This window comes from Hordeum vulgare, chromosome 3H (assembly GCF_904849725.1).
Source record: "Hordeum vulgare subsp. vulgare chromosome 3H, MorexV3_pseudomolecules_assembly, whole genome shotgun sequence".
In the NCBI taxonomy this organism is placed as follows: domain Eukaryota; kingdom Viridiplantae; phylum Streptophyta; class Magnoliopsida; order Poales; family Poaceae; genus Hordeum; species Hordeum vulgare.
The window spans coordinates 497,393,683-497,465,771 of record NC_058520.1 but is presented as its reverse complement, the minus strand read 5'-3'; the positions used below and the strand labels follow the sequence as shown (position 1 = coordinate 497,465,771).

General features: G+C 47.7%; 1 protein-coding gene across 2 annotated transcripts; it reads right to left on the bottom strand.

The window, feature by feature from the left end:
- Nucleotides 1-24,390: 24,390 nt before the first annotated feature.
- Nucleotides 24,391-29,059, bottom strand: LOC123444472. 2 transcript variants are annotated; one of them, XM_045121189.1, is made up of 2 exons: nt 28,678-29,059; nt 24,391-27,692 (listed from the first exon to the last, which is right to left on the bottom strand). In XM_045121189.1, the coding sequence occupies exon 2, from the start codon at nt 27,619-27,621 to the stop codon at nt 24,607-24,609; it is 3,015 nt and encodes a 1,004-aa protein (XP_044977124.1). In that variant the 5' UTR covers nt 27,622-27,692; nt 28,678-29,059; the 3' UTR covers nt 24,391-24,606. The 2 variants fall into 2 exon arrangements, with proteins under 2 accessions (XP_044977124.1, XP_044977125.1); XM_045121190.1 differs by having other exon boundaries at nt 28,689-29,059.
- Nucleotides 29,060-72,089: the final 43,030 nt, after the last annotated feature.

Sequence of the window (72,089 nt, the reverse complement as noted above, 5' to 3'; positions counted from 1 at the left end):
TTTCCGGTGCCGAAACAGCAGACACATGACTCAACAAAGAAAAGAGCATGAAGAGTTGCCATATAAGAACATCTCCAACTGAGCTGAAATTTACAGGGAAGAATTTTCCGAACAAATCATGAAGATAGGCCGAAGAAGGGCCGGAGGGGAACCTCCATGCACCCAGGCGCCCTGGTGGCGCGGGTCACCCCTAGGCCGTGCCAGGTGGCCGCCTGGGCGGTGGGTCCCACCTACGATGCCTCCCTTTGCCAATATGATCCTCATAACCTAAAAATCCCGAGGACAGAAGAGTTTCTGGAGTTCTGCCGCCGCTCCAGGGCGGAAACCTACAGAGAAGAAAATACCTTTCTGGCGGGCAGATTCCGCCGGGGAGAACTCCTCCCGGAGGGAGAGGTTGTCCTCATCGTCATCACCATAGTCACGGGCACCATCGAGATCATCATCACCATCATCATCATCACCAGCACCATCTCCGTCTTCACCCCATCTCACTTTACCATTGCAATCTGAGGTGTACCTTGCACTATTCATCCCCTTTACTCTACCGGTGTTGATTACTCTTTTCTCGTGAATGCTATTGAGTTTTGTTGGAAAATTATTGTTATGACCAGATTGTTCATCATATTTTCATCCCCTCTGATCATGATCTCTTTTATGTCTTGTGAGTAGTTCCTTTAGTTCTTGAGGACATGGGAGAAGTGTAGTTGCTAGTAGTCATATGATGTTTAAGTAATATGTGTAGATTGATATTTAAGTTATGGTGTTATTCTTCTAGTGGTGTTATGTGAACGTCGACTACGTAACACTTCGCCTTTTTAAGGACCTAGGGGAATGCATCATGTATAAATAATGCTTATGGTGGGTTGCCGGAGTGACAGAAACCTAAACCCCAGTTCGCATGCTTTTGCATGAGGGGGTGTTGGATCCTAAAGTTTATTGCTATGGTTAGGCTTTGCCTTAATTTCTCTCTTGTATTTGCGGATGCTTTCAATGGGTTTAATCATAAGAGGGTACTTGTCTTAGCCTAGACGGTGCACTAACAAAGATCCACCCACATAACACTTATCAATACAAAACATAGTACTAGATGGAATATGGCGAAAGTACTTGACTATCACTCCCATGTGTCCTCAGGAACGCCTTAGTCTTTATAAGTCTAGGCCCCGGCTTATCCTTTCTGTTCAAAAGGATTGGGCCACTTGCTACACCTCGACACCATTTACTTTCCTTGCATTTATTTCATTGTCGCTTATACCAGAAAACCCATAAAAGGTTACCTTTGAGTGCTTGAAGTTATTCCTTGCTCAAGATAGCTTGTTAGTACCTTCTGCTCCTCGTTGGGTTCGACACTCTTACTTATCAAAAAGGATACGATAGATCCCCTACACTTGTGGGTCATCAGGCACCCCTGGCGCGACCTGATGTCTAGTGGGCCACCTAGCCCACCTCTGGCGCTCATCTTCTGGTATAGATTCTCCTTCGCCCCAAAAAATTAAGGGTAGGACTTTCGGGATGAAGCACCGATGTCTCGAGGCGGAACCTGGGCTGGAGAACTTTTGCCATCCGGTGGAGCGATTCCGCCAGAGGAACTTCCCTCCCGGAGGGGCAAATCGAGGCCATCGTCATCACCAACAACCCTCTCATCTTGGGGAGGCCAATCTTCATCAACATCTTCATCAGCATCATCTCTTCTCAAAACCCTAGTTCAACTCTTGTACTCAATCTTGTATCTGAACCTCAAATTGGTACCTGGAGTGTGTCTAGTAGTGTTTATTACATCTTGTAGTTGATGCTTTATGGTTTATTTGGTGGAAGATCATATGTTCAGATTTATTATGCTATATAATACCTCTCTGGTCATGAACATGTTTATCACTTGTGAGTAGTTACTTTTGTTCTTGAGGCCACGGGAGTAATCATGTTGCAAGTAGTCATGTGGAGTTGATATTCGTTTGATATTTTGATGATATGAATGTTGTGATTCCCTTAGTGGTGTTATGTGAACATCGACTACATAACACTTCACCATATTTTGGGCCTAAGTGAATGCATTGTGGAGTAGTAATTAGAGGGTGGGTTGCGAGAGTGACAAAAACTTAAACCCCAGTCTATGCACTACTTCGTACGGGGCTGATTTGGATCCCTATGTTTAATGTTATGGTTAGAATTTATTCTTAATACTTTTCTCGTAGTTGTGGATGCTTGCGGGAGGGTTAATCATAAGTGGGAGGTTTGTTCAAGTAAGAACAGTACCCAAGCACCGGTCCACCCTCATATCAAATTATCAAAATACTGAACGCAAATTAACCCAACATGACGAAAGTGACTAGATGAAATTCTCGTGTGCCCTCAAGAATGCTTTGCCTATTATAAGAATTTGTTTTGGCCTGTTCTTTGCCACAAAAGGATTGGGCTACCTTGCTGCACCTATTCTTACTATTGCTAATTGTCACTTGTTACAATTACCTTGATATCAAACAACTTGTTACCGCTATTTCAGTGCTTGCAGAAATTACCTTGGTGAAAATGGCTTGTCATTTCCTTCCGCTCCTCATTGGGTTTGAAACTCTTACTTATCGAACGGAGTACGATTGACCTCCTATACTTATGGGTCATCATGAAGCTATTACATCTTTTGTCATGTTTGAAAATCTACATGACACTTATTTTGGAACGGAGAGAGTACATTGATACGTGCTTATGGTAAAATGAATACTTATGGTAAAAAGATAGGGAAATTATAGATTAATCAACGTCGGATCGAATCATGTTTAATGGCCATTATAATTTGATCTATGGCTCTATTTTTCAAGATAATTCAGATATGTTAGCGAAAAATCAAAGAAATAGGTTCGTCATTCCACTACAATATCAACAAGAACAAGAGAAAGAACTAATGTCCCATTTTGGGATTTTGATCGAACTTCCCTTTATGTGTGTTTACGTAGAAGTACTATTGTGGCCTATTTGGACAATCCCCGATACAGGAAAGATAAAAAAGGTTCAGGAATTGGGAGAAGTCGTAGGTTTTATTGCGGGTCAATCAAATGGGGATCCAGGGACTCAACTAACATTAAGAACTTTTCATACTGGCGGAGTATTCACACGGGGTACTACCGACCTTGTATGACCCCCTTCGAATGAAAAAATCCAATTCAATGAGAATTTGGTTCACCACACACGCACTCGTCATGGACGGCCTGTTTTTTTTATGTTATATAGACTTGCATGTAACTACCTAAAAGAACTACCTGTTTAACGTGGTTAGAGCATCTCCAATAGTTGTGCTATTTTAGGATATTAAATAGGGTGTTGTAAATCTACACATGAAAAATGCTTTTTTTGCACGACAAAGCGTTGTCTTCAACAACTGCCCTATAACAAGGAAGCCGCATGGTAGCCGCGTGTATATTTTCATCTCTATTCATACATATTACACGCATACAAAAGTACCAAACATGAATCCAATTTTTTTTACAGATTATTACACAATTAATCAAATCCACAACATAAATTGTTCATCAACCTCAACAACAAAGTTTAGCACACAATACAGCAAACTTTAGAACACAATACAACAAAGTTTACCACACAAATACAACAGACATAGAGATAAAAACTAGGCAGGTTGTGGCCCATGACATGCCCACCACTCCTCCATCACATCTTTCTGAAGATCTTTGTGTGTATCGGTATCTCTCATGTCATCGTAGACCTCAAAACAACAACAGAAACATTATTGCCTCCGAGTCTGCCACACCAGGAGCCCCATGAGGGCATATGCACTATAACCCAAATCTTGTCCACGGTCGTTGATACGTCCATTTTGCATCATGCTTTTATATCGATATTTATTGCATTATGGGCTGTTAATACACATTATGGTACAATACTTATGCCTTTTCTCTCTTATTTTACAAGGTTTACATGAAGAGGGAGAATGCCGACAGCTGGAATTCTGGACCGGAAAAGGAGCAAATCTGAGAGGGCTATTTTGCACAACTCCAAAAGTCCTGAAAACTTACGAAGAATTATTTTGGAATATATAAAAAATATTGGGCAAAAGAAATACATCAGGGGACCCACCAGGTCGCCACAAGCCGGGGGCGCGATCTACCCCCTAGGCGCACCCTGCAGGCTTGTGGGCCCCCTGGCAGGCCTCTGGTGCCCATCTTCTGCTATATGAAGGGTTTTGACGTGGAAATAATCATATCAGAACTTTCGGGGCGAAGCGCCGCCGTCTCGAGGCGGAACTTCGGCAGAACCAATCTAGAGCTCCGGCGGAGCTATTCTACCGGGGAAACTTCCCTCCCGGAGGGGGAAATCGAAGCCATCGTCATTACCAACGATCCTCTCATCGAGAGGGGGTCAATCTCCATCAACATCTTCATCAGCACCATCTTCTCTCCAAAGCCTAGTTCATCTCTTGTATCTGATCTTTGTCTCAAAACCTCAGATTGGTACCCTTGGGTTGCTAGTAGTGTTGATTACTCCTTGTAGTTGATGCTAGTTGGTTTACTTGGTGGAAGATCACATGTTCAGATCCTTAATGATTATTAATACTCCTCTGATTATGAATATGAATATGCTTTGTGAGTAATTACGTTTGTTCCTGAATACATGGGATAAGTCTTGCTATAAGTAACCGTGTGAATTTGGTATTTGTTTGATATTTTGATGAGATGTATGTTGTCTCTCTTCTAGTGGTGTCATGTGAATGCCGACTACATGGCACTTCACCATTATTTGGGCCTAGGATAAGGCATTGGTAAGTATTAACTAGATGATGGGTTGCTAGAGTGACAAAAGCTTAAACCCTAGTTTATGCGTTGCTTCGTAAGGGGCTGACTTGGATCCATACGTTTCATGCTATGGTTAGATTTATCTTAATTCTTCTTTTGTAGTTGCGAATGCTTGCGAGAGAGGTCAATCATAACTGGGATGTTTGTCCAAGTAAGGGCAGCACCCAAGCACCGGTCCACCCACATACCAAATTATCAAAGTAATGAACGTGATTAAAACTAGCTTGACAAAAATTCCCATGTGTCCTCGGGAGCACTTTGCTTTATATAAGAGTTTGTCCAGGCTTGTCCTTTGCTACAAAAGGATTGGGCCACTTTGTTGTACCATTGTTACATTTGTTACTTGCTACCCGTTACGAATTACCTTATCATAAAACTATCTGTTACCGATAATTTCAGTGCAGAGAATACCTTACTGAAAACCGCTTGTCATTTCCTTCTGCTCCTCGTTGGGTTCGACACTCTTACTTATCGTAAGGGCTACGACAGATACCCTACACTTGTGGATCATCAGTCGTTGTGAGTGATCATACTATGGAATATCACGCATGTTTCCATGATATATCAAAGGATATTGTGACCCCAAAACCTAGCCGGTCCTCACACAATGATAAATTGGGATTGCAAAATCCCAAAATCCCTCGTTTCATATTTCTAAGAGCCACTTGAGCATTGTGAAAGTAAAGTCTTTTCTTACTTTGGGGGTTTGAAAGTGGCTTGACAAAAGTACCACACTCAGATAAATCCCATCCGCAAGGTAATAGAGAAAGGTGTAAGTACAACCATTTGCTTGGAAGTTCACCGGTGTTAGCTCCCCATTGGCGGACTTCGTAAAGAGAGGTGATCGGTGCAACACATTGATATCATTGGATGATAAATGCATGCCAAATCCATGTCTCCTGATTGACCGCAACCTCAAGAATGATGGTGGCATCAATGTGTGTTCTTTGATTGTCCATGTCAGACTATAAGGCAGTTCTTCCCCTTCCAGTGCATGCTATCAGTGAAGGCAAGCATACCCAAAACCCCACAAGCCTTGTTCATCTCCAAAAGTCTCACCGAGTCCTGAGCAGTGGGTGTTTGATACTTGTGATATGTGTTGGATTTTTTGTGAAGAGGATCTCGTAATTATAGCACAATACGGGTAAGTATTTCCCTCAGTTAGAAAACCAAGGTTTATCGAACCAATAGGAATATCCATACTCAACCGTCTTCAGCGGCTCCACACAAAAGAGCAAACAACTTGCACCCAACGCGGGAAAGAGGGTTTTCAATCCCCTTGATCTCGTTATTTGCAAGTGAATGAGGTGTGTAGATAATTGTAAATTGCAAAACAAAATAACGGTCAAATAAGAACGGCAAGGTAAAGATAAGATTTGTGAATATATAAGTGAATAGACCTAGGGGGCATAGTGTTCTCTAATGGCATCTCTCATGAAAGCAACATACGATGGGTAAACAAATTACTGTTGGGCAATTGCCAGAAAAGCGGATAGTTATGTGATTTTCATGACAATGATCATGTGTATATAGGCATCACATCCATAAGTAAATAGGCCAACTCCTGCTTGCACCTACTACTATTACTCCAGTTCAAGAGTGCTTCTATGCTTGCCTATTTATGTATTAAGTTCATGACAAAGGAGTAATGCTTGGAGAACGATGACATGATGTACACAAAGTAAATTCAATCAATATGAATAAACCCCATCATTGTATCCTTAGTAGCAACAACACAAAGACATATCTTGTCCCCTTATGTCATTGGGATATAGAAACCCGACAAGTTGAACCCACTACAACGCACACCCCTTAGTGAAGAAATATCAAACTACTGTTGGAGAACGTCGCATGGGAAACAAAAAAGTGAAGAAATATCAAACTACTGTTGGAGAACGTCGCATGGGAAACAAAACATTTTCTACGCTCACCAAGATCAATCTATGGAGATCAACATCTACGAGAGGGGGAGTGCATCTACATACCCTTATAGATCACTAAGCGGAAGCATTGAGAAACACAGTTGATGTAGTCGAACGCCTTTGCGATCCAGTCATGATCCGTCCCACGATCGAATCACGAATGTCCCGATCAAGTGTCGAACAGATGACACCTCCGCATTCAGCACACGTGCTTCTTGATGATGCCTTCACCACATTGATCCAGTGAGCGTGGATGAAGTAGAAGCTGAGTTCTCCGACAGCACGACCGAGTGGTGGCGGTGGTGGTGGTGTGATATCGGCAGGGCTTCGCCAAGTGATGTCGCGATCACGACGGTGGAGAAAAGCTAGGAGAGAGAGGGAGGGCACCGTCAAGAACTTGTGCAAGGGTTTCCTCCACATCCTTTCATATATATAGGAGGAGGGGTTGAGGAGGGCCGTCCTAGAGTTTCCCCTAGGGTGTAGCGGTGGCCAAGAGGTGTGTTGCCACCCAAGCTAGGGTGGCGCCACCCTATGGGCCTGCCCTCCACCAGCCCAGCCTCATGGGCCTAGGTGGGGAGGGACTCCCAGCCCACCAGGGGCTGGTGCGCACCCTACTCAGCCCATGTGGCGCCTCCGAGGGTGGTGGTCCCCTTCCGGTGGACCTCGCAACCCTTTCGGCACTCCCGGTACATTGCCGGTGATGCCAAAACTTTTCCGGTCATCAAAACGGAACTTCATCTATATCAATCTTTACCTACGGATTATTTCGAAGCTCCTTGTCATGTACGGGATCTCATCCGGGAATCCGAACAACCTTCGGTTACCAACACAATAACTCAACTATATCTATATCATCACTGAACGTTAAGTGTGCAGACCCTACGGGCTTGAGAACTATGCAGACATGACCGAGACACTTCTACGGTCAATAACCAATAGCGGTACCCGGATGCCCATATTGGCTCCTACATATTCTATGAAGATCTATATCGGTCGAACCAACGATGCCAAGGATTCAACTAATCATGTAAGTTGTTCCCTTTGTCCATCGGTATGTTACTTGCCCGAGATTCGATCATCGGTATCTCCATACCTAGTTCAATCTCATTACCGACAAGTCTCTTTACTCGTTCCGTAATACAAGATCCCGTGACTAACTCCTTAGTCACACTACTTGCAAGCTTACTGTGATGTTGTATTACCGAGTGGGCCTAGAGAAATCTCTCTGTCATACGGAGTGACAAATCCCAGTCTTGATCCATGCCAATTCCACAAACACCATCGCAGATACCTGTACAACATCTTTATAGTCACTCAGTTATGTTGCCGCGTTTGATACACACAAGCCATTCCGCCGGTGTAAGTGAGTCGCATGATCTCATGGTCATAGGAACATATACATTGACATGCAGAAAGCAATAGCAGTAAACTGGATACTATCAAACGTTATGCTTAAGGTATGGGTCTTGTCCATCACATCATTCTCCTAATGATGTGATCCTATTATCAAATGACAACTCATGTCTATGGATAGGAAACCCTAGCCATATTTGATCAACGAGCTAGTCCAACAGAGGCATACTAGGGATGTTTTTTTGTCTATGTATCCAGCCATGTATTTGAGTTTCCAATCAATACAATTATAGCATGGATAATAAATGATTATCATGAACAGGGAAATATGATAATAACTACTTTATTATTGCCTCTAGGGCATATTTCCAACAACTACTTGGTCAAAGCATTTCAATAGATCGGTGAGATTTACAAAGCTATGATGATCATGCAATTAAGAATAATAATAATTTCATAAAAGACTCAAACACTTTTCATGAATAATCTGAACATAAACCCACAATTCATCGGATCCCAACAAAGGAACCATACAAAAGAATTACATCGGACAGGTCAAAGCGAAGATGTGATGCCCATTGTATTGAAGATCAGGAGAGAGAGAGCGAGAGATAGCCATCTAGGTACTAATTACGGACCCGTAGGTCTGTGGTGAACTACTCAGACATCATCATGAGGCTAGCAAAGTTGATGAAGAGGCCCTTTGTGATAGACCCCCCCTCGGGCAGGGTGACGGAACGGAGCTCCAGCTTGGATCGCCGTGGAACACATACTTGCGGCGGCAGAAAAAGTGTTTCGCGATCGTCCTTAGGGTTTTTGAAATATATGTGAATTTATAGGCCGGAAAGCGAAGGTAGAGGGGCCACCAGGGAGGGACAAGCCATCAGAGCATGCCGACCCCCCTTGGCCGTGCCATGTTGGCTAGTGCCTCCCTCGTGTGGCCTCTGCTCTTCTCCCAAGGCTTCCAGGTTTTCTTCTGGTCTAGAAAAATCATAAAAAGGTTTGGAAGCAATTGGACTTCGTTTGATACTGTTGTCGTGGGTATAAGCCTGACAGTAGATGAGTAGGGTACGAAAGGAATGGGCAGAGCCTTAGCTACGACGAGGTTGTATGAGTTCAGGCCCCTCTACGGTGGAGGTAATAGCCCTACGTCTCAGTGCTCAGGGAGCTTGTTGTCGAGTGGAATATCGAATATAGTGAATTGCTAACCCTTGCACCAGAGGGGGTGGCTTATATAGAGTGCGCTGCCCTCCACAACGGTTCGGTGCACAGGGGTGGAGTAGTGGCGAATAAATGTCTACGTTACAGGTAACGTACGTCCTAAATGCTAATTAAGGCATATGGAAACGTATGACCGTTTCCCTCCACGGGGGTTACGATGCGCACAGTGGAATCCAGTCGGTTAGTTTGATAAACTCCGAATGCTAATCTCCGACTGGACGGTCGAGGATCTGTTACCGACTGGATGGATGGAACTCCTTAGTTCAGTCGGAACTGACTAAGGGCCTTGTCCCTTGTGAGGGATAGTCCTTGGGTTGGACCTTTAGGGCAGGCCTATGACCCTACCATAGGACTATAACCCCATCATTAGTCCCCGAATGGATTGGGGTTGGAACGACGAAGCGATGCTCGAAGTTTGGATCCGATTGGAACGGATGTGACTTTGGCGTTGTTTGCCTCGATCCATTTTATCTTCTCTGATCAATGATCCGAGTAGAAGTAGTTGCGAAACAAACTGACGGAAACCGAGTGCTACAGCGGCGGATTTTCCGGGATCCTCAAATTTCGGTTACCGCGCGCTCAGCGGGGATGACGCCATTGCGCTCGAGTAGCGCCTGACGCCTCGATTCTCGCACCTTCATCTTCTCCACAGATATCGCCGCGGTTGGTCGGGGGATAAGGTTTCGGGGCCACCCGCCAGTGACACAGTCGGAACCTTACTTAAACCCCAGCGGCGAGGGTTTTCTCGTTATGCTCGCCGGATCTCTTGCCTTTGCTTGCTCCGCTCCTCTCGCCTTCCCCTGCGCACCCAAGCTTCCTCCTTTTCCTTCCCCTTCGCGGACCCGCAGCTTCCGCCATGACCAAGAGACAGACCAGCAAGCTGGAGGCGAAGAAGAAGAAGGGGAAGGCGGCGGCTCCTGCTCGGCGGCGGCAGCGAGCGTTGTCGGCGGGGTGGATCCAGGGAGACTTCCTCCCCTCCACGGTGACGGAGGGGGGTCTGCTGCAGCTGGTGGAGCACGGGATGATCGTGCACAAGTCGTGGAGGCTGCCGGCGGAGGATGAGATCGAGCCGGCGCCTCGGGAGGGGGAGCGCGTCTTGCTGCTCAGCCACATATATCGAGTTTTCTCTTTGCCCCCGCATCCTTTCTTCAAAGGTATCATGAACCACTTCGAGGCGCAGCTTCACCACTTTCCCCCGAATGCTATAGCTCATCTCTCTGCTTTCATAGTCCTGTGCGAGTGCTTCATCGGCTGTCCCCCCATTGGGGGTTGTTCAAACATATTTTCTCTGCTAGATCCCAAACTATCAAACGTCTCCACCAGTCGGATGATAAGACACACCTTCTCGAGCTCTGCGGAGGCTTAGGTTTCCAGAAGAAGAGTAGGAGTAGTTATCCTGCCCTTCAGCTGATGGAGTCGGTTAGGAACTGGCAGTCGACGTGGTTCTACTGCCAGGACGTTGCCTGCCCGAATGCCACAACAGGGCTACCTCCCTTTAGCCTAGATCGACCCGCTCCGCCTAAGCAGCTTGCGCTCACGAAGGCGGAGAAGGTCGACATCCAGCCTCTGGTCGACACACTCGCAGACGTCGTCAGACGGGGGGGTCACCGGCATAGATTTGCTGGAGTTTTTCCTCGGTCGGCGCATACAACCACTGCAGGCTCGCGACCACGCCATGCGGCACTACACGGAGCCCGAAGACTCCACTCGGACCCACGTCTTGGGCGTGACCGAGGAGACGGTGGCGTCATGGGTGCTCCAGATCACAGGCGCCTGCGAGAACCCAGAGGGTCTCGGCGAGTGAGGGCTTTCTGCGCGGACAATCCTCCTCCGAACCAGGTGAGTACCATTTGCCGAGTGCACATATTTGTCTTAGTTTTATTGTTTTCTTGAATCTCTGCCTGGCGTCTCATGTCACCGACCGTATTCTATGCAGAAGTGGACCAACTGGTTTTCCCCTGTCTCGAACGAGAACCCGGCCGAGGAGGAGGAGGAGGGCAGCCAGGAGGGCAGCATGGAGAGCGCCGAGTATGTCTCCGACAGCGGGGAAACGGTGGAAGAGTCTAGTGAGGAGGAGGAGGAAGACGAAGAGTAGGACTCGCCGCCCCCGCTGCCGGAGCACCGAACCAAGCGCCGACATGAACCTGCAGTTCCTTCGGCCCCTCCGGCATCCTCGAGTGCTACTGTTCCCGTGGTCCCGAGTGCTCGGAGCACCAAGAGGACCAGGGACGTTGCTGCTGAGCCTGCGGGTCAGCCTTCCAAGGTGGCTAAACCGAGCGGATCTAAACCTCGGAAAGCTTTGCCGCGGATGAGGGTCGTTGTTCCCGTTACCTCAGCGTAAGTGCATTGTTCCTCTTGTGATATTCGATTGAACTCCTGTTTGATGGTCGAATGAATTTCACTCGACAGGGTTGCCACCTCTGCCACCTCTCCGACGCGCCAGGAGGATGATCCCATGGACGCGGACAACGTCGTCTCGTCCCAGCCAGGTGCGTTGTAGCAATTCCGAAAGTTTTATATTATCGCATCGCGAATTCTGTCTTCGGTCTTGCCCCTTTCTTTTCCTGAGATCTCGCACCGTTCGGTCTCGCGGGGGCGATTTATGTGGATGAGGGTGACCAGGGGAGACCCGAGCAAGCTGCGGAGCCTGTTCTTGAGGCTGTCCCGCCAGTTACTGCTCTCGCCGCGGACGTGCCACCGACTGAGGCAATGCCGCCGACTGAGGAGGCGCTGGTGGCTGTTGAACCGACTGGAGCGGGCCTTGGGATGCCCAAGGAGCTTTCAACGATGCCAGGCCCGTCAAATGTCGGGTTCAACATCCAGCGCCTCCCGGAGGATCAGGTGGGAGCGGCCAAGGGGGCCATGGTGCAGGCGGAGCTGATGGCGGGAGAAGCCAAGAAGGCGTACGACTCCATCGCATCCTTGTACCAGCGGAGCTTGAGCTGCGGGACGATATCCGAGTAAGTGGGCTAGTAAGTATTTACTTTTCTCTTGTAACCCACTAGGTGTGCTCGGATACCGTATGATGTTTGCAATGGGTTCACTCTGAGTGAACCCAGTGGGTGTAGTCCCCGAGACTTCTGTCGAGTGCTTGCACCATCAGTTGTCTTTACGCATATTGTCTTTGCCTTGGTCAGATCCGTAAATAATATGGTCGACTGCTAACAGTTGGGGCGCTCGGAGTGCACCTACTGTAAGAGTCCCCGAGAGTAATTTTACTCAGGTCGGGTAGTATTAGCCTTGTGGGTGTAGGTGTTGTCATGTATCTCAATAGGGCGGGCCTGTTTGAGTTTCATGCCAGTGGGGTCACTCTCAGTGAACCCACTAGGTGTAGTCCCCGAGACCGCTGTCGACAGCTTGCGTCGACAGGGGTCTGAAGAACTTAGACTTTGTAGTGTTGGATTTGTCTGATCGTCTCTTGTTGCTGGCTGGCAGAAAACTTGTGAGATGGGGGCAACATACGAGACTCTTAGGGCGGAGAAGGTTCAGTTTGCCGGTGAGCTGGATGCGGCACTGATTGCAATGGCTGGTATGAAGGAGGTTCTGGTGGAGCAAGAGAAGTTGTTGGAGCAGGCTCGTGAAGCGAACAAGGCACTGACTGCTGAAGTTGAGAATATGGGGAAACAAAGGTCTGCACTGATGGGACAAATGGCTGTGCTGAACAAACGGTGTATAGCGCAGGAGAAATACGTCAGTGACTGGGCTCGGCAGATGATGACGCGTCTGGGTGGTAAGTCCTGTTTTTCCGAGTGCTTGTGGTACGTGCGTTACACTCGGCGCTAATTGTTTGGTTGTCCTGTGTTTGCAGATTTTTGCATGGACGCTGAAGCTGAAGCAGCTGACGTGGAGCGGTCGATTCGCGAGAACACTCCACTCGGCGAGGACGCCAATCGAGATCTGCTCGCAGCGCACATTCGCATGGGCAAAGTTGGTCCTTTCATCGGTCGACTGAGAGAAGTCGTCGGCCGGATCGACAAGGAGCTTTGGCCGGAAGATGAGTCGCGGCATGAGATGGAAAACTTGATGACTCGACTGGAGGAGGTCCCAAACCGGGTGCAGTCATGGAAGAAATCTGCGGCTCGTTGTGGTGCAGACATTGCTCTGTCCCTGGTCCGAGTGCATTGCAAGGAGGTGCGCGAGGAGAAGCTGAAAGCGTTGAAGGTCGCCAACACGAAGAAACTTCGATTCGAAGACTTCATGGAAACCTTCCTTGAGAGTGCCACCCGCATCGCCGACGGGATCGACCTAGACACATTCGTGGAGCCCTCCAGTCCTGGCGCCAATCCGGACGACGCGTAAGAAAACTTTTACCTCGGTACGCCAAGTGTTGATTGTAAGAAACCTTGGCCACTTCTGTTGGCCGTCACATTCTTGGTTCGGTGCGGGTAAGCTTGATCCGTACCGAGTGAACCATCTTTAGGTGAACTTCGAATTTGAATCAAATCGTTTGCTCTTCTGTTGCGATTTTGGCTCGAGTTTTGTTTGGCGTTTCTTGGTTAAGCCAATGGAAAACATGCGGAGCATGTAACTGGCAGTTTGCTTGACATCTGTGTGAACCTTTCAGAGGATCTGCCAAGTCACCGAGTGGATCTGTAGGATACACTCGAGGGTAATATAGTACTTAGGCGATTCATGATCGCGGCTAAGTCTTCGAGTGCGACAGATATGCCGCACTCGGAGCGAGTTGTTACTCATGTAATTGTCAGTTGTCTTGACATCCACATGAGCCTCGATGAGGGTCTGCTATTCATGTAATTGTCAGTTGTCTTGACATCCACATGAGCCTCAATGAGGGTCTGCTGAGTCCCCGAGTGGATCTATAGGATACACTCGAAGGTAATAGAATACTTAGGCGATTCTTGATCGCAGCTAAGTCCCCGAGTGCGACGGACATGCTGCACTCGGAGCGAGTTGTTACTCATGTAATTGTCAGTTGTCTTGACATCCACATGAGCCTCCATGAGGGTCTGTTACTCATGTAATTGTCAGTTGTCTTGACATCCACATGAGTCTCAATGAGGGTCTGCTGAGTCTCCGAGTGTATCTGTAGGATACAGTCGCGGGAAGCTTTCCCATTTCGGGGATTGTTGATACTTAGGCGATTCCGGATCGCAGCTAAATCCCCGAGTGTGACGTTGAGTGCACACTCGGAGAAAGTTAGTACTTAGGCGATTCTGGATCGTAGTTAAGTCCCCGAGTGTGACAAGTAGTGTACGCTCGGAGAAAGTTATTACTTAGGCGATTCTTGATCGCAGCTAAGTCCCCGAGTGCGACGAGTAGTGTACGCTCGGAGAAAGTTATTACTTAGGCGATTCTTGATCGCAGCTAAGTCCCCGAGTGCGATGTTCAGTGCACGCTCGGAGAAAGGTATTACTTAGGCGATTCTAGATCGCAGCTAAGTCCCCGAGTGTGACGTTTAGTGCACACTCGGAGAAAGTTAGTACTTAGGCGATTCTGGATCGCAGCTAAGCCCCCGAGTGCAACGTTTAGTGCGCACTCGGAGAAAGTTAGTACTTAGGCGATTCTGGATCGCAGCTAAGCCCCCGAGTGCGACGTTTAGTGCGCACTCGGAGAAAGTTAGTACTTAGGCGATTCTGGATCGCAGCTAAGCCCCCGAGTGTGACAAGTAGTGTACGCTCGGAGAAAGTTATTACTTAGGCGATTCTTGATCGCAGCTAAGTCCCCGAGTGCGACGTTCAGTGCACGCTCGGAGAAAGGTATTACTTAGGCGATTCTAGATCGCAGCTAAGTCCCCGAGTGTGACGTTTAGTACACACTCGGAAAAAGTTAGTACTTAGGCGATTCTGGATCGCAGCTAAGCCCCCGAGTGCGACGTTTAGTGCGCACTCGGAGAAAGTTAGTACTTAGGCGATTCTGGATCGCAACTAAGCCCCCCGAGTGCGACGTTTAGTGCGCACTCGGAGAAAGTTAGTACTTAGGCGATTCTGGATCGCAGCTAAGTTTTTTTTTACCGGAGTCTGTGACCACGGAAGAATTCTTAATCTGCGAAAGCTCAATCTGCTTTATATTATTTCGTCAATACTTGCTTTTTACATCGCTTCAGTCGACGGTCATGTGTAGAAGCGCTTCAGGAGATCTCCGTTCCATGCTCGCGGCTCGTCTGTCTCCGTGACGATGTTGTAGAGTCTGTATGCTCCGTTGTTCAGCACCTTGGAGATGATGAAGGGTCCTTCCTAGGCAGGAGCCAGCTTGTGAGGTCTTTGCTGATCCACTCGGAGCACCAGGTCGCCTGCTTGGAACGTGCGACTCCTGAAGTGGCGTGCGTGAAAGCGCCGCAGATCTTGTTGATAAACGGTTGAGCGAGTCAGTGCCATCTCGCGCTCCTCCTCTAGAAGGTCCACTCCATCTTGCCTTGCTTGTTCTGCTTCAGCTTCGGAGAAGAGTTCGACTCGTGGAGCATTGTGAAGCAAGTCACTCGAAAGGACTGCTTCTGCTCCGTAAACGAGGAAGAACGGTGATCGCCGTGTAGATCTGTTCGGGGTTGTGCGGAGACCCCAAAGCACTGAAGGTAGTTCGGTGACCCATGCACAAGCGGCATGTCCCACCTCTCGCAGGAGTCGGGGCTTCAAACCTTGCAGAATAAGTCCATTCGCCCGCTCTGCTTGTCCGTTGGATTGAGGATGCGCCACGGAAGCAAAATCCACTCGGATACCTTGGCTTGCACAGAAACCTTTGAATCTGTCCGAGTCAAAGTTTGTCCCGTTGTCCGTGATTATGCTGTGAGGTACACCGAATCTGGAGATGATGTCCCTGAAAAACTTAATGGCTGTTAGGGCGTCGAGCTTCTTGACGGGCTTGGCTTCAATCCATTTTGTGAACTTGTCGACTGCCACCAGCAAATGTGTGTATCCTCCTTGACCTGTCCTGAATGGACCGACTGTATCTAATCCCCATACTGCAAATGGCCACACAAGAGGGATTGTCTTCAACGCAGATGTTGGCTTGTGGGACTTGTTGGAGTAGAACTGACAGCCCTCACATCAGTCCACCATATTTTTAGCCATTTCGTTTGCCTGCAACCAGAAGAAACCAGCTCTGAACGCTTTGGCGACGATTGCCCTCGAAGAGGCGTGATGACCGCAGGTTCCCGAGTGAATATCTTCCTGGATTAACTGTCTCTCCTCTGGGGAGATGCATCGTTGAAGAACGCCTGAAACGCTTTCCTTGTACAACTGGCCATCAATGACAGTGAACGACTTCGACCTGCGGACTATCTGCCGGGCCTGGACTTCGTCTTCTGGCAATTCTTGCCTTGGGATATATGCAATGATCGGCACAGTCCAATCGGGGATGACAGCAAGAATCTCCATGATGTCGGATCAGACGATCTCCTTGGTTGTGCTGGTTCCTTTGTGAAAGGATCTTCTTTGACTGAGGGAAGGTGGAGGTGCTCGAGGCAGACGTCATTCGGGACTGGTCTCCGAGTGGATCCGAGTTTTGCCAACTCGTCAGCTGCTTGGTTCTTCGGTCGTGGAACATGGTGGAGTTCTAGACCTTCAAACTTCTTCTCAAGCTTCCTCACTGCATTGCAGTATGTGGTCATGGTGGGGTTTCTGACGTCCCACTCTTTCATCACTTGATTAACCACCAAGTCTGAATCGCCATAGACCATCAGGCGACGGACGCCGAGTGCGATGGACATACGCAGTCCATAAAGGAGAGCTTCGTACTCTGCCTCATTATTGGAGGAATCAAAGTGTATCTGCAGCACATATTTGAGTTTGTCGCCCTTTGGCGATACGATCACAACGCCAGCGCCGGAGCCATTCAACATCTTGGAACCATCGAAGAACATTGTCCAATGAGCCGAGTAGATGTGGGTCGGTTGCTGTTGTTCTACCCATTCTGCTATGAAGTCAGCCAGAGCTTGAGACTTAATAGCTTTCTTGGCCTCGAACTTGATATCGCAGTACAACATCTCCATTGCCCACTTCGCCACTCGGCCTGATGCGTCTCGATTGTGGAGGATTTCTGACAACGGAGCATCAGAAACGACAGACACCGAGTGGTCTTGGAAATAATGGGCTACCTTCTTCGCAGTCAAGTAAATCCCATAGATGAGTTTTTGATAGTGGGGATACCTCTGCTTGGAAGGAGTCAGGACTTCGGAGACGTAATACACTGGCCGCTGAACTTTGTATGCTTTGCCTTCTCCTTCTCGTTCGACTGTAAGAACAGTGCTGACCACTTGATTTGTAGCCGCGATATACAGAAGAAGGGGCTCTTTACTGAGCGGAGCAGTAAGAACCGGCTGGGTGGAAAGTAGGACTTTGAGGTCGTCGAATGCGACTTGGGCTTCGTCTGTCCACTCGAAAGTATCTGATTTCTTCATGAGTCGATACAGAGGAAGTGCTTTCTCGCCGAGTTGACTGATGAACCTGCTCAAAGCCGCTAGGCAACCTGTGAGACGTTGAACATCGTGTATTCTGACCGGCCTCTCCATTCGGACGATGGTCCCGATCTTTTCGGGGTTGACATCGATCCCTCGTTCGGAAACAAAGAAACCGAGTAACTTCCCGCTGGGATCACCGAATGAACATTTGGCGGGGTTGAGCTTGATATCGTACATATGAAGGTTGGCGAACGTTTCTGCCAAGTCAGTCAGCAGGTCAGAACCTTTGCGTGACTTGACTACGATATCATCCATATACGCCTCCACATTCCGACCGATCTGGTCGAGGAGACATTTTTCGATCATGCGCATAAAGGTAGCTCCTGCATTCTTCAAACCGAATGGCATGGTGATGTAGCAGAAGCACTCGAATGGGGTGATGAAGGTTGTTTTTAATTCATCGGGGCCATACAGACGGATCTGATGATAGCCCAAATAGGCATCAAGAAATGACAGACGCTCGCAGCCCGCAGTCAAATCGACGATTTGATCGATGCGGGGGAGCGGAAAACGGTCTTTCGGGCAGACCTTATTGAGGTGCTTGAAGTCGATGCACATTCGGAGCGACTTGTCCTTCTTGGGCACCATGACAACATTGGCGAGCCACTCGGAGTGGTGAACCTCGCGAATGAAGTTGGCTGCCAACAGCTTGGCCACCTCTTCTCCGATTGCCTTCCTCTCATGCGCGGCGGACCGACGCAAGCGTTCTCGGACAGGCCGAGCGGTGGGATCCACATGCAGTCGGTGCTCAGCCAACTCCCTGGGTACACCTGGCATGTCAGAGGGTTTCCATGCGAAGACGTCCCAGATCTCACGGAGGAATTGGGTGAGCTCGGCTTCCTATTTAGGACCGAGGGTGGTGGAGATGTTCGTCGGGGCAGCAGTGGCGTCCTTCGGGTGGATGCTGACCTTCTTCGTCTCTCCCGCCGACTGGAATGCGGACTCCGAAGCTGGCTTCTTCGAACGCATCAAGTCAGCGGGGTCGACTGTTTTCTTGTACTCGTCAAGCTCGAGGACGGCCATCTGCTGGTCGGCGATTCTTGATCCCTGCTACAGACACTCTTCGACCCGCTGCCGATTGCCTATGATGGTAATCACGCCCTTTGGGCCCGGCATCTTCAGCTTCAGGTATACGTAACATGGACGGGCCATGAAACGTGCATACGCTGGGCGGCCCAGAATCGCATGGTAAGCGCTCTGGAAGTCGACCACTTCGAACGTCAGCTTTTCCTTGCGGAAGTTCTTGTCGGAGCCGAAAACGACGTCCTACGCGATTTGGCCGAGTGACTTGGCCTTTCTTCCAGGGACGACTCCATGGAACTGCATGCTGCTCTCGCTGAGTTTGGACATTGGAATGCCCATCCCCTTGAGAGTGTCGGCATACATGATGTTCAAGCCACTGCCACCGTCCATGCGGACTTTGCGCAGTCGGACTCCTTCCACTGCTGGGTCGACGACCATAGCCTGTCTCCCTGGGGTGGGTACGTGTGCTGCATGATCTGACTGGTCAAAGGTGATCGCAGTCTGGGACCATTTGAGGAACTTGGGGTTGGTAGGGGTGGCCATGTTCACCTCCCTGTTCACCAACTTCAGTAGATTCTTGCTCTCGACGTCAGCGAAAATCATCAGTGTTGCATGGACTTGGGGGAACGGATCCTCCTTATCCTCCTCATCCTGTTCATTGTCCTTCTCACTCGGTTGCCCTTCGCTGAACCCTTGGATCAGGAGGCGACACTGTCGAGTGGTATGCTTCGCATATATGGGGTTGCCTTCTTCATCCATCTTCGTATGAACCGGACATGGCTGATCCAGGATGGGGTTATTGAACTGTTTCTTCTTAGGGGTGAACTGAGCCTTCCCTTTGCCATTGAACTTGGCATTGGTTACGGCTGCAGCTTCTGCCTGCGGAGTAGACAGAGCTTTCTGCTTTTGCTTCCGAGTGTTGCCCCCATCTCCATCGGCGACTGTTTTGTGCTTGCCGCTTCGGATGCGGTCCTCTTCTTCGCCATTTGCATAGCGTGTTGCTATCTCCATCATCTTGCTCATGGAGATGTCGCCTGTTCGGCCGAACTTCAGGTACAGATCCCTCTACCGCACGCCTGCCTTGAAGGCGCAGACTGCTTGATGCTTCGTGACGTTCTCCACCGTGTGGTAGAGAGTTGTCCAGCGCTGAATGAAATCACGCAGGGGCTCCTTCTGCTTCTGGACGCAGTGCTGGAGCTCCACGAGGCCAGCAGGGCGCTTGCACGTCCCTTCGAAGGTCCTGATGAACACTCGGGCCAGATCTGCCCAGCTGTAGATGCTTGAGGGGGCCAACTGGTTCAGCCACGCTCACGCCGAGCCGTCGAGCATCAGGGGGAGGTGCTTCATGGCGACGTGGTCGTCTCCTCCTCCGATCTGGACTGCTACTCGGTAATCATCCAGCCACGTTTCTGGCTTGGACTCTCCTGTAAACTTGCTAATTCCCGTCGCCAATCGGAAGTTGGGAGGGATGTCAGCCAAACGGATGGCTCGACTTAAACACTCGGGACCAGAAACGATGGTCCTGCTTCCACTCGGACGGTCAATATCGTAACCATCGCGGTGGGCTCGGCCTCTGTCGACCCTCCGCTGGGCGATATGCCCTCTCGCGTCGGGCCTTGGGTCGTAAGTGCTGCCGACTGAACGTCGATCATCATGATGTCGGGGCCCGTAGGGCCCACCCCGCGGAGGGGTGCGTGAACGGCGACGATCTTCGGGATTTATGGAACGACTGCCTCCTCTATGTCGTTGATGAGAACCAGGGCTATGAACTGACCGATGCGTATTCGCATGAACAGAACTATTGTAGATCCTGTTGTGCGACTGGGAGACCGCCGAATTTTGCTGCTGCGCCGTGTGCAACAGGGCGCGGATTTGCTCGATTCCCCTGCCAGCCTCTGAATCAGTCGGCTGAAGGGAATCGGCTATCTTGGCAGCCGCGGCCAAGTTGAGGAGGGGTGTGCGGAACAGCTCCACGTTGCTCCGTCGAGTGTGCCGACTGGTAGAACGGCGAGGCAGACGACGCTCGCCAGACGTTTCGCCGATCTCGTGCTCGTTCCGGCCAGCTTGACGGGGATCTTCATGGGAATTGGCCATGTGTACTTCTGCTGCAGGCCCGCGACCCGCATACTCGGAAGGAAACTCAGTCGAAACCGAGCCCGAGCGCTGGGACGGCGGGGCAACCACAACCGACTCTAGAACCACCACTTGTGAAGAAGCGTACTGGCGCGCCTGGGCGTGTTGCACCCAACGCTGGAGTCGCGGACGGCGGGACCGCTTGTTGCGGCGCGTGACGGCGGTGTAGGTCGACACCGGAGCCGACTGCTGGAGAAGAAGAATGCCGCGGGCGTCGACACGGAAGTGCGTAGCCTCGCGACGGGGAAGCGCCTCGACGTCGAGAGGGGCGTCCCGAAGCCATGCCGAATCGTCGACGATGAAGGAGAGAGCGTCGAAGAGGATCTCGTGACCCATGCTCGAATCTCCACCGGACGACATGACGAAGTGATGTAGTCGCAAACTCGCCGGAAGTCGCTTAGACGCCTGCCCCACAGTGGGCGCCAACTGTCGTGGGTATAAGCCTGACAGTAGATGAGTAGGGTACGAAAGGAATGGGCAGAGCCTTAGCTACGGCGAGGTTGTATGAGTTCAGGCCCCTCTACGGTGGAGGTAATAGCCCTACGTCTCAGTGCTCAGGGAGCTTGTTGTCGAGTGAAATATCGAATACAGTGAATTGCTAACCCTTGCACCAGAGGGGGAGGGTGGCTTATATAGAGTGCGCTGCCCTCCACAACGGTTCGGTGCACAGGGGTGGAGTAGTGGCGAATAAATGTCTACGTTACAGGTAACGTACGTCCTAAATGCTAATTAAGGCATATGGAAACGTATGACTGTTTCCCTCCAGGGGGGTTACGATGCGCAGAGTGGAATCCAGTCGGTTAGTTTGATAAACTCCGAATGCTAATCTCCGACTGGACGGTCGAGGATCTGTTACCGACTGGATGGATGGAACTCCTTAGTTCAGTCGGAACTGACTAAGGTCCTTGTCCCTTGTGAGGGGTAGTCCTTGGGTTGTACCTTTAGGGCAGGCCTATGACCCTACCCTAGGACTATAACCCCATCAACTGTAAACCTGAAAAGTATTAAAAAACACGCAGAAAACAGTAACTGGCACTTGACACTGGGTCAATAGGTTAGTGCTTAAAAATAATATAAACTGGTAAATTATTACCCAAAAAGTATCATAGAATGATAATACAATACTCCATCCGTCCCAAAATAACTGTCTCAACTTTGTACTAGAGCTAGTACAAAGTTGTACTAAGCTTAAGACACTTATTTTGGAACGGAAGGAGTAGCATGGAACAATCAAAAAATTACAGATACGTTGGAGGCGTATGAGTTCTGTCAAATATTGTGGACCTAAAACTTCGACAAGTGCCTTGACAAATTATTTGACTAAGAAGATTGAGGTGATTTCTCCCATTCCTAAGTTATCATCAATGGAATCTACCGGAACACCATAGGCCATCACGCGCAATGCGGCAATGACCTTCTGCTCAGTGCTATGTCCAGGCAATCAGGTGTCGTTCGTCATTTACTGGAAGGATTGGTCATATTGATTCATAACATTGCAAATGTGAAGAAACAAAGTCGTGGACATCCTAAACCGGCGTCGAAAGTACCTCTTTGGATAAAGAGGATTTTGGCCAAAGTTTGTGCATGAATCTATTGTGCGCTTCTGTCCGTTCTCTTCTTAAAACCCCATGGCCGAAAACGGAACCACCATGCTTCAATCTCTTATTGTTGTGCATCATCCAGATCATAACAATATCTCCCTCCTCGGTCATGCCATATTCCTCATCCGATGAGGAATAATCGCAATAGTTGGGAGTCACACAAACTCATGTACAATACAAAACAATCTATCAATCTAAAATTCTATACGTGCATAGAAAACGCAAACAATTGTTTTTACGTTTGTAGAAATTTCATCACACCTTATGGACGAGGAGGGGAAATAAGTCCAAAGGGTCGTCAGTGGCTAGATGACTGCTGGGAGGAGATGAAAACGGCCACAAGATAACCTCCATTGATGCCGGGAAGGCAGCTGTGCGGTCAAAAATTAGCAATGTCGCGCCATCGCAGCCCCAAGCTTGTTGTCGATCCGCTCGGCTGGGCGACAAGCTACGGTGCTCCGATACCCACCTTCATGATGCGATGGTAGGTGACCACTGTTGGCCCCAATTAAAGTGGCGGACGTCACATGACATATGTGAAATTGGTGCGGCGGCAATGACCGTCGGAGGTGGCGGGAGAGGGGGGGGGGGAGGGGAAGGGAGTGGCGACGGTGGAATGGAGTCCGTGGTGGGCGGCGGTGGCCTTCGACAGGGTGAAGATCCGATCACACATGGGAGAACGGATATGGCTAAGCGTCACGCGTTAGTCGGGGAACTTCTATATTTGCGGCACTTGGTGCTGCATTTTGGGTTGCATTTTTCTTTTGTGAAATTTTATGATCGAGCCACTGTTGAAGGCTGTTATTTGTCTTAGGTGCCCTCAAAACGTTTGTTGTCCCAAAATAACTCAGCTATTGGAAATGCTGTTAGTAGGTTACTCTAGCATTCACATAAAATCATCTAGCATTCAGTTTAAGTTATTGCTAGGTAATTTAATACCAGTCAATAAATTATGCAAACTACTCCCTCCGGTATTAAATATAAGTCTTTTTAAAGTTTTCATTAAGAGACTACATATGGAGTAAAATGAGTGAATCCACACTCTAAAGTATGTCTATATACATCCGTATGTAGTCTTCTAATGAAACTTAAAAAAGAAACTTATATTTAAAAATGGAAGGAGTAATACAATGCTAAAATTGAACACCAACGTAGCGTAAAATAATATGAATTTTGAAAATTCATTGGTCAAAGGGAACACGGGCGAGTGGACAACAGGATGGTGCAGGCTCAGGGGCCGCATGTTCTTCTCCACCTAATTCTAGTGGCGGCATATAAATAAGCTCAGAGACATCACAGCAACGATGCTCGGAATTTAGACCAATTACACGGCCTGTTGTCAAATAAAAGAGCATCACAGCAACCATGCTCCCATTTGTGCAGGATCCGGAGATAAATACTCCCTTCATTTCTAAATATAAATCTTTGTAAAAAATTCATTAAAAAATATATACAGATGTATATAGACATATTTTAAAATGTAAATTCATTCATTTTGTTTCGTATGTACTCCCTCTGTAAACTAATGTACGAGCGTTTATAAATTACTAAAGTAGTGTTTTAAATGCTCTTATATTAGTTTATGGAGGGAGTAGTTCATAGTGAAATTTCTAAAAAAACTTATATTTAAAAATAAAGTAAATACTAATAAACGAACTACACTGGAAAACACAAATAGTTCATGAGTCAATTCGACATCATCTCTCACCAGAGAAGATTATGTACTGGACTGCAGTTTCGGACAAAATCATGGCATCTTATCATCAGACAGGACAGAACTTACAAAGCACCAATTCAGAGTCTTCTACTTGTCGAAGAAATGAATGTATCTAGACGTATTTTAGTTTTAAATACATTCATTTTTATTTATTTATTTATAAGTATTCTAGACGGAGGGAGTACAATCTAGTACAACAACACAGTAGCCTCAAAGCCAACATATATTGGTAGAACCCTGAAGAGAGTGCTAAAAGGGATGAAATAAGATAGGATACATTCAGTAACAATAGCAAAAAAGAAGAGGTGAAATGATGAAGATAAATATACTTTGTTATTTGATATTCTGGGGGTATTTGTACGGCGATTATGAAAAAGCCACACTAAAAAGAATATATGGGTGAAGTCCTAAGCTATATGAATCAACTAAGGTGGACGTTTGTAAGAAGCCTTGTTAGTTTACTGAGGGTTTCTCGAGCCGAGACCGTGTCGGGGTGGTGCTCGCCGCAGATGGAGGTTCGGATGAATATGGCCTTCCGTATCAGGTCATCCCCGATGCCATACTGTCCGCCTCGGAGCATCAGCTTGGCCCGTGTTTCTAGTACAGAAGCTTTCAGAAGAGCCAGCTCCTGCCAAAGATAGGTGTACTGGGCTTCTGACTGAACTGGCCTAAAGCAGGAGATTGATGTTTCTCTCCATTTGCCAGCATGAGAGAGCATGGATTCAGCTGCACGCTCCAATGCGTCCGTGCACAGGCGCAGGAGCTCCAGCGCAGCGTTGCATCGGGAATATGTAATGAATGTGTTTATCGCAAGTGGCACGACAATCTGCTTCACAAAGAACATCAACTCAGCTGGCCTCAGTTCTACCAGAAAAGGATCAGAACCAAATCCAAAAGCCATGAAGCAGGCAGCCCATAGGTGCTCAGAAGAATGTTTTATTGAGCCTCGGAGGTACACTGACTGGACCGCAGCTTGAGCCGTTCTTGTGCCTCCTCGCTTGCGAGCATATAGCCTGATCATATCATGGAACTGGATATACTCAGACTTTGCGCTGCACCTGGCAATTCCAAACCTCACCAACATTGCAGCTGCTTCGGCTTCAGATCTCTGCATCCTAGAAGTTGCAAGGCCACAAGTCAGTGTTCGCCACCACTTCCTCCACCTTGGACCCCTCCGATGCTTCTTTGGGATTTTATGTGCAGCCAGAGCCAACATATGGATTGGAACTGCAGATGGTGCAAACCAACCACTCACTTGAACCATACGAATTGCCATACTCCTGGGACCATCTGCGTGCTCAAATATCGATAGGCAGACATCCAGGAGTCTAACAAGGATTTCATGATTTTTCAAGCTGATCACTTCTCTCTCATTCCAAGAAAAATCTCTTACGGGCGATGGCCGATTCAACGTGTCAAGAAGCCTACTTGGAGTAATTGGAAGCTCTGAGAGTATAGCTCCAACAATACCTAGGCCAAGAGTGAGCCTCCCAAGCTTTTCTTCAATGACCTTGAGCGCATCAATTTCCATTAGCGGGTATTCCTTGACAGCCCCCTTCATCAGAGTCATTGCCTCAGCACCAGATAAATAAGAAAGCTTCATTGGCTCCAAGTTCATCACCCGTGGAAGGCGTGTTGTTATGATGAAGTGAGTCTCTCCACCAAATTGTGGGAGAAGGTCCATTATGACTCTCTTGTCCCACCAGTCCTTCTCACTCTCCAGATTATCAATGATAACTAAATACGGTATGTCCCGCATCAGTTCTTGTCTTATCTTGGCAATGGCTTCCTCTTCCTGTTCCTCAAAGCATCGGTCACTTCCTTTCTCATGCAATCGAGTATCAACACTTAAATCTACTTCCAGAAGAGTCCGCAAAGACAAATAATTATGTCGAATGTATCTGCTCTCCCCTCTGACCCACAAAATCATCTTATATCTCTGGGAGAACCTGTATGCGTACTCCAAAGCCAAATCTGTCTTGCCCATTCCAGATTCCCCTGATATGCAAGCAATACCCTTTCCATAGAGTATCTTCCTAGTTTTTTTCTTCCTCCCATATCTCCCACCGTTCTTCACTCTCGGTTGTCGGCCATGCTGCAGTGGAGTGCCCAGTCTCTGCATCTCAATGCCTTCCTCAGTCTCCTTCCACAAAACTGGTTCCTTTCCCTTGATGGTATCTGCATTTAATTGCTCATAATTGTTAGCAGACCAGCCACTCACAGGGCCTTTTCTTCTTTGCTTTGTCTTGAGCTCAAAATACTTCTTTTCCCCTTCCCCACTGACATCACCAAACAAAATGAGCTCCAACTCCGAGAGCTCCTTTTTCCTCCCGACGAAATCACCATTGCGAGGGAAAGGAAATTCATCTTTCTCCACCCTCGCTCTCCACCTATTCACCCGATCAACCACACTTCTCCTACCTAATTTCGTGGCCAAAAGAATAACTGCTTGCAGTATGGAGGCTCTCCAATTGGTATCATTCGCTTCTAACTGCACATCTATCACCCGAGAAAGAGCATCAACTGATTCCCTCCATTCATTCTCCATTCCACCATATAACATCCACAGCTCACCACCATGTTTCTCCCACAGTTCTCCTCTCTTCTCTATGATATCTCTGGCAAGGCAATCAGCAGCACACAAGTCAAAGAATATAGGGATCAGGTTTTTCTTGCCAAAGAAGTTCCTGAGCTCCTCAATCGTATAAGGATTGCCAAATGACTTCTTTGTAAGGATGACAATTCCATATGTGGAAGCATTCATTACCCTCTCAACAGCATCATGGCTGTGTGAATTCCGACACCTGGACCGATCAGAAGCAAAGCAACTGATTCCATGAATCTCAAGTTCTGCACGAAGCCAATTTGTGAACCTCAGCAGTGAAGCCTTGCGGCCATGAAACCCTATGTACACATCGTAGGTTCGAAGCCTACTGACAGAAGCTGCTGATGGCGTAGGTTGAGAGGATGAAGATTTCCGATATATTCCCACCTGCCTCTTCTGTTTCTCCTTTCGAGTTGAACGATCACAATTGCTAGTCGGAGTCGCTGACGAACTACCTTGGTATGGGCCATTGAAGGTGGAAATGAAGCTGGGATTGTTATAGACAATTGCTGGAGTTCCAAAATTACTTGAAGTGCAAAGGCTAGGAAGAGGAGAAGCATCATCTAGCAATAACCTTATGTTGGCTGATGGTAACTGCTCCCGATGTACCAGAGTGTCACTGGAAAGAATATCACCAATTTTCAGCGCGATACCAGTTGGGGAGTTATTGTGCTCGATATGAGCATGCTCTGGGCGACGAGCAGACAGTGAGCGTGGTGTGAAGAAAGGTGACTGGTTGGCAGAAACAAATGTCGAGGAAGAGGATGACAGGTTCCTTGATGGTGCTGAGACCAAAGCCCCGACATCAGAGCTTTCCTCTTGAAGCTCCATACACCCATTTTCAGTACTATCCAGCTCTCAAGATGGCCTGTAATTCAACTGAGCGCTGTGCAAATCAGTATCTGCAAAAGATAGAAACAAGCCCATCATGATTTGAAATTCTTCAATCAGTTCGTAGCCAGTAGAGGTAGATTGGAAATACACAGTTGGGAACAATAATTTCTTCATCAAAATGACGTATGGGTAATTCAACAGCAGCGAAGAAACAACCAAGCTAGCAAACAGCAGTAAAACAGACACATTCTACTGGTTGAAAAGGGACAAAACGAAACTGTAGCAAAGGTGCATTCGATTGGTCATTGGGATAGAGCAACCCATCATGGGTCAATAATGGCTCGGCAAGTACTACGCCCAGGACGAGAGAGGAAAACTTTCTCCAATTGCTTGATGATCCTGCTTTGATTTTGTTTGTTTATTATTAGACGCCGGCAGGGAAAAGGGAAGACAAGGTTGAGATGAGCTGAGCTGTGCGCTTTACTACAGTAATCAATTCGGCAGCAGGAGAAGAAATAACTGTCATCGATGACATAAACATGGCGAGAATTGGGGTTAAGCCATACTTGATGATGCACAGCGTACCAAGTACAACCTGGGCCAGCAGCCAAAACAACCCGTGTACGGCTCAGCGAGGGGAGAAAAATGGCAACTCTTTCCCTTTCTTTCGTCGCAAACTTTAATAGTAGGAGCAGCGGGGGGGAAGCGGATCTAATGGCGCCCGCGCCAACCGAAGCTCCAGATCTGCCGGCGGCTCTCACAATTGCAGCCGGGTCCCAACCAATCAGCGGAGAAAATGGCACATGCTCTGGAGAACGGAACAAGATCACGCATGCCATGCCGACGGCTCTCACTCAGATCTGGCAAAGCGGAAAGCCAGCAAAGAAACCTCGAGAACACGGCTCGGTTCAGTAGACCACATGCCAAGCAAGAGGGACAACCCCACAAGACCACGACCCGGAAGGAAAAACAATCGTCCGCTCTACGGATCACTGGCGCTAGCTCACTGGTAGAAGCAGCAGCAACAGAGGATGGAACTCAAATTTGAAGTACCTGCGGCTTACATTTCTTCCCCCTTGAGACGGCCTCTTGGGCGGGCGCGCGGTGTGCGGGATCCCGATCCGAATCCAGCTCCTCTCGGCTAGCTGCTGCGGCGGCGAGGATCCACCGGAACCAGCCCCCGCTGCTGTCTTCTGTTAGCTCCGGCAGCAGCAGCAGCGGTGAGTCCAAGCGCAGTGTGAATGTGTGCGCGTGATTCGTCTGATGGACGGGGCAGTGTCAGTGTGAGGTGTCGCGGCTGGCCATTTTTATATGGCGGAGTGGAGGGAGGGAGGAAGCAGCGGCGACGGCGGGGAAGGGAAGGAGGCAAAAGCTGAGCGAGCCGCGAGAGCGTACTGTATATGCGGCTCGCGTACTGGAGGGAGGGAGGGAGGATGAGATTAGTGGTGGTATAATTGGAGGGTTAGGCCGGGATTAATTAAGCAAGGCTGCCACGCCGACGTCGAGGCGGGCCAGCCGTGTGGGTGGTCCCAAGGTTTGGTTGGGTAGGAGAAGGAGGAGACAGGCACGAGCGGGCCTGCTATGACCCGACAGTGAGAGCCGCTTCGACCCCGAGTTAGGTGTGAAAAAAGGAAAACGGGTAGACGTAGTGGGGAATCATTGGGGGCCATCAAATCTGATCCGTGAAAGAAATCTGTGAATATTCCACGAGGCATGGTTTCAGTAAAAAATACTCCCTCCATTCATAAATATTTGTATTTTTAAGAATTTCATTATGAACCAGCTGCAGATGTATATAGACATAATTTATAATATAGATGTATTCGTTTTGCTTTGTATGTGATCCATAGTTGAATCTTAAAAAAAACATTTAGAAACGGAGGGAGTAAGAAATTGCTATTTATAAGAGTAGTTATAATGGGGAATAAGACAAACTTCAGCGCAGCGACCCAAATCGTTCGTCCGTGTTTGTTTGGATCGACGCGGATAAAAATGGAGGTCCAACACGCCAACCCAAACACAAAACGCGCCCGCTTCGCGTTCGTGCGGACCCATTTCTGGCCAAAAAATGCGATTGAAATGCGTCGGCGCGGACGCGAAGCACACACATCGCGCGCCTTCTCATGTGCGCGCGTCCACATGTGGCGTCCAGTCAAAACCTGTATCGTCTTTATTAACTACGACCGTCCACCACGAGCCCACGCGTCAATGACACACACACATCCTTTTTAAACCCGAGTGGGGGGGGGAGGGCTCATGCTCTTCGAGAAGTCGTTCCTATCTACATCTAGTCACCTCTTGCTCCCCCGTCGGCGGCAAACCGTCGCCACCATGGGTTTCTTCTCCAGCAAAAACAAGGGCAAGTCCCCCTCCTTTCTTGTCTGCGCGCTCCCGTCGTCGTCGTCTTCCAGTCCGCCTCGATAGTGGGTCAGCATACCCGTGCACTAGGCGAGGTGGCACTGGGACCACCGCGTCCCCCTCCCCTACCCCTATGTCATGCTGTCGCACGACTCGCATTTGCATCCTCACAGGATTCCAGTGCGAGCGGTGCGACGATCGGCGCGGGCGCATGCGGAGGAGGTGAGGCATAGGCGGCAGCAGCTCACACCAAAGCAGTGGCACAACCCCGTGTATGATGCAGACTCTCCCGAATGGGAGGCCTGGTTTGCGTGGGAGCACGAGGAGTAGCATCGATGTGGCGTCCATGATGTGGTGGCTAGATCGTCGCCGCCCCTCGTCGTGCGAGAAGAAGACCAGGAGGCGGAGGCCGCATACCAGAACGCGTTGGATGCGTGCAAGCGAGGAGGAAGCGCGCCTCAAGGAGGAGGAGGAGGCCTACCAGAAGAAGATGGCGGAGGCCATGGCGCTCTTCGTTGCCGATGACGTAGTCGTGCCACCGCTGGCACCGCCATCCCTCGCGAAGGCCGAGCCAGGGTCGCTGGTCCTCAGGCACGAGTTGTACGCCTAGGACGGGGTGGTGTGCGAGTTGGTCAGAGTGCCACCCATCTGGTTGGGTGCGACGCCGGCGCAGGAGGCAACCTACCCGGAGCACTGGTGGCAGCGGTGGGTGACGGAGGAGGGCGTAGAGATCTGGCGGATCGAGCTGATGGAGCGCGAGGCCAAAGTTGAGGAGGAGGAGCGACGCGCTGCCCAGCGAGCGCCAATGCAGCCACCGGCGAACGACGTTGTCGCCGCTTGGGAGACAACCTTCCCCTGGGCTGGGCCGGTGCCGACGCTCGTCGACCTCACCGGCCCCAACGACGATGAGGAGGAGGACGCCTAGGGCAGTGCGCCTCCTCGTTTTTAGTTTATTAATTTTTCTATTTAATGTAATGTGGACTCGTGAAACTGTCGCCGGCCTTCCAGATTGACATTAATGTTTAATTAATGGTTTTTATATTTTCAAAATATTTACCATGTTTTTTCCCTCCACCTAAAAATGGGCCATGGTCGGGCTGGGCGCAAGCGTCGACCGAGTTACAAAAGCTGACACGGATGTCCGTCGAACCGACCCAAACGAACAAAATGCACACAAAGCGCGCTCATTTGGGTCGGTGGTTGGAGTTGCTCTAACTTGGTCTAGTGTCATACAAATGGAACTACTCTATATTATTATCTTCATAGTCTAAAGTGTCATAAAAGTAGTGTCATGCTCCCCCCGTTCCAAAATAAGTGACTCAATTTTGCACCAACCTTGTATTAAATAAAGTTAATATTGTTGGAAATATTCCCTAGAGGAAATAATAAATTAGTTACTATTGTATTTCTTGTTCATAATAATCGTTTATTATCCACGCTAGAATTATATTGATTGGAAACTCAAATACATGTGTGGATACATAGACAACATAGTGTCCCTAGTGAGCCTCTAGTTGACTAGTTCGTTGATCAAAGATGGTCAAGGTTTCCTGGCCATGGGCAAGTGTTGTCACTTGATAACGGGATCACATCATTAGGAGAATCATGTGATGGACATGACCCAAACTATGAACATAGCATATTGATCATGTCGTTTTATTGCTATTGTTTTCTGCGTGTCAAGTATTTGTTCCTATGACCATGAGATCATATAACTCACTGGCACCGGAGGAATACCTTGTGTGCATCAAACGTCATAACGTAACTGGGTGACTATAAAGGTGCTCTACAGGTATCTCCGAAGGTGTCCGTTGAGTTAGTATGGATCAAGACTGGGATTTGTCACTCTGTGTGCCGGAGAGGTATCTCGGGGCCCACTCGGTAATACAACATCACACACAAGCCTTGCAAGCAATGTGACTAAGTGTAAGTCACAGGATCTTGTATTACGGAACGAGAAAAGAGACTTGCCGGTAACGAGATTGAAATAGGTATGTGGATACCGACGATCGAATCTCGGGTAAGTAACATACCGAAAGGACAAAGGAAATGACATACGGATTGCCTGAATCCTTGACACTCAGATTCAACCGATAAGTTATTCAGAGGATATGTAGGATCCAATATGGGCATCTAGGTCCCGCTATTGGATATTGACCGAGGAGTGCCTCGGGGCATGTCTACATAGTTCTCGAACCCGCGGGGTCTGCACACTTAAGGTTCGATGATGTTTTAAGCGTATTTGAGTTATATGGTTGGTTACCGAATGTTGTTCGGAGTCCCGGATGAGATCACGGACGTCACGAGGGTTTCCGAAAAGGTCCGGAAATTAAGATTGATATATAGGTTTGTCTCATTTGGTTACCGGAAGGTTTTCGGGCATTACCGACATCGTACCGGGAGTGACGAATGGGTTCTCGATATTTACCGGGAGGGGGGCAACCCACCCGGGAGAGGCCCATGGCATTAGGGGTGGTGCACCAGCCCTTAGTGGGCTGGTGGTACAGCCCAAAGGAGCCTTGGCGCCACAAGGGAAAAAACCAAAGAGAAAAGAAAGGAAAAAAAAGGAAAGGTGGGAAGGAAAGGAAGGAGTCCACTTTCCAATCCTAATTGGAGTAGGACTCCTCCCTCTCCTAGCCGGCGCACCATAGGGGGCCTTGGCCCTCAAGGCAAGCCTCCCCTCCTCTCCTCTTATATATAATGGTACTTTAGGGCTGATTTGAGACAACTTTTGCCACGGCAGCCCGACCACAAACACCACGGTTTTTCCTCTATATCGTATTTCTGCGGAGCTCGGGCGGAGCCCTGCTGGAATAGATCATCAACAACCTCCGGAGCGCCGTCACGCTGCCGGAGAACTCATCTACTTCTCCGTCTTGCTTGCTGGATCAAGAAGGCCGAGATCATCGTCGAGTTGTACGTGTGTTGAATGCGGAGGTGTCGTCCGTTCGGCACTAGATCGGAGCGGATCGTGGGACGGATCGCGGACAGTTCGTGGGACGGTTCGCGGGGCGGATCGAGGTATGTGAGGAAGTTCCACTACATCAATCGCGTTTCTTAACGCTTCCTACTGTGCGATCTACAAGGGTACGTAGATCCAAATATCCTCTCGTAGATGGACATCACCATGATAGGTCTTCATGTGCGTAGGAAAATTTTGTTTCCCATGCAACGTTCCCCAACAGGCATCATGAGCTAGGTTCATGCGTAGATGTAATCTCGAGTAGAACACAAAGGGTTTTATGGACGGTGATGTTCGATTTGCTGCCCTCCTTAGTCTTTTCTCGATTCGGCGGTATTGTTGGATTGAAGCGGCCCGAACCGACATTATTCGTACGTTTACGAAAGATTGGGTTCATTGCTTGACATGCAACCTCGTTGCATAAAGATGACTGGCGGGTGTCGGTTTCTTCAACTTTAATTGAATTGGTTTTGACCGAGGCAGTCCTTGGAGAGGTTAAATAGCAATTTGCACATCTCCGTTGTGGTTTTTGCGTAAGTAAGATGCGATCTACTAGATACCCATAGCAGCCACGTAAAAACATGCAACAACAAGTAGAGGACGTCTAACTTGTTTTTGCAGGGTATGCTTGTGATATGATATGGCCAATGATGTGATGTGATATATTGGATGTATGAGATGATCATGTTGTAATAGTTAATATCGACTTGCACGTCGATGGTACGGCAACCGACAGGAGCCATAGGGTTGTCTTTAAACTAATGTTTGTGCTTGCAGATGCGTTTACTATATTGCTGGGACGTAGCTTTAGTAGTAATAGCATAAGTAGCGCGACAACCCCGATGGCGACTGCTACTGCGACAACAAACCTTCCCTAGTAACGGCGCCAGGAATCCTGCTGGTGCGGCTACGCCTATAGGGACTTCCTTGGCAAATATGCAAAGGATTTCCCCGCGGCCTTGGAGCCTTGAGTTGGTGTTCCCTTGAAGAGGAAAGGGTGATGTAGCACAGCGGCGGTAAGTATTTTCCTCAGTTTTGAGAACCATGGTATCAATCCAGTAGGAGGAGAACGTCAAGTCACAAGTACCTGCACAAACACAAAGAGCTTGCACCCAATCCTATGAAGGGGTTGTCAATCCCTTACAGATTGTTTGCAAAGTGAGAACTGAAAGCAAAGAGTAAACAAAGCAAAGTAAAAGTGAAAGTGGAAACGATAGTTGTGAATAGACCCGGGGGTCGTAGTGTTCACTAGTGGCTTCTCTCATGAAAGCAAGTAGACGGTGGGTGAACGAATTAGTGTCGAGCAATTGATAGAACCGCGCAAAGTCGTGACGTTATCTGAGGCAATGATTATATCTATTGGCATCACGTCCAAAACAAGTAGACCGATACTTTCTGCATCTACTACTATTACTCCACACGTCGACCGCTATTCAGCATGCATCTAGTGTATTAAGTCCAAAAGAACAGAGTAACGCCTTAAGCAAGATGACATGATGTAGATGGACAATCTCATATCTACGATAAAAGCCCATCTTGTTACCCTTGATGGCAACAACACGATGCGTGCCTTGCTGCCCCTTCTGTCACTGGGAAAGGTCACCACACGGTATGAACCCAAAACTAAGCACTTCTCTCATTGCAAGAATCATAGATCTAGTTGGCCAAACAAAACCCAAGACTCGGAGAGACTTACAAGGATATCAAATCATGCATATAAGAAACCAGCAAAGACTCAAATATAATTCATAGACAATCTGATCACAAATCCACAGTTCATCAGATCTCGACAAACACACCGCCAAAGAGGATTACATCGGATAGATCTCCATGAAGATCATGGAGAACTTTGTATTGAAGATCCAAGAGAGAGAAGAAGCCATCTAGCTACTAACTATGGACCCGTAGGTCTGAAGTGGACTACTCACGAGTCATTGGAGAGGCGATGATGTTGATGTAGAAGCCCTCCAACTCCAAAGTCCCCTCCGGCAGGGCACCGGGAAGGGTCTCCAGATGAGATCTCGCGGAAACGGAAGCTTGCGGCGACGGAAAAGTGTTTTCGTGGATGCCCTGATTTTTTCTACGATTTTAGGGAATTTATAGGCCAAAGAGCTAGGGCAGGGGAGCGCCAAGGAGGCCACAAGCCTGGTTGCCGCGGGCCCCCTGGCCGCGGCAACAGGGCTTGTGGGCTACGTGTGGGCCCCCTGCCTTGGCCCTCACGTCCCCCGATCTTCTTCTGTTCTGGAAAAAATTATTTCGGGGATTTTATTCCGTTTGGACTCCGTTCCGAAATCATATCTGAAAAGAGTCAAAAACAAAGAAAAAACAGGAACTGGCACTTGGCACTGAATTAATCATTGTTCAAGAAATCGGTAACTGGTAGCTTCTCGGTCGGCTTGGGAGTAGCGATTAATCGGTGAATCGGCCTATTAACTGGATTAATCGGTCGACCATTAATTGGTAGATTAAACAAAAACTTGCCAACTTATATCTAAATTTTTTATGTATCATACCATAATTCCATGCACCTAGCTATGTAATATACCAAAATATTCTATTGTAGGCATATAAAAAATAGATAAAAGATAAAATTAATAATCATTATACATCTAAATATATAAAATCTCAAAATTCAAAATGAGCAATTAGACATTTAAACTTATCCATATACTTGGTAACATACATCACAGAATATACTACAGATAACAACCAAAACCAACAGTTCCATCCATCCATCTACAAAATTTTAAATCATAATCTACTAATAATGAATGCTGGATTATCCACTAAGGTATGGGGGGAAGATGGTAGTACCTTGCCTGCTGGTGACGCCATTGAGGAAGAGATTGGGGAGTATCCCATGGGAGAGGATGGGGAGTGTCCAAGCGGGGTGGGGGTCGAGGCAAGCGACCAGAATGGCGGAGAAACTAGATCTTGCAGGTGTAGTGTGGAGACTGGCACCGGTGAGAACACGACTAGCCACCAACAAGGTTAGGAGGGGATGAAAGGAGAATGAGGAAGCGCGAGGAGGGACAAACCCTAGGTATTTAGTAGAAAGAGGGGGGCGGGAGGCATGATGTGCCAAAATTTTGGGATTCGTTTGCCCACCAGTTAATAGGCCAGTAGTGATTAATCGGTGTGGCAACTAATTAATCGCTATGACAACTCATTAATCGGTCTAACTGGCCAATTAATCGACATGACAAGTTAACACGATGAATAGGTGTTACTCGATTCGGTCACCCTAAGAGTAGCGATTAACTAGCAAGTTAACTGGTTAATCGGACGAATTCTTGAACAATGGAATTAATAAGTTAGTCCCAGAAAAGATATAAAAGGTATATAAAACATCCAAAGTTGACAAGATAACAGCGTGAAACCATCAAAAATTATAGATACGTTTGAGATGTATCAGCGACACGTTGATGGAGATCATGATGATGGAGATCATGGTGTGGCGTCGGTGACAAGAAGATCGTGTCGGTGCTTTGGTGATGGAGATCAAGAAGCAATGATGATGGCCATATCATGTCACTTATGAATTGCATGTGATGTTAATCCTTTTATGCACCTTATTTTGCTTAGAATGACGGTGGCATCATGAGGTGATCTCTCACTAAAATTTCAAGACGAAATTATGTTCTCCCCGACTGTGTATCGTTGCTACAGTTTGTCTTTCGAGACACCACGTGATGATCGGGTGTGATAGACTCAACGTTCACATACAACGGGTGCAAAACAGTTGCACACGCGGAACCCTCGGGTTAAGCTTGACGAGCCTAGCAGACATGGCCTCGGAACACATGAGACCGAAAGGTCGATGTGATATCCTCGGTTGTTGTACAGTGTTGGATGTGATTAAGCTACAGTAAATCTATGCAATGAATGCCGCGTCATCATAAATTATATCGTTGATCTCGTGTTAGTTGAAACCGAGTCAAAGTTCGAAGTTTAAAAATAAATCAAACGGGAAAAGTTTTATAATCTTTAAAATAAAAATTGTCAGAAAAGTTATTAAAAATTTCCTAATAAGTTATAAAAGTGAATCGAGCATTTTAAAGTTATTACAATCCCTATATAATTAAAACATGAGGCTGTTTAAAAAAAGTAATTTAAAAAAAGAAAGAAACAAAGCCCCCACCCTCAAATGGGCCGGCCGTCCCATCTAAAACCTACCCGAGCCGGCCACACTCACTAACCCCACGCCCCAGGGAACCCTAGCGGTTGCCCCTTCCACCCACTCCCTCCACCTACCGCCGCCAGGGACGAGAGGCACGACCCCCTCGTCAGATCCGACCCCCACGGCGCCAACTACTCCCCTTCCGTCGTTCCTCTTCCCCACCTACCCCCGTCACCGTGCCCCATCCCCCAGGCTCGACCGAGCCCCTCCTTGCCCGCCTCGTCTCCCTCCCCAGCACCCCTGGCCCCCTCCCCCGAGCGCCCCCTGCGCCTCCTCCCTCCCCTGATCCCGCTCAGCCGCCGCCCCTCGCCCTCAACCCCCAGCGGTCGCGCCAACCTCGCACACCGCCTTGCCCTTGCCCAAGCACCGGCCCGAGGCCACCACACCACCCCCACGCGCCTGATCTGGCCGTCAACCCCCGCGCCTCTCCAGCCCCGTCGCCCCACCGCGAGCGCCTCCTCCCCGACGGCCTCCCACCTCACCACCCCAGCGGCCTCTCACCTCGGTGCCCCACCGGCCTCCTACATCACCGGACGGCCCGGGGACCCTCCGTCCACGGCGGCCCTCCGCCGCGCCGCCCCATCATCGGAGCTCCACCGTCGGCCACCACCACCACCGGGAGCTTCTCCTCACCGGAACCGCACCACCGGCTTCCCCGTCCTCCTCCTCAACGGCTCCATCGAGCCTCGCCGAACCCGCCCCCCTACCACGTGGGTGAGAAGACCCCTCTCATCCTCTCTCCGTTCCAGTTCCATTCCGGCGATCGCCGCCGCGTTCCGGCGCCGTTAGACTCAGGTAGGAGGAGGTGGACCTTGCCTCCTTCCTCTCTGTTGAGAGAGATGGCACAAAGGAGGAGAGAGAGTAGCAGAGAGATGTGTGTGAGAAAATAAAAATAAAAAGATGTATGTATGTATGTATGAGATGCACGTATGTATTTTGTATGTATATATGTATGTATGTAATATCATGTATGTATAGAAAGGAATACATTATGTTTAATATATGTAGGTAAATATGTGTATGTGGCTACTGCCACTTACCGGTGGGGCCATACCTCCACACCCACTTACATGGAGGCCCCACACGCTTTTAAGAAAAATGAAAATGAAAATATAAAAATAAAGTTCTGTTTTTATTAAATAAATAAATAGATATATTAATTAATTAATTAATTAATTACTTAGGTAATTAGAATAATTAGAGTATGACACGTGGGTCCCCCACTAAATTTATCTGATTAATTAATATTAAACCTAATTAAAAACTTGTGTCTATGACGCATGGGACCCACTAGTCAGTTGACCAGTCAACTGCTGATGTCAGCATGACATCATGTTGATGTCATAATAGCATTTAATTAAATCTTTTTTTAATTCCTAAATAATTAATAAAACTTTAAAAATTAATATTAATTAAACTGTAAGTCAGATCAAAATATTTTAAACATGAAAATTGATCAGCAGAACGAGACGAACCCGGATACACGGACCATTCATGTGTCACGCGTCCCTAACATAGCAAACGTGGAACTTTTCCATTGTTTTCCGTCTGACACGTAGTAGCCACAGACCCAGAAAATATCGTCTGATATTCTTCCGATCCGTCTATGATGGATGTTGCTGCGTTAGCTCATGTCTAGCCTGCATCTTGCCATGTCATGCATTGTGTTGCACTGTTGCTATTATTTATTGTTTCTTCCCCCTCTTCTTACCGTTAGACCCCGAGACTGACGCTGCTGCCGGGTACATCTACGACCCTGCCAACCAGCCTTTTGCCGCAGAGCAGCAAGGCAAGGAAACCCCCTTAATCATCCCTATATCGCCTATGTCTTTCTCCCTCATGCTTGCATTAGTATTTTGCTACTGTTGTAGTTAGCTCCTATATCTGATGCATAGCCTATTTTTGATGAACTGCTACTTTTGGTGATGCACTTTTAAACTGCTTAGTATAGGTGGAGCAGCCTTCCCCTCTGACCCCGCAGTCTAGTTGCCCCGCTTTGCTTTCAGATCTCGATCCCTGATCGACGAGCCATACCCGACACAGCACATACACCCCCTTAGTTGTACGACACTACAGGGATACTATCGGGTACCGAGGGTGACACCTCGCTAAGTGCTCCTGATGATATCTCTCTAGTACAGCTAGTCAGTCGTGGTTATCGAGGGTAATTCCTCTTTCACCATTCCTGACGATGACTGCTGCGGCAACAAAAGTCCTTCCTTGGCGCTAGGAATTCTTCTTGTTACTTCTCTGGTTTGCGTCGGTTTTTCCCTTGAAGAGGAAAGGGTGATGCAGCACAGGAGCAGTAAGTATTTCCCTCAGTTTGAGAACCAAGGTATTGATCCACAAGGAGGGCCTCGTCAAGTCCAGAGTATCTGCGCAAACACAAACAAGCTTGCACCCAACGCTTCAAAGGGGTTGTCAATCCCTTCAAGATTGTTTGCAAAGTGAGATCTGAAGGCGGAAAGTGCAACGAAGTAAAAAGTGTAAGGCTGAAAATATGGTGTGGAGTAGACCCTAGGGGCCATAGTGTTCACTAGAGGCTTCTCTCATAATAGCAAATATCGCGGTGGGTGAACAAATTACTGTCGAGCAATTGATAGAACCGCGCAAAGTCATGACGATATCTAAGGCAATGATCATACATATAGGCATCACGTCCGAGACAAGTAGACCGATACTTTCTGCATCTACTACTATTGCTCCACACATCGACCGCTATCCAGCATGCATCTAGTGTATTGAGTTCATGACGAACAGAGTAACGCCTTAAGCATGATGACATGATGTAGAGGGATAATCTCAAACCAATGATGAAAACCCCATCTTTTTACCCTTGATGGCAACAACACGATGCGTGCCTCGCTACCCCTTCTGTCATTGGGTGAGGTCACCTCACGGTATGAACCCAAAACCAAGCACTTCTCCCATTGCGAGAATCATAGATCTAGTTGGCCAGACAAAACCCACAACTCGAAGAGAATTACAGGGATATGAAATCATGCATAAGAGAGATCAAAAGAAACTCAAATAAGATTCATAGATAATCTGATCATAAATCCACAATTCATCGGATCTCGACAAACACACCGCAAAAGAAGATTACATAGGATAGATCTCCATGAAGATCATGGAGAACTTTGTTTTGAAGATCCAAGAGAGAGAAGAAGCCATCTAGCTACTAGCTATGATCCTGTAGGTCTATGGTGAACTACTCACGCATCATCGGAGAGGTCATGGTGTTGATGAAGAAGCCCTCCGTATCCGAATCCCCCCTCCGGCAGGGCACCAGAACGTGCCCCAGACGGGATCTTGCGGAGACAGAAGCTTGCGGCGGCGGAAAAGTACTTTCGATGATCTCCTGTTTTTTTTGGGATTTTTAGGGAATTTATAGGCGCAACCCCTAGGTCAGGGGGCGCTCAGGGGGCCCACAAGCCTGTGGGCCACGGCCTACCTCCCTGGCCTTGAGGTGGGGGCTTGTGGGGCCCCTGAGGCTCCCCTGCCTTGGCTCTCAAGCTTCCCGATCTTCTTCCGTTCTAGAAAAAATCTTTTCGGGGATTTTCTTCCGTTTGGACTCCGTTTCAAAATCTCTTGTGAAAGGGGTCAAAAACATGGAAAAAACAGGAACTAGCACTTGGCACTGAGTTAATAAGTTAGTCCCAAAAAATAAATAAAAGGCATGCAAAACATCCAAAGTTTGACAAGATAATAGCATGAAACCATCAAAAATTATAGATACGTTGGAGACGTATCATACAGTAGCTCGAAACGAAACCAGAGGATATTTGCGCGATACGAGGGTCAGACCTTTCGAGATAATATATAATTAATTTTTCCCGAACAAAAGGAGTACTCCGCAAGAAAACGGAGTCCGGGAGGCACACGAGGTGCCCACAAGCCACCCAGGCGCGACCAGGGGGTAGGCCGCGCCTGGCACGCTTGTCGTCTCCTCGTGCGCTTTCCGGACTACTTTAAATTTTTCTATTTTTCTAAAAATTCCAAAATGGAGAAAAATTGCTAATGGAAAAGTTTTGGAGTCGGTTTACTTACCGAATCACATACCTCTTCGTTTTTGGAGTTTGAAACAGGCTGATAAATATCCTTTATGTACTCCTCCGGAGTTATGGTATTAATAATATTGCTTTCAACATTTATGGGAGTACCTCAGATATAATGCTTGATTCTTTGCCCATTTACCACTCTCGGAAAATTACCTTCCGTGTTGTTGATCTTGATGGCACCGGAACGATATACTTCCTCAACAATGTAAGGACCTTCCCATTTATAGAGAAGCTTGCCTGCAAAAAATCTTAAACGAGAATTGTATAACAAGACATAATCACCTACATTAAACTCACGTTTTTGTATCCTTTTATCATGCCACCTCTTAACTCTTTCTTTGAACAACTTGGCATTTTCATATGCCCGAGTTCTCCATTCATCAAGTGAGCTAATATCAAATAACCTCTTCTCACCAGCAAGTTTGAAATCAAAGTTGAGCTCTTTGATTGCCCAATAAGCCTTTGCTCTAGCTCAAGAGGTAAATGACATGCTTTACCGTAAACCATTTTGTACGGAGACATGCCCATGGGATTCTTATAAGCAGTTCTATAAGCCCACTATGCATCATCAAGCTTCTAAGACCAATTCTTTCTAGACCTATTAATAATCTTTTGCAGAATTAGTTTAATCTCTCAATTACTTAGCTCTGCTTGACCACTGGACTGAGGATGATAGGGAGATGCAATTCTATGGTTGACATCATACTTGGCAAGCGTTTTACGGAAAGCAACATGAATAAAATGTGAACCACCAACAGTCATTAGATATCTAGGGACTCCAAATCTAGGGAAAATAACTTCTTTAAGCATCCTAATAGAGGTGTTATGATCAGCACTACTAGTTGGGATAGCTTGTACCCACTTAGTAACGTAATCAACAACAACTAGGATATGAGTATACCCGTTGGATTTTGGAAAAGGTCCCATATAATCAAAACCCCAAACATCAAATGGTTCAATGACAAGTGAATAATTCCTAGGCATTTCCTGACATTTACTGATATTACCTATTCTTTGACATTCATCACAAGACAAGACAAACTTACGGGCATCCTTGAAGAGGTTAGGCCAATAGAAACCGGATCGCAATACCTTGTGTGCAGTTCTATCTCCCGCATGGTGTCCTCCGTAAGCCTCGGAGTGACACTTCTGTAGGATCTGTCCCTGTTCATGCTCAGGTACACAACATCTAATAACACCATCTACTCCTTCTTTATAAAGGTGAGGATCATCCCAAAAGTAATGTCTCAAATCAAAGAAGAATTTCTTCTTTTGCTGGTATGTGAAACTAGGTGGTATATATTTGGCAACGATATAATTTGCATAATCAGCATACCACGGTGTACTACGTGAAGCATTGATGACATTCAATTGCTCATTAGGAAAGCTATCATCAATAGGTTGTGGGTCATGAAGAACATTCTCCAACCTAGACAAGTTATCTGCTACGGGGTTCTCAGCACCCTTCCTATCAACAACATGCAAATCAAATTCTTGTAGCAAGAGAACCCATCTGATAAGTCTAGGTTTAGCATCTTTCTTTTCCATGAGATACTTAATAGCATCATGATCAGTGTGAATAGTAACCTTGGAATCAACAACGTAAGATCTGAACTTTTCACATGCAAACACGACTACTAAAAAATCCTTTTCAGTAGTAGCATAGTTTCTTTGGGAACTGTCTAGAGTTTTACTAGCATAGTGAATAACATTCAACTTCTTATCAACTCTTTGTCTTAGAACAGCACCAACAATATAATCACTAGCATCACACATAATTTCAAAAGGTAAGTTCCAATCAGGTGGTTGAACAATAGATGCAGTTACCAAGGCTTTCTTAAGTATTTCAAAGGCTTCCTCACAATCATCGTCAAAAACAAAAGGAATATCCTTTTGCAAGAGATTGGTAAGAGGCCTAGAAATCTTAGAGAAGTCCTTAATGAACCTTCTATAGAAACCAGCATGACAAAGGAAACTTCTTATACCTTTAATGTCTATAGGGCATGGCATTTTCTCGATCGCATCAACCTTAGCCTTATCGACTTAAATACCTCTTTCAGAAATTTTATGTCCTAAGACGATGCCTTCATTAACCAAAAAGTGGCACTTCTCCCAAATTCAAGACAAGGTTGGTATCTTTACATCTCTGCAAAACTCGATCAAGGTTGCTGAGGCAATCATCAAAAGAAGACCTATAAACGGAGAAGTCATCCATGAAAACCTTAACAATCTTTTCACAAAATTCAGAGAATATAGCCATCGTACATCTTTGAAAGGTAGCAGGTGCATTACATAAGCCAAAAGGCATACGTCTGTAAGCAAAGGTACCGAAAGGGCAGGTAAAAGTGGTTTTCTCCTGATCAGATTGTGCAACAGGTATTTGGGAGAAATCAGAATAACCATCTAGAAAGCAGAAGTGTGTGTGTTTAGACAATCTTTCTAGCATTTGGTCAATAAAAGGGAAAGGGTAATGATCTTTCCTAGTGGCTTTATTCAATTTCCTAAAATCAATCACCATCCTGTAGCCAGTAATAATCCTCTGTGGGATCAATTCATATTTATCATTAGGGACAACGGTAATACCTCCCTTCTTAGGGACGTAATGCACCGGACTTACCCAATCACTATGAGCAACAGGATAGATAATACCTGCTTCCACGAGCTTTAGTATTTCTTTTCTTACTACCTCTTTCATCTTAGGATTTAATCTCCGTTGATGATCAGCAACTGGTTTGGAATCAGGATCGGTTTTAATTTTGTGCTGGCATAGAGTGGGACTAATGCCCTTAAGATCATCAAGAGTATATCCAATAGCAGCACGGTGCTTCCTCAGAGTTTTCAATAATTTATTTTCTTCATGCTCTGAAAGGCTAGCACTAATAATAACAGGATATAACTCTTTTTCATCAAGATAAGCATACTTAAGAGTATTAGGTAACTGTTTAAGCTCGAACACAGGATCACCCTTTGGTGGGGGTGGATCTCCAAGAAGTTCAACATGCAAATTATTCTTAAGGATAGGATTTTGTTCAAAGATAACTCTATCTATCTCATTCCGTTCATCCATATGCATATCATTTTCATGCTCAAGCAAATATTGTCTAAAGGACCAGTAGGAGGCACAACAATAGAAGCTAGGGTAATAATTTCATCCTTAGTAGACAATTCTTTTTCATGAGGTTGTCTACCAAACTTGGAGAAATTGAACTCATGTGACACACCTTCAAAGCCAACAGTGACAGTTTGCTTCTCACAACCAATATGAGCATTGACAGTATTGAGGAAAGGTCTGCCAAATATGATGAGACAAAAGCTATCTTGTGTGGTAGCAAGAACGAGAAAATCAGCAGGATACTTAGTTTTGCCACACAAGACTTCAACATCTCTAACAATTCCCAAACGGCAGATAGTATCTCTATTGGCAAGCGGAATAGTGACATCAATAGGTTCCATCTCGACAGGTGCAATATCGTCTTTAATTTCATCATATAAAGATTGAGGTATTGCACTAACACTAGCACCCACGTTACATAAACCATGATAACAATGATCTCCTATCTTAACAGAAACAACAGGCGTGCCAACAACAGGCCTATGTTTGTATCTAGCATGAGATTTAGCAATTCTAGCAGCATCTTCACAGAAGTGAATATCATGGCCATCAACATTGTCGAACAGGAGATCTTTGATAATAGCAATTCTAGGTTCAACCCTAATTTTCTTAGTGGGTGTAGGTGTTCTAATGTAGCCCCTACGTATCACAGTTGAAGCCTTAGAATGATCCTTTATTCTAACAGGGAAAGGTGGTTTCTCAATGTAAGCACTAGGAACAATAGGATCATTATAAGCAATGACTTTCTCTTCAACTGGATTGGGTTAAACTACTTTGACTTCTAAGGGAGGATGATATTTAAACCACTTCTCTTTAGGATTCATACCTGACTCACATATGAGCAGCAAATGATTCACATAATGAAGCTACTATCTCAGAGTCAAGTCCATGTTTAGCGCTAAAATAACAAAAAGTATTTGTTTCAACAAAGGATTTAACGCAATCGAACTTAAGATTCATACCTGACTCCTTACCTTCATCAAACTCCCAATCTTCATAGTTGTGTTTAATTCTTTCCAATAAATTCCATTTGAAGTCAATATCTCTCTTCATAAAAGAACCGGTACAAGAAGTGTCAAGCATGGTGCGATTATCATGAGAAAGCCGAGCATAAAAGTTCTGAATAATAATTTCTCTCGAGAGCTCATGGTTGGGGCATGAATATAACATTGACTTAAGCCTCCCCCAAGCTTGAGCGATACTTTCTCTATCACGAGGCCAAAAATTATAGATATAATTCCGATCACGATGTACCAAATGCATAGGATAAAACTTTTGATGAAATTCCAATTTCATTCGATTGTAGTTCCATGATCCAGTATCATCACATAGCCTATACCATGTCAATGCTTTATCCCCCAAAGATAAGGGAAAGACCTTCTTCTTGACCTCATCCTCGGGCAAACCTGCAAGCTTAAATAAACCACAAACTTCATCTACATAGATTAGATGCAAGTCGGGATGTGATGTTCCATCTCCTGTAAAAGGATTAGCCAACAGTTTCTCTAGAATACCCGAAGGAATTTCATAAAAAATATTTTCAGTAGCTGCAGCAGGTTGAGGAGCAACCCTTGTGCTTCCGTTCGAGGTGAAGATACCCCGAACAAGCTCCTCAAAGGATTAGTTTCCATAGTGACAAGTGACAATAAACATCACGCTATATAAATGTTTTCTTACCATATTCCACTTACCAAAGGCGCTTCACTCCCCGGCAACGACACCAGAAAAGAGTCTTGATGACCCGCAAGTGTAGGGGATCTATCGTAGTCCTTTAGATAAGTAAGTGTGTCGAACCCAACGAGGAGCAGAAGGAACTGACAAGTGGTTTTCAGCAAGGTATTCTCTGCAAGGACTGAAATTATCGGTAACAGATAGTTGTGCGATAAGATGATTCATAGCAAGTAGCAAGTAACAATAGTAACAAAGGTGCAGCAAAGTGGCCCAATCCCTTTAGTAGCAAGGGACAAGCCTGGACAAAATCTTATAGGAGGTGAAGTGCTCCCGAGGACACATGGGAATTTCTGTCAAGCTAGTTTTCATCATGTCCATATGATTCGCGTTCGCTACTTTGATAGTTTGATATGTGGGTGGACCGGTGCTTGGGTGCTGCCCTTACTTGGACAAACATCCCACTTATGATTAACCCCTCTCGCAAGCATCCGCAACTACGAAAGAAGAATTAAGACAAAGTCTAACCATAGCATTAAACTAGTCGATCCAAATCAGCCCCTTACGAAGCCACGCATAAACTAGGGTTTAAGCTTCTGTCAATCTAGCAACCCACCATCTACTTATTACTTCCCAATGCCTTCCTCTAGGCCCAAATAATGGTGAAGTTTTATGTAGTCGACGTAAAAATAACACCACTAGAGGAAAAACAACATACAACACATCAAAATATCGAACGAATACCAAATTCACATGACTACTAATAGCATGACTTATCCCATGTACTCAGGAACAAAAGTAACTACTCACAAAGCATAATAATATTCATGACGAGAGAGGTATTGAATAGCATCAAGGATCTGAACATATAATCTTCCACCGAGTAATCCAACTATCATCAACTACAAAGAGTAATTAACACTACTAGCAACCTTACAAGTACCAATCGGAGTCGCGAGACGGAGATTGGTTGAAAGAGATGAACTAGGGTTTGGAGATGAGATGGTGCTGATGAAGATGTTGATGGTGATGAATCCCCTCCAATGAGAGGAGTGTTGGTGATGACGATTGTCGTGGCTATAAGCCTAACAGTAGATGTGTAGGGTACGAAAAGGATGGGCAGAGTCCCAGCTACGGCGAGGTTGTATGAGTTCAGGCCCCTCTACGGTGGAGGTAATAGCCCTACGTCTCAGTGCTCTAGGAGCTTGTTGTCGAGTGGAATATGGAATACAAATGAGTTGCTAACCCCTCTACCAGTGGGGGAGGGTGGCTTATATAGAGTGTGCTGCCCTCCACAACGGTTCTGGTACAGGGGTGGAGTAGTGGCGATTGAATGCGTACGTTACAGGTAACGTACACCCTAAATGCTAATAAATGCACCTGGAAACGTACGACCGTTTCCCTCCAGGGGGTTACGATGTTCCGAGTGGTATACAGTCGATTAGCTTGATATCCTCCGAGCGCTAGTCTCCTTAGTTCAGTCGGAACTGACTAAGGGCCTTGTCCTTTGTGAGGGGTAGTCCTTGGGTAGGACCTACAGGGCAGGCCTATGACCCTACCCTAGGACTATAACACCATCATTAGTCCCCGAATGGATTGTGGTTGGAACGACGAAGCGATGCTTGAAGTTTGGATCCGACTGGAACGGACTTGGCTTGGGTGTTGCTTGCCTCGATCCATTTTATCTTTTCTGACCAACGATCCGAGTGGAAATCCCCGTGGAACAAACTGTCAGAAACCGAGTGCTCCCAGGGTATCTCTTGACGCGACCAGTCAACTGACAACAGCGGATTTTCCGGGATCCTCAAATTTCGGTTTCCGCGCGCTCGGCGGGGATGACGCCAGCGCGCTCGAGTAGCGCCTGACGCCTCGATCCTCGCGCCTTTAACTCCTCCACTGATATCGCCGTGGCCGGTCGGGGGATAAGGTTTCGGGGCCACCTGCCAGCGACCTAGTCGGAACCTTACTTAAATCCCGGCGGCAAGGGTTCTTCGTTACGCTCGCCGAATCCTTTGCCATTGCTTCGTCCTCTTCGCCTCCTCCAGCGCACCTAACCTCCCTACTCCTCCTCTCTCTCCGTGAACTTGCCACTTCCGCCATGACCAAGGGTCAAACCAGCAAGATGGAGGCGAGGAAGAAGAAGGGGAAGGCGGCGGCTCCTGCTCAGCGGCGGCAGCGGCCGTTGCCGGCGGGGTGGATTCAAGGCGATTTCCTCCCCTCCACGGTGACGGAGGGGGATCTGCTGCAGCTGGTGGAGGACGGGATGATTGTCCACAAGTCCTGGAGGCTGTCGGCTGAGAATGAGGTCGAGCCGGCACCCCGAGAGGGGGAGCACGTCTTGCTGCTCAGCCATGTCTACCGAGGTTTCTCCCTGCCCCCGCATCCTTTCTTTAAGGGCATCCTGAATCACTTCGGGGCACAGCTTCACCACTTCCCGCCGAATGCTATTGCCCATCTCTCTGCTTTCATCGTTATGTGCGAGTGTTTCCTCGGCTGCCCCCCCCCCATTGGGGGTTGTTCAAACATATATTATCCACTAGATCTCAGACTATCAAACGGCTCAGCCAGTCGGATGATAAAACGCATCTTCTCCAACTCTACGGAGGCTTAGGTTTCCAGAAAAAGAGTTGGAGTAGTTATCCTGCTCTTCAGCTGAGCGAGTCGGTCAGGAACTGGCAGTCGACGTGGTTCTACTGCCAAGACGTTGCCTGTCTGAATGCCTCTTCTGGGTTGCCCCCTTTTAGCCTAGATCGTCCCGCTCCACCTAAGCAGCTCGCGCTCACGAAGGCGGAGAAGCTCGGCATCCAGCCCCTGGTCGACGCACTCGTAGACGTCGTCAGGAGGGGAGTCACCGGCATGGATTTGCTGGAGACTTTCCTTGGACGGCGCATTCAACCACTGCAGGCTCGCGACCACGCCATGTGGCACTACTCGGGGACCGAGGACTCCACTCGGACTAACGTCCTGAGCGTGACCGAGGAGAAGGTGGCGTCGTGGGTGCTCCAAATCACAGGCGCCTGCGAGAACCCCAGGGGGTCTCGGCGAGTGAGGGCTTTCAGTGCGGACAATCCTCCTCCGAATCGGGTGAGTACCATGTGCCGAGTGCATGCATCTGTTTTAGTTTCATTGATTTCTTGAATCTCTGCCTGTCGCTTGATGTCGCCGACTGTTTTTCACGCAGAAGTGGACCAACTGGTTTTCTCGTGTCTCGAACGGGAACCCAGACGAGGAGGAGGAAGAAGGCAGCCAAGAGGGCAGCGTGGAGAGCGCTGAGTATGCCTCCGATAGCGGGGAGTCGGAGGAAGAGACTAGGGAGGAAGAGGAGGAAGATGAAGAGCAGGACTCGCTGCCTCCGCAATTAGAGCATCAGACCAAGCGTTGACACGAGCCTGCCGTTCCCTTGGCCCCTCTGGCATCTTCGAGTGCTCCGCCCACTGCCCCAGTGCCCTCGTGTGCTCGGAGCACCAAGAGGGTCAGGGATGCTGCCGCTGAGCCTGCGGGTCAGTCTTCCAAGGCGGCCAAACCGAGTGGGTCCAAACCTCGGAGGGCTCTGCCGCGGATGAGGGTTGATGTCCCCGTCACCTCCACGTAAGTACATCGATCTTCTAATTTCTTCTGATATCTGAGTGAACTCCTGCTTATTGGTCGAATGGATTTCACTTGACAGAGTTGCTACTTCTGCCACCTCTCCGGCGCGCCAGGAGGATGACCCCATGGACACGGACAAGGTCGTCTCGTCCTAGCCAGGTGCGTTGTAGTGACTCCGAGTGTTTTATACTATGAGGTCTCGAATTCTATCTTCGGTCTTGTCCTTCTCTTTTTCTGAGGTTTCGCGACATTCGGTCTGGCAGGGGCGATTTATGTGGGCGAGGGTGACCAGGAGGGGCCTGAGCCAGCCGTAGAGCCTATCCTTGAGGCCGTCCCGCCAGTTGCTGCTCTCGCCGCCGACGTGCTGCTGACTGAGGCGCTGCCGCCGACTGAACCGGCGCTGGTGGTTGAAGAGCCGACTGGAGCGGACCTTGGGATGCCTCAGGAGCTTCTGACGATGCTAGGCTCGTCGAATGTCGAGTTCAACATCCAGCTTCTCCCGGAGGAGCAGGTGGGAGCGGCCAAAGGATCCATGGTGCAGGCGGAGCTGATGGCTGGAGAAGCCAAGAAGGCCTACGACTCCGTCGCATCATTGTACCAGCGGAGCTTGGAGCTGCGGGATGATATCCGAGTAAGTGGGCTAGTAAGTATTTACTTTTCTCTTGTAACCCACTGGGTGTTTTTGGATAGCATCTGTTGTTTGCAATGGGTTCACTCTGAGTGAACCCAGTGGGTGTAGTCCCCGAGACTTCTATCGAGTGCTTGCACCGGCAGTTGTCTTTATACATATTGTCTTTGCTTTGGTTAAGTCTGTAAATAATATGACCGACTGCGAGCAGTTGTGGCACTCGGAGTGCACTTACTGTAAGAGTCCCCGAGAGTAATTTGTACTCAGGTCGGGTAGTATTGGCCTCATAGGCGTAGGTGGTAACATGCATCTCAATAGGGCGGGCCTGCTTGAGTTGCATGCCAGTGGGGTCACTCTTAGTGAACCCACTGGGTGTAGTCCCCGAGACCGCTGTCGACTGCTTGCGTCGGCAGGGGTCTGAAGAACTTAGACTTTTATTGCTGAATTATCTGATTATCTCTTGGTACTGGCTGGCAGAAAACTTGTGAAATGGGGACCGCATATGAGACTCTGAGGGCGGAGAAGATTCAGTTTGCTGGTGAGCGGGATGCGGCACTGCTTGCAATGGATGGCATGAAGGTGGTTCTGGCGGAGCGAGAGAAGTCGCTGGAGAAGGCTCGTGAAGCGAACAAAATGCTGACCGAGGAATTTGAAAAGATGGGGAAACAAAGGACTGCTCTGATGGGACAAATGGACGTGCTGAACAAACGGTGCAAAGCACGGGAGAAATACGTCAGCGACTGGGCTCGGCAGATGATGACGCGTCTGGCTGGTAAGTCCTACTTTTTCCGAGTGCTTGTGTTATGCGCGTCACACTCGATGCTTATTGTTTGCTTGTCCTGTTGTTGCAGATTTTTGCTTTGACGCTGAAGCTGAAGCAGCTGATGTGGAGCGGTCGATTCTCGAGAACGTTCCACTCGGTGAGGACGCCAATCGGGATCTGCTCCGGGCGGACATCCGCGTGGGCAAAGTTGGCCCTTTCATCGGTCGACTGAGAGAAGTCGTCGGCCGAATCGACAAGGAGCTTTGGCCAGAAGATGAGTCGCGGCAGGAGATGGAGAACCTGATGGCTCGACTGGAGGAGATTCCGAACCGAGTGCAGTCGTGGAAGAAATCTGCAGCTCGTTGCGGTGTAGATGTTGCTCTGTCCCTGGTCCGAGTCCATTGCAAGGAGGTGCGCGAGGAAAAGCTGAAGACATTGAAGGTGGCCAACACGAAGAAACTTTGATTCGAAGACTTCATGGAAACCTTCCTTGAAAGTGCCACCCGCATCGCTGACGGTATTGATCTGGACACGTTCGTAGAGCCCTCGAGTCCTGGCGCCGATCCAAACAACGCGTAAGAAAACATTATCCTTGGTATGCCGAGTGTCGCTGTGTAAGAAACTTTGGCCACTGCTGTTGGCCGTTACATTCTTGTTTCGGTGTGGGTAAGCTTTATCCACACCGAGGCACTATCTTTGGTTGAACTCTGAATCGAATCTTTTGCTCTGCTGTTGCAATTTTGACTCGAGTTTTTGTTTGGCGTTTCTTGGTGAAGCCAAAGGCAAGCATTCGGAACATGTCAGTTGTCTTGACATCTATATGAGCCTCAATGAGGGTCTGCAACTCATGAAGTTGTCAGTTGATTATCCAAGTGTACCTGTAGGATACAGTCGAAGGCATGTGGGTGCTTAGGCGATTCTGCATCGCATCTAAGTCCCCGAGTGTGGTGTTAAGTGCACATCCAAAAAAAGTTAATACTTAGGCAATTCGTGATCGCAGTTAAGTCCCCGAGTGTGACATTAAATGCACACTTGGAAAAAGTTCATACTTAGGCGATTCTCGATCGCAGCTAAGTCTGTCAGTGTGACGTTAAATGCACACTCGGAGAAAGTTCATACTTAGGCGATTCTGGATCGCAGCTAAGTCTCCGAGTGTGACGTTAAATGCACACTCGGAGAAAGTTCATACTTAGGCGATTCTGGATCGCAGCTAAGTCCCCGAGTGTGACGTTAAGTGCACACTCGGAGAAAGTTCATACATAGGCGATTCTGGATCGCAGCTAAGTCCCCGAGTGTGACGTTAAGTGCACACTCGGAGAAAGTTCATACTTAGGCGATTCTGGATCGCAGCTAAGTCCCTGAGTGTGACGTTAAGTGCACACTCGGAGAAAGTTCATACTTAGTCGATTCTGGATCGCAGCTAAGTCCCCGAGTGTGACGTTAAGTGCACACTCGGAGAAAGTTCATACTTAGGCGATTCTGGATCACAGCTAAGTCCCCGAGTGTGACGTTAAGTGCACACTTGGAGAAAGTTCATACTTAGGCGATTCTGGATCGCAGCTAAGCCCCCGAGTGTGACGTTAAGTGCACACTCGGAGAAAGTTCATACTTAGGCGATTCTGGATCGCAGCTAAGCCCCCGAGTGTGATGTTAAGTGCACACTCGGAGAAAGTTCATACTTAGGCGATTCTGGATCGCATCTAAGCCCCCGAGTGTGACGTTAAGTGCACACTCGGAGAAAGTTCATACTTAGGCGATTCTGGATCGCATCTAAGCCCCCGAGTGTGACGTTAAGTGCACACTCGGAGAAAGTTCATACTTAGGCGATTCTGGATCGCAGCTAAGCCCCCGAGTGTGACGTTAAGTGCACACTCGGAGAAAGTTCATACTTAGGCGATTCTGGATCGTAGCTAAGCCCCCGAGTGTGACCCCCGAGTGTGACGTTAAGTGCACACTCGGAGAAAGTTCATACTTAGGCGATTCTGGATCGCAGCTAAGCCCCCGAGTGTGACGTTAAGTGCACACTGAGAGAAAGTTCATACTTAGGCGATTCTGGATCGCAGCTAAGCCCCCGAGTGTGACGTTAAGTGCACACTCGGAGAAAGTTCATACTTAGGCGATTCTGGATCGCAGCTAAGTCTCCGAGTGTGACATTAAGTGCACACTCGGAGAAAGTTCATACTTAGGCGATTCTGGATCGCAAATAAGTCCCCGAGTGCGACGTTTAGTGCACACTCGGAGGAAGTTAGAACTTAGGCGATTCTGGATCGCAGCTAAGTTTTTTTTTTTGAGACCGGAGTCTGTGACCGTGGAAGAACTTTGAACCTGCAAAAACGCAGTCTGCTTTATATTATTTCACCGATACTTGTTCTTTACATTGCTTCAGTCGACGGTCACGTGTAGAAGCGCTTCAGGAGATCTCCGTTCCATGCTCGCGGCTCGTCTGTCTCCCTGTCAATATTGTAGAGTCTCTATGCTCCATTGTTCAGCACCTTTGAGATGATGAAGGGTCCTTCCCAGGCAGGAGCCAACTTGTGAGGTCTTTGCTGATCCACTCGGAGCACCAGGTCGCCTGCTTGGAACGTACGACTCCTGACGTGTCGCGCGTGAAAACGCCGCAGATCTTGTTGATAAATGGTTGAGTGAGTCAGTGCCATCTCGCGCTCCTCCTCTAGAAGGTCCACTCCGTCTTGCCTTGCTTGTTCTGCTTTAGCTTTGGAGAAGAGTTCGACTCGTGGAGCATTGTGAAGTAAGTCACTCGGAAGGACTGCTTCTGCTCCGTAGACGAGGAAGAACGGTGATCGCCCTGTAGATCTGTTCGGGGTTGTGCGAAGACCCCAAAGTACTGAAGGTAACTCGGTGACCCATGCGCCAGCGGCGTGTCCCACCTCTCGCAGGAGTCGGGGCTTCAAACCTTGAAGAATAAGCCCATTCGCTCGCTCTGCTTGTCCATTGGATTGAGGATGTGCTACGGAAGGAAAATCCACTAGGATACCTTGGCTTGCACAGAAACCTTTGAATCTGTCTGAGTCAAAGTTTGTCCCGTTATCCGTGATTATGCTGTGAGGTACACCGAATCTGGAGATGATGTCCCTGATAAACTTGACGGCTGTTGAAGCGTCGAGTTTCTTGATGGGCTTGGCTTCGATCCATTTCGTGAACTTGTCGACTGCCACCAACAGATGTGTGTATCCCCCTTGACCTGTCTTGAATGGTCCAACTGTATCTAATCCCCAAACTGCAAACGGCCACACAAGAGGGATTGTCTTCAACGCAGATGTCGGCTTGTGGGACTTGTTGGAGTAGAACTGACAGCCCTCACATCGGTCGACCATATCTTTAGCCATCTCGTTTGCGTGCAGCCAGAAAAAACCAGCCCTGAATGCCTTGGCGACGATTGCTCTTGAAGAGGCGTGATGGCCGCAGGTCCCCGAGTGAATATCTTCTAGGATTAGCTGCCCCTCCTCTGGGGAAATGCATCGTTGGAGAACGCCTGAAACACTCTCCTTGTACAATTGGCCATCAATGACAGTCAATGACTTCGACCTGCGGACTATCTGCCTGGCCTGGACTTCGTCTTCTGGTAGTTCTTGTCTCAGGATATATGCAATGATCGGCACAGTCCAATCGGGGATGACATTAAGAATCCCCATGACCAGATCAACCACAACAGGTACATCGACTTCAGTCGGATCTGTTGAACTCTTTGGTTGTACTGGTTCCTCTGTAAAAGGATCTTCTTTGACTGAAGGGAGGTGAAGGTGCTCGAGGCAGACGTCACTTGGGACTGGTCTCCGAGTGGATCCGAGTTTTGCCAACTCATCTGCTGCTTGGTTCTTTAGTCTCGGAACATGGTGAAGTTCTAGACCTTCAAACTTCTTCTCAAGCTTCCTCACTGCATTGCAGTATGTGGTCATGGTGGGGTTCCTGACGTCCCACTCTTTCATCACTTGATTGACCACCAAATCCGAATAGTCATAGACCATCAGGCGACGGACGCCGAGTGAGATGGCCATACGCAACCTGTAGAGGAGAGCTTCATACTCTGCCTCGTTGTTGGAGGAATCGAAGTGTATCTGTAGCACGTACTTGAGCTTGTCGCCCTTTGGCGATACGAACACAACGCCAGCGCCGGAGCCATTCAACATCTTGGACCCATCAAAGAACATTGTCCAATGGGCCGAGTAGATGTGGGTCGGTTGTTGTTGTTCTACCCATTCTGCTATGAAGTCAGCCACAGATTGAGACTTAATAGCTTTCTTGGCCTCGAACTTGATATCACAGTACAACATCTCCATCGCCCACTTCGCCACTCGGCCTGACGCGTCTCGATTGTGGAGAATTTTCGACAATGGAGCATCAGAAACGACAGACACCGAGTAATCTTGGAAATAATGGGCCACCTTCTTCGCAGTCATGTAAATCCCGTAGATAAGTTTTTGATAGTGGGGATACCTCTGCTTGGAAGGAGTCAGGACCTCGGAGACGTAGTACACTGGCCGCTGAACTTTGTATGCTTTGCCTTCTTCTTCTCGTTCAACTGTAAGAACAGTACTGACGACTTGATTTGTAGCCGTGATATACATAAGAAGGGGGTCTTTACTGAGCGGAGCAGTAAGAACCGGCTGGGTGGAAAGTAGGACTTTGAGGTCGTCGAACGCGACTTGGGCTTCGTCTGTCCACTCGAAGGTATCTGATTTCTTCATGAGTCGGTACAGAGGAAGTGCTTTCTCGCCGAGTCGACTCATGAACCTGCTCAAAGCCGCTAGGCAACCTGTGAGCCGTTGAACATCGTGTATTCTGACCGGCCTCTCCATTCGGACGATGGTCCCAATATTTTCGGGGTTGACATCGATCCCTCGTTCGGAAACGAAGAAACCGAGTAACTTTCCGCTGGGAACGCCGAATGAACATTTGGCGGGGTTGAGCTTGATATCGTACCTACGAAGGTTGGCGAATGTTTCTGCCAAGTCAGTCAGCAGGTCGGAACCTTTGCGCGACTTGACTATGATATCATCCATATACGCCTCCACATTCCGACCGATCTGGTCGAGGAGACATTTTTGGATCATGCGCATAAAGGTGGCTCCTGCATTCTTCAAACCGAATGGCATAGTGATGTAGCAGAAGCACCCGAATGGGGTGATGAAGGCTGTTTTTAACTCATCGGGACCATATAGACAGATATGATGATAGCCCGAGTAGGCATCAAGAAATGACAAACGCTCGCAACCCGCAGTCGAATTGACAATTTGATCTATGCGGGGGAGCGGAAAATGGTCTTTCGGGCAGACCTTATTGAGATGCTTGAAGTCGATGCACATTCGGAGCGACTTGTCCTTCTTAGGCACCATGACAACATTGGCGAGCCACTCGGAGTGGTGAACCTCGCGAAGGAAGTTGGCTGCCAACATCTTGGCCACATCTTCCCCGATTGCCTTCCTCTTGTGTGCGGCGGACCGGCGCAGGCGCTCTCGGACAGGCCGAGCAGTGGAATCCACGTGCAGTCGGTGCTCAGCCAACTCCCTGGGTACACCTAGCATGTCAGAGGGCTTCCATGCGAAGATGTCCCAGTTCTCACGGAGGAATTGGGTGAGCTCGCTTCCTATTTAGGATCGAGGGTGGTGGAGATGTTCGTCGGGGCAGCAGTGGCGTCCGTCGGGTGGATGCTGACCTTCTTCGTTTCTCCCGCCGACTGAAATGCAGACTCTGAAGCGGGCTTCTTCGAGTGCATCAGGTCGGCGGGGTCGACTGTTTTCTTGTACTCGTCGAGCTCGAGGACGGCCATCTGTTGATCGGTGATTCTTGATCCCTGCTGCAGACACTCTTCGGCCCGCTGCCGATTGCCTGTGATGGTGATCACACCCTTCAGACCTGGCATCTTCAGCTTCAGGTATACGTAACATGGACGGGCCATGAAACACGCATATGCTGGGCAACCCAGAATTGCGTGATAAGCGCTCTCGAAGTCGACCACTTCGAACGTCAGCTTTTCCTTGCGGAAGTTCTTGTCGGAGCCGAAAACGACGTCCAACGCGATCTGGCCGAGTGACTTGGCCTTCCGTCCGGGGACGACTCCATGGAACTGCATGCTGCTCTCGCTGAGTTTGGACATCGGGATGGCCATCCCCTTGAGTGTGTCGGCGTACATGATGTTCAAGCCTCTGCCGCCATCCATGAGGACTTTGCGCAGTCAGACTCCTGCCACCACCGGGTCGACGACCAGAGCCTGTCTCCCCGGGGTGGGTACATGTGCTGGATGATCCGACTGGTCAAAGGGGATCGCAGTCTGAGACCATTTGAGGAACTTGGGGCTGGCAGGGGTGGCCATGTTCACCTTCCTGTTCACCAGCTTTAGTCGACTCTTGCTCTCGACGTCAGCAAAAATCATCAGGGTTGCATGGACTTGGGGGGAACGGATCCTCCTTATCCTCCTCATCCTGTTCATGGTCCTTCTCACTCGGTTGCCCTTCGCTGAACCCCTGGATCAGGAGGCGACACTGTCGAGTGGTATGCTTCGCATATATGGGGTTGCCCTCTTCATCCATCTTCGTATGAACTGGACATGGCTGGTCGAGGATGGGGTTATTGAACTGCTTCTTCTTGGGGGTGAACTGAGCCTTCCCCTTGCCTTTGAACTTGGCATTGGTTACGGCTGCAGCTTCTGCTTGCGGAGCAGTCGGAGCTTTCTGCTTCTGCTTCCGAGTGTTGCCCCCATCCCCATCAGCGACTGTTTTGTGCTTGCCGCTTCGGATGCGGTCTTCTTCTTCGCCATTAGCATAGCGCGTTGCTATTTCCATCATCTTGCTCATGGAGATGTCGCCTGTTCGGCCGAATTTCAGATACAGATCTCTGTACCGCATGCCTGCCTTGAAGGCGCAGACTGCTTGATGCTCGGTGACGTTCTTCGCCGTGTGGTAGAGAGTCGTCCAACGCTGGATGAAGTCGCGCAGGGGCTCATTCTGCTTCTGGACGCAGTGTTGGAGCTCCACGAGGCCAGCAGTGCGTTTGCACGTCCCCTCGAAGGTCTTGATGAACACTCGGGCAAGATCTGCCCAACTATAGATGCTTGAGGGGGCCAACTGATTCAGCCACGCTCGCGCCGAGCCATCGAGCATCAGAGGGAGGTGCTTCATGGCGACATGGTCTCCCCTCCTCCGATCTGGACCGCCACTCGGTAGTCATCTAGCCACGTTTCCGGCTTGGACTCTCCTGTAAACTTGCTGATTCCCGTCGCCAATCGGAAGTTGGGCGAGATGTCAGTCGAGCGGATGGCTCGACTAAAACACTCGGGACCAGACACGATGGTCCTGCTTCCACTTGGACGGTCCATATCGTGACCATCGCGGTGGGCTCGGCCCCTGTCGACCCTTCGCTGGGCGATACGCCCTCTTGCGTCAGACCTTGGGTCGTAAGTGTCACCGACCGAACGCCGATCATCATGATGTCGGGGCCCGTAGGGCCCACCCCGCGGAGGGGTGCGTGAACAGCGGCGATCTTCGTGATTTATGGAACGGCTGCCTCCTCTGTGCCGCTGATGGGAACCAGGGCTGTGAACCGACCGATGCGTATTCGCATGAACGGAACTATTATGGATCCTGTTATGCGACTGGGAGACTGCCGAATTCTGCTGCTGCGCCGTGTGCAACAGGGCTCGGATCTGCTCGATTCCCCTACCAGCCTCTGAATCAGTCGGCTGGAGGGAATCGGCTATCTTGGCAGCTGCAGCCAAGTTGAGGAGGGGTGTGCGGAACAACTCCACGTTGCTCCGCCGAGTGTGTCGACTGGCAGAATGACGAGGCGGACGACGCGCGCCGGACGTTTCGCCGATCTCGTGCTCGTTCCGGCCAGCTTGACGGGGATCTTCATGGGAGTTGGCCATGTGTACTTCTGCTGCAGGCCCGCGACCCACATACTCGGAAGGAAACTCAGTCGGAACCGAGCCCGAGTGCTGGGACTGCGGGGCAACCACAACAGACTCTAGAACCGCCACTTGCGAAGACGCGTTCTGGCGCGCCTGGGCGTGTTGCACCCAACGCTGGAGCTGCGGACGGTGAGACCGCTTGCTGCGGCGCGTGACGGCGGTGCATGTCGACACCGGAGCCGACTGTTGGAGAAGAAGAATGCCGCGGGCGCCGGCACGGAAGTGCGTAGCCCCACGACGGGGAAGCGTCTCGATGTCGAGGGGCGCATCCCGAAGCCACGCCGAATCGTCGACGATGAAGGAGAGAGCGCCGAAGAAGATCTGGTGACCCATGCTCGAATCTCCACCAGACGACATGACGAAAGGAAGTAGTCGAAAACTCGCCGGAAATCGCTTAGACGCCTGCCCCACGGTGGGCGCCAACTGTCGTGGGTATAAGCCTGACAGTAGATGTGTAGGGTACGAAAAGGATGGGTAGAGTCCCAGCTACGGCGAGGTTGTATGAGTTCAGGCCCCTCTACGGTGGAGGTAATAGCCCTACGTCTCAGTGCTCTTGGAGCTTGTTGTCGAGTGGAATATGGAATACAAATGAGTTGCTAACCCCTCTACCAGTGGGGGAGGGTGGCTTATATAGAGTGCGCTGCCCTCCACAACGGTTCCGGTACAGGGGTGGAGTAGTGGCGATTGAATGCGTACGTTACAGGTAACGTACACCCTAAATGCTAATAAATGCACCTGGAAACGACGACCGTTTCCCTCCAGGGGGGTTACGATGTTCCGAGTGGTATACAGTCGGTTAGCTTGATATACTCCGAGCGCTAGTCTCCGACTGGACGATCGAGGATCTGTTACCGACTGGATGGAGGGAACTCCTTAGTTCAGTCGGAACTGACTAAGGGCCTTGTCCTTTGTGAGGGGTAGTCCTTGGGTAGGACCTACAGGGCAGGCCTATGACCCTACCCTAGGACTATAACCCCATCAACGATGGTGACGATTTCCCCCTCCGGGAGGGAAGTTTCCCTAGCAGGACGGCCCTGCCGGAGCTCTAGATTGGTTCTGCTCAAGTTCCGCCTCGTGGCGGCGGAGATTCCTCCCGAAAGCCTCCTCCTGGTTTCTTCTGGAACGAAACCCTTCTTATACAAAAGATGGGGGCCAAAGGGGCAACAGGGAGCCCACAAGCCACCTAGGCGCGGCCAGGGGGTGGGGTGGTACGTGAAGAAAAGTACTTCCCTGGCAATGGTGCCAGAGATCCTTCTGTCGTCTCTTGAGCTTGCGTTGGTTTTTCCCTTGAAGAGGAAAGGGTGATGCAGCACAGGAGCAGTAAGTATTTCCCTCAGTTTGAGAACCAAGGTATCAATCCAGTAGGAGAACCTCGTCAAGTCCAGAGTACCTGCACAAACACAAAAGAGCTTGCACCCAACGCTATAAAGGAGTTGTCAATCCCTTCAAGATTGTTTGCAAAGTGAGATCTGAAGGCGGAAAGTGCAAAAAAGTAAAAAGTGTAAGGCTGAAAATATGGTTTGGAGTAGACCCTGGGGGCCATAGTGTTCACTAGAGGCTTCTCTCAAAATAGCAAGTATTACGGTGGGTGAACAAATTACTGTCGAGCAATTGATAGAACCGCGCAAAGTCATGAAGATATCTAAGGCAATGATCATACATATAGGCATCACGTCCGAGACAAGTAGACCGGTACTTTCTGCATCTACTACTATTACTCCACACATCGACCGCTATCCAGCATGCATCTAGTGTATTGAGTTCATGACGAATAGAGTAACGCCTTAAGCAAGATGACATGATGTAGAGGGATAATCTCAAACCAATGATGAAAACCCCATCTTTTTACCCTTGATGGCAACAACATGATGTGTGCCTTGCTACCCCTTCTGTCACTGGGTGAGGTCACCGCACGGTATGAACCCAAAACCTAACACTTCTCCCATTGCAAGAATCATAGATCTAGTTGGCCAGACAGAACCCACAACTCGAAGAGAATTACAAGGATATGAAATCATGCATAAGAGAGATCTGAAGAAACTCAAATAAGATTCATAGATAATCTGATCATAAATCCACAATTCATCGGATCTTGACAAACACACCGCAAAAGAAGATTACATCGGATAGATCTCCATGAAGATCATCGAGAACTTTGTATTGAAGATCCAACTGAGAGAAGAAGCCATCTAGTTACTAGCTATGGACCCGTAGGTCTATGGTGACCTACTCATGCATCATCGGAGAGGTCATATTGTTGATGAAGAAGCCCTCCGTGTCCGAATCCCCCCTCCGGCAGGGCACCAGAACGTGCCCCAGATGGGATCTTACGTAGACAGAAGCTTGCGGTGGCGAAAAAGTACTTTCGATGATCTCCTGATTTTTTTGGGATTTTTAGGGAATATATAGGCGCAAAACCTAGGGAAAAGGGGCCTCAGGGAGCCCACAAGCCTGGTGGCCGCGGCCCCCCTGGCCGCGCCGTGTGGGTTTGTGGGGTCGCTCGTGGTCCCGTGTCCTGATTCTCCGGCTCTGTGATCTTTTTCTGTTCCGGAAAAAAATCTTTTTGGCAGTTTCATTCCATTTGGACTCCGTTCAAAATCCTCCTCTGAAAGGGGTAAAAAACATGGGAAAAAACATGAACTCGCACTTGGCACTAGGTTAATAAGTTAGTCCAAAAACATCCAAAGTTTGACAAGATAATAGCATGAAACCATAAAAAAATTATAGATACGTTGGAGACGTATTAAGCATCCCCCATCTTAACTCCTGCTCGTCCTCGAGTAGGGAAGTGGTAAAGAATGAGTTTTTGATGTGGAATGCTACCTAGCAAGTTGTCCTTTGCAACTTCTTTCACGTGACATGAATGTTCAGATCCGTAAGATTCAAAACAATAGTTTGCCATTGACATGAAAACAATAATACTTCAAGCAAACTAGCAAAGTAATCATGAACATTCAAAATAACAAGGTCAAAGAAAGTTATCCCTACAAAATCATATAGTCTGGCTATGCTCCATCATCCTCACACAACTAATGTCAATCGTGCACAACCCCGGTATTGGCCAAGTAATTGTTTTCGCACTCTTACTTTCTCAAACTTTTTATAACTATCACGCAATACATGAGCGCGAGCCATGGATATAGCACTATAGGTGGAATAGAGTGTGGTGGTGGTTGTGAGAAAAAAAGGAGGAGATGGTCACATTGACTCAGCGTATCAAAAGGCTATGGAGATGCCCATTAATAGATATCAATGTGAATGAGTAGGGATTGCCATACAAAGGATGCACTAGAGCTATAAGTATGTGAAATCTCAAAAGGAGAACTAGTGGGTGTGCATCCAACTTGCTTGCTCATGAAGACCTAGGGCAATTTTGAGGAAGCCCATCATTGGAATATACAAGCCAAGTTATATAATGAAGATTCCCACTAGCATATGGTAGTGACAAAGCAAGAAGCTCTCAATCATGAAGAACATGGTGCTATTATGAAGCACAAGTGTGGAAAAGATAGTAGCATTGTCCCTTCTCTCTTTTTCTCTTTTTTTTATTTGGGCACTTGGGCCTCTTTTTTCTATTTTTTTTATTTGGGCTCTTTGGCCTACTTTTTTTATTTCCTCACATCGGACAATGCTTTAATAATGATGATCATCACACTTTTATTTACTCACAGCTCAAAGCTCAAAATGATGATGACTCTATAGGAAATGCCTCCGGCAGTGTACCGGGATGTGCAACGATATAGCATGGCGTATGACATTGAAACATCTCGCTAGATATCTTACGATCATGCAATGGCAACATGAGAGTGACGCCACAAGTCATGAGATGGAACAGTGGGAGTTGCATGGCAATATATCTCGGAATGGCTATGAAAATGTCATAGTAGGTAGGTATGGTGGCTGTTTTGAGGAAGGCATATGGTGAGTTTGTGCACCGGCGAGAATTGCACGGCACTAGAGAGGCTAGCAATGGTGGAAGGTGAAAGTGCATCTATACCATGGACTCACATTAGTCATGAAGAACTCACATACTTATTGCGAAAGTTTTTATTAGTAATCGAAACAAAGTGCTAAACGCATACTCCTAGGGGAAGGGTTGGTAGGTGTTAACCATCGCGCGATCCCGACCTCAACACAAAGGATGACAATCAATAGATCAATTATGCTCCGACTTCCTAACATAGCGGTTCACCATACGTGCATGCTATGGGAATCACTAACTTCAACACAAGTATTTCTAGATTCACAACACCCGACTAACATAACTCTTAATATTACCGAATCCACGTCTCAAAACTAATTGAGAGGAATCAAGACTTCTCTTTCTACTCAATGCACATGAAGATGGAGGTTTTTGTATCCTCTTTGGGTACCTATCACGTTTGGGACTACTTTCATAGCATAAGCCAACTACCAAGTCACGCACAGCCGTGCTCTAAAAGATATAAGTGAAGCACATAGAGCAAAAGTATCTAGCTCAAAAGATATAAGTGAAGCACTATGAGCATTCTAGCAAAATCACGATGAGTGCATGTCTATCTCTCTCAAAAAGGTGTGCAGCAAGGATGATTGTGACACAACAAAAAGAAAAGACTCCTACGATACAAGATGCTCCAAGCAAAACACATATCATGTGGTGAATAAAAATATAGCTCCAAGTAATGTTACCGATGGATTGAAGACGAAAGAGGGGATGCCTTCCCGGGGCATCCCCAAGCTTAGGCTTTTTGGTGTCCTTGAATTTGGCTTGGGATGCCTTGGGCATCCCCAAGCTTGTGCTCTTTCCACTCCTTATCTCTTTGTCCATGAGAACATCGCCCAAAACTTCAAAACTTCACAACACAAAACTTAAACCGAAACTCGTGATAACATTAGCACATGAAAACAAACTACCACCTCTTTTGGTACTGTAGCAAACTTGAATTCTATCTATATTGGTGTTGGGATACTGTATTCTCACTTTTCCATGGCTAGTACCCCCCGATACTAACCATAGTTTCATCAAAACAAGTAACCAACTCAACAAAAACAGAATCTGTCAAAAACAGACCAGTTTGTAGCAATCTGTATACTTCGTATACTTCTGGTACCTGAAAAATTACGACTGCTTGGGCAAAAGGCATATCAACCAGCAGCAAAAAGAATCAACTCAAAATCTCTTTATGAATAAAAAGTAAAATCATCTCGTGAGCGAAAAGTTTGTCTTTTTTCCAGCAGGATCAAACAACCATTACCAAGACTAATCATAAAGGTTTTGCTTGGATCAAACACAAAAAGAAACACAAAAAACACAATCACAACAGAATTATGAAAGTGTGGACGCAACAAAACAGAAAGAAAAAGATAAAATGATTGGGTTGCCTCCCAACAAGCGCTATTGTTTAACGCACTTAGCTAGGCATAAAAGCGATAGAATCACGTATCGTCGTCTTTGGTGCTCAAACCATAAGTGGCCCTCATCATGGATTCATAAGGAAATCTTATTTTCTTTCTAGGAAAGTGTTCCATGCCCTTCCTTAAAGGAAATTGAAATCTAATATTCCCTTCCTTCATATCGATGATAGCACCGATAGTCCTTAGGAAAGGTCTACCAAGAATAATAGGGCAAGTAGGATTGCAATCAATTTCAAGCACAATGAAATCCACGGGTACATAGTTCCTATTTGCAATAATAAGAACATCATTGATCCTTCCCATGGGTTTCTTGACAGTAGAATCCGCAAGATGCAAATTAAGAGAACACTCTTCAATGTCATTAAAACCCAGAACATCACCTAAAGACTTTGGAATCGCGGAAACACTAGCACCCAAATCACACAAAGCATTGCATTCATAGTTTTTTATTTTGATTTTTATAGTAGGTTCCCACTCATCATGAAGCTTTCTAGGGATAGAGACTTCTAGTTCAAGTTTCTCTTCAAGAGATTTTATCATAGCTTCGACGATATGATCGGTAAAGGCCTTGTTTTGGATATAAGTGTGTGGAGAGTTTAACATGGATTGCATCAAGGAGATGCATTCAATCAAGGAGCAACTATCATAATTGAATTCCTTGAAATCCAAGGTAGTAATTTCATTACTACTCAAAGTTTTAATATCTTCTACTCCACTTTCAATGCTTTTAGCATCAAGATAGATGGACTCTGAATCATTGGGGCACTTTTCAACCAAAGTGGATTCATATCCAGCCCCATAATCATTAGGTTTGTCACAAGAAAACAAAGATTCAATGGGAGTCACACCAAGCACTTTAAGATCTTCGTGATTCTTATCACGAGAACACGTCTTTTTAAGCCATTCATGTCTAGCACGAATTTGGGCGGTTCTTTCTTTGCTCTCAATCATGGAAACACGCATATCTTTCAAAGTTTCATCCATATTGATTTTGGGAGGAGCACATTTAACTTTCAAAGCACCAACATCACTAGACATTCTATCAACGCTCTTAGCCAAATCCTCAATTTTGAGTAGTTTTTCCTCTATGGACGCATTGATTTTTTTGTGAGTTGATAAACTCTTTGATATTACTCTCTAGAGCAGAGGGTAACCTATTGTAATTTCCATGAATATTGTTGTAGGAGTTGCCAAATTTATTAGAGGAGTTACTAGGAAAAGGCCTAGGAACATAGTTTCCTCTAAAAGCGTTGTTGTTGCCAAAATTATTCCTACCAACAAAATTAACGTCCAAGCTAGCGTTGCTACTCTCAATCATAGAAGACAAGGGCATATCATTAGGATCTAAAGGAGCAATTATACTAGCAACCAAATTCATTAACTCATCCATCTTAGCACTCAATGAGTTAATTTCTTCTATAGCGTGTACCTTCTTACTAGTAGGTGACCTTTCAGTGTGCCACTGAGAGTAGCTCGTCATGATATTGTCTAGGAGCTTTGTGGCCTCCCCTAACGTGATTTCCATGAACGTTCCACCTGAGGCGGAGTCCAAGATATTTCTAGAAGCAAAATTCAAGCCAGCGTAAAAGATTTGTATAATCATCCAAAGACTCAAGCCATGAGCGGGACAATTTCTAATCATCAATTTCATTCTCTCCCAAGATTGTGCAACATGTTCATGATCAAGTTGCTTGAAATTCATGATATCATTACGGAGAGAGATGATCTTAGCCGGCGGAAAATACTTGGAAATATAAGCATCTTTGCACTTATCCCAAGAATCGATACTATTTTTGGGCAAAGAAGAAAACCAAGTTTTTGCGCGATCTCGCAACGAGAAAGGAAAAAGCTTCAATTTAATCACGTCATTATCCACATCTTTCTTCTTTTGCATATCGCAAAGCTCAATGAAGGTATTGAGATGGGATGCGGCATCTTCACTAGGAAGGCCAGAGAATTGCTCTTTCATAACAAGATTCAACAAAGCGGCATTGATTTCGTATGACTCCGCACTAGTGGCGGGAGCAATCGGAGTACTAATAAAATCATTATTATTAGTATTCGAGAAGTCACAAAGTTTGGTGTTTTCATTCATGGTGACTTCAGCAAGCAATCAAGCACACAAGCGAACAAAGAGCAAGCGAGAAAAAGGGCGAACGAAAAAGGCAAATGAAAAAGGCAAACTGTGAAGTGGGGGACAGGAAAATGAGAGGCAACTGGCAAACAAAGTAAATGCAAGAGATGAGTTTGTGACACTTACTTGGATGAGTTCTTGACTTGATCCTCCCCGGCAACGGAGCCAGAAATCCTTCTGCTACGTCAACAGAAGTCCTTCCCTAGCAATGGTGCCAGAGATCCTTCTGTCGTGTCTTGAGCTTGCCTTGGTTTTTACCTTGAAGAGGAAAGGGTGATGCAGCACAGGAGCAGTAAGTATTTCCCTCAGTTTGAGAACCTAGGTATCAATCGAGTAGGAGAACCTCGTCAAGTCTAGAGTACCTGCACAAACACAAAAGAGCTTGCACCCAACGCTGTAAAGGGGTTGTCAATCCCTTCAAGATTGTTTGCAAAGTGAGTTCTGAAGGCGGAAACTGCAACGAAGTAAAAAGTGTAAGGCTGAAAATATGGTTTGGAGTAGACCCTGGGGGCCATAGTGTTCACTAGGGGCTTCTCTCAAAATAGCAAGTATTATGGTGGGTGAACAAATTACTGTCGAGCAATTGATAGAACCGCGCAAAGTCATGACGATATCTAAGGCAATGATCATACATATTGGCATCACGTCCGAGACAAGTAGACTGATACTTTTTGCATCTACTACTATTACTGCACACATCGACCGCTATCCAGCATGCATCTAGTGTATTGAGTTCATGATGAACAGAGTAACGCCTTAAGCAAGTTGACATGATGTAGAGGGATAATCTCAAACCGATGATGAAAACCCCATCTTTTTACCCTTGATGGCAACAACATGATGCGTGCCTCACTACCCCTTCTGTCACTGGGTGAGGTCACCGCACGGTATGAACCCAAAACCAAGCACTTCTCCCATTGCAAGAATCATAGATCTAGTTGGCCAGACAAAACCCACAACTCGAAGAGAATTACAAGGATATGAAATCATGCATAAGAGAGATCAGAAGAAACTCAAATAAGATTCATAGATAATCTGGTCATAAATCCACAATTCATCCGATCTCGACAAACACACCACAAATGAAGATTACATCGAATAGATCTCCATGAAGATCATGGAGAACTTTGTATTGAAGATCCAAGCGAGAGAAGAAGCCATCTAGTTACTAGCTATGGACCCGTAGGTCTATGGTGAACTACTCACGCATCATCGGAGAGGTCATGGTGTTGACGAAGAAGCCCTCCGTGTCTGAATCCCCCCTCCGACAGGGCACCAGAACGTGCCCCAGATGGGATCTTGCGGAGATAGAAGCTTGCGGCGGCGGAAAAGTACTTTCGATGATCTCTTGATTTTTTTTGGATTTTTAGGGAATATATAGGCGCAAAACCTAGAGAAAAGGGGCCTCAGGGAGCCCACAAGCCTGGTGGCCGCGGGCCCCCTGGCTGCGCCGTGTGGGCTTGTGGGGTCCCTGGTGGTCCCCTGCCCTGATTCTCCGGCTCTCCGATCTTTTTCTGTTCCGGAAAAAATCTTTTTGGAAGTTTCATTCCGTTTGGACTCCGTTCAAAATCCTCCTCTAAAAGGGGTAAAAACATGGAAAAACAGGAACTAGCACTTGGCACTGGGTTAATAAGTTAGTCCCAAAAAATATATAAAAGGCATACAAAACATCCAAAGTTTGACAAGATAATAGCATGAAACCATCAAAAATTATAGATACGTTGGAGACGTATCATGGGCCGCGCGTCGCAGGCTTGTGGCCTCCTGGTGGCTCCCCTCTCTTACTTCTTCCGCCCAATATTTTTTATGAAATCCAAAATAATTCCTAGTTGATTTTCACGACTTTTGGAGTTGCGCACAATAGGTATCTCAAACTTGCTCCTTTTTCAGACCAGAATTCCAGCTGCCGGCATTCTCCCTCTTCATGTAAACCTTATAAAATAAGAGAGAAAAGGCATAAGTATTGTACCGTGAAGTGTAATAACAGCCCATAAAGCGATAAATATCAACATGAAAGCATGATGCAAAATGGACGTATCATAGGACTCCTCCTCTCCCTTGGCTAGCGCACCCTTGAGGGCTTGGCCCTCAAGGCAAGCCTCCTCCCCTCCCTCCTATATATAGTGGTGATTTAGGGCTGATTTGGGACAACTTTTGCCACGTGCAACTCAGATCTAGACACCATAGTTTTACCTCTAGATCGTATTTCTGCGGAGCTCGGGCGGAGCCCTGTAGGAATAAATCCTCACCACCACCGGAGCACCCCCACGCTGCCGGAGAACTCATCTACTTCTCCATCTTGCTTGCTGGATCAAGAAGGCCGAGATCATCGTCGAGCTGTACGTGTGCTGAACGCGGAGGTGCCGTCAGTTCGGCACTAGATCGAAGCGGATCGTGGGACGGATCGTGCGACGGTTCGCAGGGCCGATCGAGGGACGTGAGGACGTTCCACTACATCAGCCGCGTTTCTTAACGCTTCCTGCTGTGCGATCTACAAGGGTACGCAGATCCAAATTTCCTCTCGTAGATGGACATCACCATGATAGGTCTTCGTGTGCGTAGGAAATTTTTTGTTTCCCATGCAACGTTCCCCAACATTCGACTCTCGCGGCCCTTGTGAGAGGAGGTCGACCCCCCGCGAAGCTGAGAGGTACTAAAGGTATTACTCATGTTGGTATTTATGTTGTACTCATGTTTGTATTTATGTTGTACTCATGTTGGTATTTATATACATTTTATTACTCATGTTGTTATTTATGTTGTACTAAAGGTACACATGGCCGCGGGAGAGGTAGGGCGGTGGCTGCCACGCCTTCCTCGCCGCCACCCCAAGCTGATTCACCTGAGCACAGGACTGCTAGGGTGGATTCGTGTGAGGTGGAGGCTACATGGTCTCCGGTTCACGAGCCTCAGGTCGACGAGCCTCAGGTCGACGAGCCTTCGACCCACGAGACTCGTGTCCCAGAGGCTTCATTCCAGGCGACTCCGGAGCAAAGTAGGGATGAGGGTACGTCCCCAGAGACCCAGTGGGATACCTGGGCTGATCTGGGTCAGCCTGAGCCAAATGGCCATGCTGATAGCGACGAGGAGCTGGGTGAGGGGGCCACCGTCTACCAGCGTGGTAGTTCGGGGCTCCCACTCGTGCCGGCGACCCACGAGCAGAGGTGGTCGATTAAGCCAAATGGGGACAAGTAAGTTAATTTACTCTTATTTACCCTTTTGCCTTCACGTTTTCTCAAATATCTAATGTTTTAGCTTTAATTTGTCATACTGCAGGGGTTGGATTGTTGACAAGGGTGTCCGCAAGCCCAACAGCGTCCTTGGTGTGCTTTGCCGTCAAAACTTCCCGGGGTTTGTTACGTTGCCCGGTCAGGAGCGGGAGGAAGGAATGACCTGGGAGCACTACTTGGGTGCCCCGGCCCCGCCAGAGGTGGAGATCGACGGTGGTTTGTGCCACACGAGGGCCGACATGGTGATCCAACAGTTCTGGGTTATTTCTCCTTTACACAATTATAAATCAACCATAGCTAGTTATTGTACTAATCGGTGTTGTCTCGTTTGCAGACCTACTACAGGTGTGAGGAGGGATACGAGGAGGACGCGACGAAGGTTATCGAAACCGAATGTCGCCGCCTACTTCAAAACTTTTGACACGAGGCTCGGGTGCAGGCTGTTTGAGACTACTATGCCTCGCGGCGTATTAGGAAGGACAAGGCGAAGTGCCGCGATTCTAAGATGGAGAAGGAGCATTACATGAAGGTAATTACATATTATTAAGGCCTTGTAGTTAGTTTCGTTGATTTGATTCTTACGTGTTGCGCTCAAATTTCTCTTTATTAACTTAGGTGCCTCGAGATGGTGTGTGTGGATAAGATGGATTTTTGGGAGGCCTTGGTGGATCAGTGGTGCTACGAAACGTGGGAGGCCAGCCACAACAACGCCAAGGAGAGGCGTGGCAAAATGGTTGGTGTGCCACACCATCAAGGGAGCGTGAACTTAATCCAATTTGGCGAGAACTGGCAATGTGGTTTGCTTCATGCCTCATGCAATTCATTCTTAATGCTATCTTGAGCCCTTTACTAATACATTTTTCCTCTCTCTCTCTTTGAGGCGCGTCACAATAAGAAGGAGGTGCCATAGATGTACGACCTGTATGCGATAGCCCATACTACCTCGTACAAGAAGGTCAAGGCATTCTCTGAGTCTGACCTCGAGCATCCAGAAAACTTCACCAACATCTCCTCCCACCACAAGCTCGTGAAGTAGAGAGATCACGGGAAGGCAAGGAAAGGGGAGGACTTTAACCCGAGCGAGGGTCCTATTGATCCAGACCTCGTGATGATAGCTGGCAACAAGAGGCCCCATGGCTTGATCACCATTGGAGACGGCCTTATACATTGTCCTAGCACTCTCCGGCAGATAAAGGCACGCCAAACGAGCTCCTGTCCTGAGATAACACCTCGTCCACGGCCAGTCGAGATCTTCATCGAGGTTAGTTTAATGGACTCAACTATCTTTCCGTATTATGTTGTGCGTGGGAACCAATGTGATTACAATGCTAACAATGACTTGTGTTGTAGGCTACTATTCTGAAAGAGAGAGAGAGGCAATGTACGCGCTTTTGGCGGAGAAGGATAAGGAGATGAAGGAGCTGGAGGAGAGGACGGCTGCATTTGTGGAGGTGGAGAGGGTGCAGAATGATGCGTCTAACACGGCCATGTATGAGCTCTTCGTGGTAAGTTTCTTCTTCATGTTATTTCAAATCTTGCATTTTAATGTCCGTTTCATTAATAACTAAAAAGTTTCACTTGTCAAAACCAAATGTACAGTCTATATGCGAGAAGACCGGTGATGACCCACAAGTATAGGGGATCAATCATAGTCCTTTCGATAAGTAAGAGTGTCGAACCCAACGAGGAGAAGAAGGCTCTGATAAACGGATTTCAGCAAGGTAATAACTGCAAGCACTGAATGTAGCGGTAACAAGTGATTGTGTAGCGAGGTGAAACGTAGCAAGCAAAGAGTAACAAGTAACAAGTAGTAGCAACGGTGAAGCAAGTGGCCCAATCCCTTTTGTAGCAAGGGACAAGCCTGAACAAAGTCTTATAGGAGGAAAAACGCTCCCGAGGACACACGGGAATTTCTGTCATGCTAGTTTCATCATGTTCATATGATTCGCGTTCGTTACTTTGATAGTTTGATATGTGGGTGGACCGGCGCTTGGGTACTTCCCTTACTTGGACAAGCATCCCACTTATGATTAACCTCTCTTGCAAGCATCCGCAACTACAAAAGAAGAATTAAGACAAAGTCTAACCATAGCATTAAACTAGTGGATCCAAATCAGCCCCACACGAAGCAGCGCATAAACTCGGGTTTAAGCTTCTGTCACTCCAGCAACCCATCATCTACTTACTACTTCCCAATGCCTTCCTCTAGGCCCAAATATGGTGAAGTGTTATCTAGTCGATGTTCACATAACACCACTAGAGGAAAAACAACATACATCATATCAAAATACCGAACGAATATCAAATTCACATGACTATTATCAGCATGACTTATCACATGTCCTCAGGAACAAAAGTAACTACTCACAAGACATAATCATAATCATGACCAGAGGTGTAATGAATAGCATCAAGGATCTGAACACAAACTCTTCCACCAAGTAATCCAACAAGCATCAACTA

Bases quoted from the DNA above. Each gene is read 5' to 3' on its own strand.
- LOC123444472 (XM_045121189.1), bottom strand. From the start codon at position 27,621: ATGGAGCTTCAAGAGGAAAGCTCTGATGTCGGGGCTTTGGTCTCAGCA.